Here is a 72089-nt window from a genome sequence, read left to right as displayed (position 1 = left end):
GCAACACGTACACTCTGCAACACTTGCCGTCTGTATGGGTAGCTAAGGGTGGAAGCTAGTACATTTTGCCATCTATGTGTACACAAAAGACACCCCTTCCCCCCAAAATCCTCCAAAGGCAAAACAAAATACAAGTAGTTAGTTACCAGAGACAGTACCAGAAAATAGATTCTATTCCTGGTAAATAGGGACGGTTATATTAGATGCTATCATGGTTTCCCCAAAAGAACCATGGGAACTATAGTTTTGTGCAAATGAGGGAGAGGGAGCACTTCAGACTAAAACTGTATGGACTTAATAGTCTGATTGAATACTTTCTCCATTCCAGGAGCGTGCAGAAGGTGGGACAAGGGCCAATGTCTAGTGGACCATCCAGTGCCTTCTCGTTACTGGGATTCTTGGAAAGAATGCTGCTGAACTGGATTGATCAGCAAGACAAGAATACATATGCAAGATCACAGATTAGTCATGCCTTAATTGTCAAAAGAGTCTCAGTATGCACTCTTGCAAATGTGTAAATTTAAAATAGGTCAATGGATCGAAATCTGGGGGGGGGGTTAAGCAGATAATGCGAGAAGACTAAAATTAACAACCCTACTCTATACTATGGCCATCTACCTATAGGTCATATTGGTAGCCCCATCCCAACCCATTTGAAATATAGTCTTCATAAATCATATTAATTTTTAGCAAAGACATATGCACAGAAGAATAGAAAGAGAATGTAGGAAAGGACTATCAGCCCTGGAGCAAATTGGAATTGATGTCTAAATGGTGTGCAGTTAGTCTGTTTTAAAACTCTGTTGGAGTAGCTCTTGTTTCAGCCTTCAGTGTCGGTAGTGTCTCAATTAATTTGAGTCGCAGGAAGTAACAATGGAGGCCAGCAGCCAAGCCAATTATTTACAGCAGGCTGACAAAGATCTTCTGTGCAAAGGCATGCAGGGAAACAGAAATTTACGGTAGGTGAGTCATGAGCCTTTTCCTGTAAAATGTAGATTTAAAAGGCCATGCATGGTAGGCATACTGATCTAAAGCCAAAAATACATTTTGGGTGATGTAATTTAAAGGTACAGCTGGTATAGCACAGTGGGGAGGAAAGCCTGGCTGGGAGTCCAGAGTCTGTGAGTTCAAATCCCCACTCGTGTCTCCTGGGCATCCAGGGCCAGCTAAAGATCACCCCCACAGTGAGTGGCTCAGGGGTTACATGCCCTGCCACCTGTGCAGCCGTGGGCAAACTGCATAGTCCCAAAGAGCCCATTTGCCTCCCAGCTAGCAGTTGTGGACAGGAAAGGGGCTGGCTTGTGCAGCTGTGGCAAGCTGAGCAGGCCCTAGCCAGCTGGGGAGGACTAGCCTGAGAGGAAGGTGATGGTAAACCCCTTCTGAATACCGTTTACCATGAAAACCCTATTCATAGGGTCACCATAAGTCAGGATCGACTTGAAGGCAGTCCATTTCCGTTTTTCAGCTTACTATCAAGTATGATACATGAAAGATATTCCATTCACATGCTAATGAAACTACATGCTTGTTAATGTCTCTTATAATCACAATTTTCAGTATTATGTAAGATATGCAGCAATTTTTCCCTGTAGGGACCAAACAAATATTTACAGTTGCTGTTGGTGACCAGGGAAGTTTGTGGTGGGTACAATCAAGCATGGATCTCTTGCAGTTACAATGTTCAGTCTGTCTTTGGCCAAGTGACCCAACCTGCATCTCTCTCTTTCACTGTCTCTCTCTGTCTCTCTTTCTCTTCCTCCTCCCTCCACGTCCAGTGCTTTCCAAGCTGTTTGCCAGACTCAGCTACAGTAGAATCATAGAGAATCACCGTAATTCTACTGTTGGAGGCAGTATGCCTCTGAATACCAGAGAGTTGCCAGATGTCCGGTGTTTGCCTGGAGACTCCAGATATTGGGGGTCCTATCTGGGTCCCCGGGTGACTCACCTTAATCTCTGGACTCTCAGCTTTCATTTAGCCCCCTGCCCCCCCACAACTCCAGTTAAATCAGCTGGTAGCAGGCTACTCTAACCCCTACCTTTCAGGTTTGTAGCCAATAAGTGAAGTCAAGGTTGTGATTTGTTGACCTCCAGGCAGTGCTTAGACCCCATTGCAAAGCCAGAAAATGGTTGTCGTTTTCCCTGTTTATCTGAAAATCTCATAAATTGAGTAAGTATATAGCTTTCAGTTTTTCTCTCTCTTGTATGCAGGAGTCAAACAAGTTTAAATTTTCCTTGGATATTGGAGAGGGCAGTGTTTTGAAAATGTTCCCAATATGAAGCTTTAATCCTATACTCGCTTTTCCGGGAGTAAAGCTGCAATGCTAATCCCACATACCCAGAGTAAACCCCACTGAATTCAATAGGACTTACTTTTGAGTAAACATAGTTAGGATTGTGCTGTAAATTAATGGGACTTTTGAGTGAACATAGCAAATAATTGTGTTTGTGTTGTAAATCTTTCTCTCCCTCTCCAATCCTATTTTTTAAAGCAATTAGGCAGGGCTTACTTAGGTATCACTGTTTCTGTTATGTAGGAAAGTAATGCTGATTTTTTTTAATGTTCTGCAATGACCAACTGGTTTGACAATATACTATGTTTTTTTGTGTGTACATAGTGTATGTATTTTTACATCTGCAGTGTGTGTGCGTGTGTGTGCTTATGGAGTCTTTCCAACAACTCTGTGAGGTACAGTTGGTGACTGGAAACCAAGTCAGTTCACAATAAAAAATAAATCCCTTTAAAATCCAATAACCATAAAAACAAGTATAAACAGTTGCAAAACAGCTTAAAATGGCATGATTCTGAATTTTTGGTTGTGTGAATAAAGTTCCTTATCACTTGAGCTTGCAGTTCTCTGAACACTTCCCTGTTTGAGTACATCCCATAGAATACATTGGGCCTTGCTTCTGAGTAAACAAATGTGGGATTGCGCTATAAATATCTGTACAGATTGTGTAAATAATAAACATCCTTGATAGTCATGCTTGTATAAATATTTCTTCATACTATGTCCCAACAGTATGATTTGATTTCACACTATGGTTGTAGATTATTGTTTCCTCTACATTTTAAGTGTGCCTTTCTTCCTTGGGGTGGTCATGGTTCCCCTTTGTTGTTTTCATCCTGAGGGGCAGATAGGCTGAGAGATGGTGAGTAACCCATGGTCATCCAGTACACTTTATAGCTCATTTCCATTTTGAAAAAATAATTAAAAGATTTACATGCAGGCAAAGTTTATTAAGTAGATCCACATAATACATTTAAAGCACATCCAATGTACATTTAAAGTGCATGACTTCCCTAAAGAATCTTGGGAAGTGTAGTTTCCCCTCACAGTTATAGTTCTCACTACCCTTAACAAACTACAGTTCCCATGATTCAGTGGTGAGATTCATGTGCTTCAAATGTGTGTTGCGTGTGCTTTAAATGAATGGTGTGGATCTGCCCTAGGTATGCTGTGCATTCATTAGTGAATTTCAAATGATACTTTTTTAAATAGGGGAAGGGTTGTAGCTCAGTGGTAGGGCATATGCCTTGCACGCAAAGGTCCAAAATTCAATTTCTGGAAAAGACTATTGTCTGGAATCCTGGAGAGCCAATGCTAGTCCATGTCATCAGTACTGAGCTAGATCGTACCAAATGACTGAGCCAGTATAAGACAGATTCCTCTCTTCCTAAAGTGGGAAGAGACTCAAGTTCATAGCAACTCCAACATTTATTTATGTATTTTATTTACAAAATTTATATACCACTTTATTGTAAAAAAAATCTCAAAGTGGTTTACAGAAAGAATTAAAACAATAAAATTATTGGCAAAAACAGTTAAAGACAGGTATTTAAAAACATTCAAAATAATAAAACCAACAATGAGTTAAAAACATATAAAAAACACAATAGCTTCTACATGCCTGGGTAGGCTAAACAAAAATGTTTTTAGCAGGCGCTGAAAAGAGTACAATGAAGGCATCTGCCTAATGTTAATAGGTAGTATACCTTCCCAAATTTTGTCACTTTACTCTCACAACTTTCTGGGTTATTGGGGTTGCAAACAGATTTTCTTCTGGAAGCAATTAACATGGAAATAAGCATTAAACATCCATTATATTCTGCTAGATTTTCAGAAGTAGCTTTTGCATCATGTGAAAGATCAGATAAAATGCAGAAATTATCAGGGAAGGAAACATGGGAAAATGGAATAAACTGCAATCTGAATGCAGCCATGGTTTGGAATACCATTCCATGAGAACTGGGTCTTGTTTAACAGGATTTTCTTCCATGTAGGTATCCCTAGGATTATAGTGTCAGGGTGGCCCTTGATGGGTACATTCCATTTAAACCATTGGGACTTACTTCCAAGCATATTTAGGATCAGGATGCCACCATTATAAACAACAAGTTCCTTACTTTCCAGCTTTTATTTAGATTCAGACTATGCTCTCTTGCCTGTTTGGCCAGCAGGGGACACTCTGTTACCTATTTTACTAATCCATGTATTCCATATAGTAACTTTTGTCGTGACATATGGAGGAATTGGTATTTTAAGTTTGTCTAACTGGTGGACAGTATTTAATGGGCTTGATCATCAGTGTAGCAGGGCTCTTTTTTAATGAAGTAATATATACAGGGGGATTTATGAAACTATGTGTCAAATTTGTTCTCAGCTCAGAGGTAAGAGACCATTTTGAAACTTAATAACATTCTAATGACCTAATAAACCATTTTAACAAAAAGTCTGTTGTGTGTATTGTTCCATATGTCTGTGCTACAATTAGTTCATTTTAGGAATGTATAACTTATCCGTATGATTTAAATAACTATATGCACTAAGCCCTCGCTGTGCAACTAACTCAGGCAGCAATAGGGCTAGGGGACAAATTCAATTCAGTTTGCATTTAAAGGCAAACATACCTGATTTGCACTTCCTGAAACAAGATGAGGTCCAAAATGGCCATCCTTTGAAATGTGCATTTCTCCATATTTTAAAGTGAACTTCTCCAGCTATGTAACTATCCAAAAATGCATATACTAGGGTAGTGTGCATAATAATGTATATATTAGTAAAAATAACATACAAGAAATCATTACTTTTATATGTTATTTTACCAGTTACCAATTGTTGGAAACTGCAGGAGGGGAGAGTGCTCTTGCGCTCAGGTCCTGCTTGTGGGCTTCCCGTAGACATCTGGTTGGCCACTGACTGAACAGGATGCTGGACTACATGGGCCACTGGCCTGATCCTGCAGGGCTCTTCTGATGTTCTTATTACATTGAAAAATGTGTATATTAGACAACATTGCATACACAATTAGGAGAAAGAAGCACTAAAATGCTGATCAATTTTCATGAGAGCTTTTTTTAAAAAAAAGTACAAACTATGTCAGAATGTGGAAAATTGAACTATGAATGGAAAAATGCCCAGGGATTCACCCATCCCTGGGCAGGAAGTGGCATCTCTTGGCATCGTGGCATCTCTTGGGCCTTCACATCTCTTCACATAACGTGAAAACCATACAAGTATTGCAGTATTTTATTTTATTTTGATGCAAGGCAGTTGCCATGCGGCACTGTTTAAAAACCCAACGAGAGGTGTTTTCAGTTAGAAGGAAGGCACACACAGTTCATAAAACAAATGCGTTTAAACTGGTAAGGAAATGTTACTGAAACAGGGAGGTGGTTGAGTGGTTACTCTGGTGTGACTGTCTTTCTAACATGAATATAAGCTGCTGCCTTATCTCAAGTCAGGCCATTGTCTGCACTGACTGGCAGCTGTTCTGTAGCATCCCAGACAGGGAATCTCTCCCAGCCCTACCTGGAAATGCGAGGGGTTGAACCTGGGATCTTTTGCATGCAAAGCAGGCACTGAGCTGCAGTCCCCCTCCAACTATCTACATAAGCAGATAATATTAAAAACGAATAAACAGATATACAGGTATCATCTCACACACACAAATGAAGGAACCTTTAAAATAGCTACAAAACTGATCTGAGGTGTGCGGGTTGTGTTACCCATTATGGGCGCTGTCCCACAGATGCCCACAATAGTCAAACCAAGACCTGCACAGATCTACTGGAGTAGGACTGGTCAGGTTTCTGAGGGCTTTTTTTGGCTTTTCCAGGGTGCAGTTTCAAGCACTCCTCAAAACTGCAAAACCTGGTTTGACTAGAAATAATGGCAGAACAACAACAGCAAAAGAATAATGACCATAATCTTTGTCCCACGAGGATGGTGGAGTTTTGTCTGGACTACATTCCTGATCAACGCTTACCATTGACCATGCTGACCGAGCTGATGGGAGTTTCAGTCCACCAACGTTTAAAGGGCTACTGATTCCTCACCCTTGCTCTAGAATGTCACCTTCAATTTTTTCAAAGTCTCTGGGTTATAGCCAACCAAGTCCTACTCAAGGTAGACCCATTGAAATTAATGAACCTAAGTTACTCATGCCTATTAATTTCAATGGCTGTACTCTGAATAGGGCTAGCATTAAGTACCACCTCTGCACTCTCACTCTCTCCTCCCACTTTGGTCAATACTCCTTCACTTCACTTCACTTCAACTTCACCCTCACACTCATGTTGTCATACATTCCAGTGCCCTTCCTTCCTTCCTTCCTTCCTTCCTTCCTTCCTTCCTTCCTTCCTTCCTTCCTTCCTTCCTTCCTTCCTTCCTTCCCTCCTTCCTTCTGCCCCTCACTACACAACACCCAGATTTCTCCTCTCCCTTTTATTTCCTTACCCCCTGGGTTCTATGCCTGCTCAGGAGTCATCAGTTCATATGGAGGCGGCATCCAGTAAAGTGTACAGATGTTCCTGTTGGGATGATTTGCATGAGAACAAAACTTCAAATGCCACATTGAAAAACAATGCAGAAGTCTCTGTTCAAAGCCAGACTGCCTCCTTTGAGAAATGAATGAGCAACCTTGTCTACAGTGTGGCTGCTTTAGCCCACTGGCATTTTGTTTAACCCATACTTTGCTCAATTATTTCATCAAAAATTCTTTAAAAAGACAATAAAAGTACATCATAAATCTGAGGTTCTTTTAAAACGATTTTGAATACTTTAAAAAATTCTCCTTTGTTTTGGCTTGAATTTAAAACTTCGTGCAGAAAACATCATCATATAAACAGTGATCTCAGTTCTCCAAGTGTCAGTCCTTACGTAGCTAAACTGGCACCATCCACACACCTGCCTGGGAGAATGGCAAGGTTTGCAGAAGTTGTTTTTTTTTTTAAGAGGAGGGGGGAACTATGGAGGCAAAAAGCAAAAACAAAAAACCCAGCATGTCTGAGCATGCTCAGTGGGCATGGAATGCTGATGAACCATTAGAGGATGAAAATGTATTTGTTTGTTTGTTTATTATTATTGGATTTACATCCCGCCCTTTCTCCCAGCAGGAGCCCAAAAATGGAACACTACAGGGGAGGGAAGTGGAATGGAGTAACTGGAATCCTGGACAGAAGAACTCCCCACTGAAATATTTTGTTGCAGGTCATTCTTGTTCCTTCTCTTCCAGTTCTGCTGCTAACGTCAGTTTTCCGGAAGAAGGTTACCTCTGCCTGGTTCCATCTGCATGGGGCAGCTATGAATGTTTCATGATCTTGTTGTGTTTGTGCGTTGTTCTTCTTCTTTGGAATACCTGGAAAACAGCAACCATGAAAAGTTTATCCTTTACACATGCCACATGCCTAGTGCATTCTCTTGCAGAAGGGGCATGTCTCTCTCATATGCAGCAGCCCAGTTTCCCTCCCAGTTGCATTGATTTAATACCCACTGGAGATTTCTCCATAAGCCCTTTGTCTCTCTGATCGACAGAGTCTGCAGCAACAGAAAGCCTCCTCCAATTGCCCGTCAGGCTCCACCCCCTATCCTTAACTCTGACCCGCCCAGTTTTGTCCTCACCATTGACTCTTGTCCAGGCACCAGAACTGAGAGCCAGCGTGATGATGGCTAGAATACTGGACGGGGATGAAGCTTCAAATCCCATCTTAGCCATGACGCTCAATGAGTGAGCTCGAGACACTCATTGTCCTGCCCAGAGTGAGACTCACGAGACGGAGACGAGGATGGAATTAATTCCTGTTTTATTAAAGTAACATCGAAGGCAATGCGTTTCATAGGCACACTGTGCTAACTCACTGCAATCCCTAACTAGGCCACTTAAGTAAACTCTGCAGCATGTGAAGGAAGTTGAGTCAGCACTCAGGTCAGGGGGGAGCAGGCTTAGGTAGGAAAAGTCTTCGCCCGTAATCTCTGACTCCCTCGAAGACTCTCCCTCTGACCGAAGCGCTTCCCCCTACGTCTGGCACGGGGCGAAAGGGGCCGTGCCTCCGCTGGCTCATCTGACAATACAGTCTCGATAGGTGCCAACTCGGCTTCTGGAGGCAGGGAGGAGCTTGAAGTGCCAAGGGGGGAGCTCGGGGGGGTGGAGTTGGCGCATGCGCCAAGACATCCCCCAACGGCTCTATGGGGGCGTCTGGAAGTTGAGCGCAGTCTTCTCCGGCGGGAGAACTGTCTGTGGGAACTGGCACAGTGTCAAACACCCCCCCTCCTGTCTCGTCCTCAAAAGTCTCAACACCCTCTGATTCTTCCCCTTGCGCTAGCGGCCAGCACTGACTCTCAACCAGCCCCCCTCCTTGATCCTCCTGAGGGAGCTGGGGCTCAACATTCACCCTCTCAGTCTAACGTTCCTCACAGTGCTGTTGTGAAAGTTGTGAAAATAAAAGAAGCATGCATGTAACACCGAGCTCATTGGAGGGAGTGTGGGATAAATGTAAAGTTAGGAAGATTGGGAGCTGTCTTACACCAAATCAAATCATAGGTCTATCTTGCTTGGTATTGCCTACCCTCACCGGCAGCCGTGCTTTTCAGCCAGGGAATCTCTTCGAGCCATACCTGGAGATTCAAAAGATTGACCTTGGGATCTTCTGCATGCAAAGCAGATGCTCTACCACGAGCTACCCCCTTTCCTCTTAGGTGGTGGTTGTGCATGTGTGAAGGCTGCTCACGCAATCAATCTTTCTTTTTACCTCCTCCCCAACTTAAGGCTCCCTCCACCTCCAGAAACCTTCTGCAAAGGGCCAACAGGCCCCCTGAACAGTAGGGGGGCTGTGTCACTTGGGGCTTTGGTGTGAAGGAGGAATTGCCAGAAATTAGGAGGAGGAACCTTGCTCCAGCCGTAACTCCATCAGCACAAGATCCAGCCACCTGATTCCAGGCATTTCCTCCTCTTGCTGCAGCCCTGTATAACCAACCCCGCCTCTGCAGGTTGGCTGGGCAACCCTCTGGAGAGGGCTTCTTGGGGGTCTATGGGTTTGCAGGGGGGAGGAGGGGAAGAAAGGCCAGTTGTATAAGCTGCCTTCCGCTCATGCTGCAACACTTGGATATAACTCATAATAAACTCTATTTGAAATCAAATTTGGGCAAATCTAATGACAGTGATCATTGTGCATGGAGCGGGCACCACAATCGGGGACAGATCGGTCCTGATGCCATCAACTGATGGCAGTGTGGCCTGCTCAGGAGCCAATAGATCCCAGGCCAGCTCACCCCCAACCCCCAAATACTTCCATTTTGGGTACTTCCACTCCCCCACATGTTTGTTGGGCTGGGATTTGCAGGGCTGGGCAGAGGGATGCCTTCACCCAATTTAACCTAGTCCAGCACAAAGAGGATTTGGACTGCAACCAGTCTCCCTCAAACACTGGAGAATTAAATGGTCAACAGAAATGTTGCACAAAATCACCTTTTATTTTGACTCCCCCCAGGGACTGGGTCTCAAAAACCGTATAATGGACACTCCCGATCCCTTTTCCTCTCTAACTGACTACTCTTTACTGACCTCCACTTTGAGCACAATTCTAAAATCTAAACCTCCAGCCCGTAGGTCACAATCTAAACAGGGTCTCCCCAGGTGGTTCGATAAAGCCTGCCTTGAAGCCAAGCAAAACCTAAGGAAGATATACCACCAATACAGGAGGGAAAATTCAAACTCGCTCCCGCCAGAATATTACACCACCAAAAAACAATACAAACATCTGACAACTACCAAAAAGAGACAGGCAACCCTCGATGGACGGAAGGCCCTGATAAACGCCTCCCTAATTAAAAACTCCAAAATCTTTTGGTCCCTTGTTACTGATGCCTTAACTACTTCCAATCCTACTCCCTGCAACATCCCTACCAACATCTGGGAACAGCACTTTGCTGGGCTGTTTGTGGCCCAAAGTAACCAGTCTTCGACCTACCTACTTACCACGGACCGCTCCGCTCTACCACCCTGGCCACCTGTTACACAGAGCGAGATTAAGTCTCTGATTAGCGCTCTGAAACCCGGCAAGCCCCCCGGCCCCGACGCCATCCCTCCTGAATTGCTGAAGTCCCACCAAGCCTGGTGGGCTCCCTTACTGGCTAGCTTATTCACTCAGATTAATAACTCTGGCCATCTCCCAGCAGCCTGGCTCGAGGCCACTGTTAATCCAATTTTTAAGAAAGGAACCAGAGATGACCCATCGAACTACAGACCCATCAGCCTTCTATCGGTCATGGGCAAGATTTACGCCAGCTACCTAAACCTAAAACTGACTTGCTGGCTTCAGGAGGAGAACTTTATGGGCCAGGAACAGGCAGGCTTTAGGAAAGGTAGATCTACCCTCGACCACTGCATCCTACTAAATCATATGGCAGAAAAAATACATGGGCACCTCTGGGTAATGGCCTGTTCATCGCTTTTGTTGACCTTAAATCTGCTTTCGACGCTATCCCAAGAGACAACTTTTGGGCCAAACTCTCTCAATCCAACATGGACAGGAGACTCCTTTATCTTATTTATTGTCTTCACCAAACTACATCCCTTTGTGTTCGCTGTGCTGTCGATGGGACATTAACAAACCCTATCCCTGCCTCCAATGGGGTCAAACAGGGCTGTATCTTAGCCCCCGCGCTCTTTAATCTTTTCTTAAATGACCTTAGTACATGTTGGCATTCCCCCGCTTTTCATCCCCCAAAGGTGGCTGATCAAAATTGTCCCCTGCTGCTATACGCAGATGATGCCGCCCTTCTGTCTCTGTCCAAAATAGGCCTGAAAAGGCTTTTCCGTGCCTTCATGGCCTATTGTGCCACAAACTCATTAACTATAAACTTTGATAGGACCAAAATCCTGGCTTTTTCCCGGCGTTTCCCGGCATCTGAGGGGACAATCAACAGTCAGAAAATAGCCCAGGTTAGGCAATATAGGTATTTGGGGGTCATGTTTCATTCCTCCGTCTCCTGGTCCCCACATATAAGCTCCAGGGTCCAAACTGCTCGGAATACATCAAAATATATTTCCCATTTTTTCTATACCAGGGGTGGTCAGTACATACCAGCCGCTTCCCAGGTTTTTAAGTCTAAATTTTTTCCTTAACTCCTCTACAGTGTCTCACTTTGGGCCCCGAGTTTTAATTCTAAAGTTGAATCAATATTATCAACTTTTTTAAGATTAATTTTTGGAGTCCCCCGATGCGTCCCGGACACTGGCCTTCGACTAGAGGCTGGATTGCCCTCCCTTGAATCCCTTGCTTGGTCTTTAACTTTCAGATACTGGGTCAAATTAGCCAACACAAGCCCCCCTTCCAGATACTTACACCTCCTTTGGCATGATGTCTTCTCCAGCTCATGGTCCAAAACACTCCTCACCAAACTGGCCACGCCAGGCTTTTCAGTAGACTTTCTATCTTCACTAGAGCCTGAAGCAGCCAGGTGGACCATCGAGACTTCCATTCCAACTTAAGCTTCACTTTTCCCAACCCCGCCCCCTATCTGGAATATTTGACCACACCCAAATTCCGCCAAGCCTTTTCCAGGGCCCTATTTAATTGCCTCTCCTCCTCACTTTTAGTAGGCAGCTGTCAGGGCATACCTTTTGAACTCCGCTTATGCCCCTGCAGGAATGCAAATGTCGAGTCTTTGTCCCATGTTTTCTTCGTCTGCCCCCTTTATAGCATTGAACATTCTAGATATTTAAACCCAATTTTAAAAAACTTTCCTGGCAGGCCTAAAATCTCATTACTGCAACACCTCTTGGCCAGCCTAGACAAGTCAACAACTCTATCTGTTGCCAAGTTTGTTTTCGCTGCCCAATCCATACCCATGAAGATCCCTCCTCCTTCTTAGTTAACCAACGTTTTGTTTTAACTCCCATGATATATTTCATAATTTATGGCTTTCACTATCTGTATAATCAATTGTATATTGGGTCCATGACCGCATAATAAAATTTGATTTGATTTGATTTGACTGCAACCAGTGTCTTTAAGGTGCCACAAGATTTTATATTGGGTTTCCTTACTGTAAGAGAGCTACCTCCCTGGACATTGTTCATGTGGACTTGAAGCTTGTCCTGAGATAAGTTAGGTCCAAGGCTTGGGGCAAAGTTACATCTCCTATACAGAATTGCAAGTGGGGTAACTTCCAGTGAGGTAGCCCTGTTAGTCAGTTCCAGCCAAAACAGCAAACAATCTTAAGAAGACTAACAATATTGATTAAGGCGTAAGCTTTCCTGGACTAGAGTTCACTCAATCAGATGCATGAAGTGTTGTTTTCACTTGACAGGAATCCCAGCAACAACATTCAGTTCCATTCCCATTAAAAGTGAGCAAACAGTAACAATAATACGCAACAGCTTATATGCAAAAGTAGATGGATATCCTGGAGGAATTATTTTAAAGGTATCTCAAGAAATCTAGGCATTTAAACATTGAAGCATACCTTTTTTTAAAGTCAAGTGTACATTTTCTTCAAGATCAATGAATAAAATGTTTGCACAATTGTTACTCAAATGAAAGTATTTGGTCTGACTCGGTCGGTTTGTTTGGCTGTAAACTGATGGGAATCATATCAATGCAAACATGAAATAGAATGTTCTGCTTCTTACGTGGCTGCAAATAGAGAAAACTGACAGTTTTAATACCAAGCAGTCAACATTATAATGTCTACACACATGGGAGTGGGGGGGGGATACTTTTCCCTCTGTCAGAAAAAATAAAAATAAAAAGTAGACTGGGCATCAGTCCAAGAGTGCAAAATTAAATTATACCTGTGTGGGAAAGTGGATAATTTTCATGACAAGATGGTAGAAAGATAATGCCAGCTGCAGAGCACCCAGACCGGGGTGACTAAAGAGAGCCAGAAAGTGGATGGGCAGCTGGAGGGCTTGGACTGCGAGGAGTTGCAGTCGGTAGCGGAGGAAGAAGAAGAGGCCTTGGTTGTCCAGGGGCCTGCCAAGGGGGAAGACACCAGAAGGATGGAATCAAAGCCCCAAGAATTGAAGGACGATAGGCTGGAAAATGAAGAGGAAGATGGCTTGGAAGAAAGTGGAATACAGGCTGGAAAACAAATGCTGCTCAAAGATTTCTCCGCTCCACATGTGCCTGCTGTTGAAGAAGCAGTGCAGGAGGTAGAAAGGGCCTTGGAGAAAGGAGAACTAGAGGCTGGAGAAGAGCTGTTGATAGATTTCTTCACCCCATGTGTGCCAGCTGTGGAAGAGAAAGTGCAGGAGGAAAGGTTGGAGGTGTTTGTGCGAGAGGAGCTGCCAGCGCCTGGAGAAATGGCTGTGCAAGAAAAAGTGCAGGAGGAGAAGCCTGAGGTGGGAGTGCAAGTCCAAGAGGAGCTCCCGGCGCCTGAAGAGATGGGTGAGATAAAATCCCCAAGTGACTTTGCCCCTTGGGTGCCCCATAATGGCCTTATAGGGTGGGGTCTGGTGGGTGCAGCCCCTGAGCAAGCTCTAGCAATGAGAGGCATCCAGGGCCCTGTGAGTTTGAAGGGCAAGAGACACTGGGAGGGTTACCTGCCTCTGTTTGGGCCCATGATTTACACTGGAGGTGGTGAGGTTGAGCAGAGAGAAAGATTTCTTTCTGCCAACCTGGGTGGGCTAAGCCTGCTAGCCCTGAAGAAGATGCCCCAGATAAAGACTTGTGGCAGGACTTGGAGTTTGGGGCAGAAGATGAAGTGGACTGGCTTAAAGACTTTTCCCAGGGCAGAGGGTGGAAGGAAAATGGCTACAGTCTGCCATGTGCTGATGAGGAAACAAATCTGTTCCTGGAGATGCATCCCAAGACCTGGCAGGAGGCAGCAGGGATCAGCTTGGACTGGGAACTCTATGAAGCCCCAAGACAAAGGGCCATGTGGGCAATTGCATGGTCTGGGGATGGGAGTTGTGCTTATGGGACTGTGTACTGAGTTGCTGTACAAATTCCTCCTGATGGTTTTAGTATTGCCTTTTGGATTTTGATTTGTGCTTTTTGCGTGTTTGTGGGGATGTGAACTGTTTAATGATTTTTTAGGAATTATGCTGATAGGTTTTTGCAGTAAGGTTTTAATGTTTAAGATTTACTATACTATGCCTGTTAGATTTTGTGTGTGTGCAGCTGTTTGGGGGAGCAAGGGAAAAATGTGCGTGTGGTTGAGGGCTGCTGTGCTGCAGTGGCGCAAGGCAGGACAAGGGAGTTCTGGTACTGAGGCTGCAATCTGGCTTAAACATGTCAGAAACTCACTGTCTTGGGCACTGCCAAGTATGAAGACTGGATAAGCAGTCTGGATGCAGAACTGTGATTGGAAGCTCCAAGAAAGAGGAGGAAGCCTAAACAGAGAGCAGTTGGTTGAAAACTTACTGTAAAGGAATGGACTGTTTTTGTACTTGTGTGGAAATGGAACTCTGCTATGACTATGCTTTTGATGATGTGTATTTCAGTGTCTTATTAACCTGTATTTGTTATTTCTTTATAGGAAAAGCTGTTATTCTGTTGTTTGTTTGCAGTTCTGGGACAGACCTTTGTCAGGGAAGGGGGTAGTGTTATGGGTTTGGGGGTTGAGGGAGATGATTTCTATGAGTCCCCTTCCAGCCTCAGATTTGGAACCCTGCACCTGGAGGTGAGAAACTTGCTCCGCTGGTCAGATGAGTCTCTTTTGTTAAGAGTGGCCAGGTGGGTTAATGGGTCTATCAAGTGCCCATTAACTGGCAAAAGCGCCAGGGGGAAACTCTTCAGGAGAAGCTCTTCAGGAGATTCCCCCTCCCTCCTGGGGCCTGAGAGAGGCTTGTGTTTTTTACTTGAGTCTAAGAAAAGGCTGGGAACTGGAGACAAGCTAAGAGGCTGGCTCCCTGCACCCTGGCTTTAGGATGCCTCCAATAAGCCTGATGGTAAAGCAAGATCTACTGGACTGCTGATGCTTTGAACCCCTCCATCTTAAGCTCAGGTTGGAATGTGTGTAAATAAATAAAACATATTTCATAAAGACACCACAGTCTCCACTGACCTTCTTTCCAATAAAGCCAAACTCTGGGTAAGCACAGGGACCCCTGGAGATCTCTCACCATTTGGAGATTGGGGTGGCGCACAACAATATCCAGTCAGATGTGTGCCTGTATAAACATCAATGCTGTGTGTGAGAGAGAGAGGCTGTTTCTATGTGCAGATCTCCCTTGCTGAATTGGGGAGAGAATGACTTGGAAGCCATAAAAAAAAATATTGTCAAGACAGCATTCACATTCATGACAGGATATAACGGTATTACTTGTATTACTATAATTCATACAAGTTCATTGCTTTGATTGGTATTCTGATGGAACAGGTGTCCTGATGAGTGTCATCTAGACAAACAAAGTTCAGACAGTTAGTTAAGTCCTGGGCAAGCCTCCATCCACATTTATTGCTTTTGGTCTTGTTCTTTCTATTTGCACAATTGGTTTCCTAGTTATTGTTTTCCTATACCCAGTGAAATGACACTATTTTCCTGTCACTTTTTCCTCAGGTCATTTAACATGCTTGGCTATATTTTCTTTTGGATTGTTGAATAAAATATTGTCATGGGGAAGGAGGGAATGTAACAGATGAGTCATTGCCAGGTGTAATAGTTTGGCAGAGCAAAAGGGGGTGGACATATCCCAGCCTTCTTTAAAACATTCTTGAAATTCTGGATCAAATTTTTCATTTTCTTTTCAGAGTGGTAGGGGTTTTCTTTTCTTATTTTAGGCATGCCAACATTTGATTTTTTGATAATACATGGGGGTAAAATGACTTAGTTAAACCTGTTTTCAGGGTTTCTTGTGAAAACTTCTAATAGTATTGAAAAGAAATTTTGAAAGCGAAACAAAATCAGGGAGCTGAAATGAAAAAACACAGGAACACAGGAAGCTGCCTTGTAGCACATCCGGCTATTGTTCCATTGTGCTCAGGATTTCTCCCAAGCCTTCCCAAATGAGTCAATTTCATTTTTGCAGTTCTTAATTCTTGCTGGCATTTCTATTTCATGATCCATATTTTGTTTTATATTTGATTTCTGTATACTGCTCAAGAAGGCTCTGTTTAGAAATGGTGAGATCAATGTGTCAAATAAATAAATATTGTCTGCACTGACTGGCAGCGGCTATAAGGATTTCAGACAGTGGGTTGTATTCCATGCTGTTCCAGAAGGGTTCTGTGGGTGCAATGGGACTTCTGTTTCCTCTCCTCCCTCTGCATGCCCCCCATATCTGTTCTGGAGGGTCCCCTCAGCATGCAAGGGGGCTAGAGGGAACAGGAGTGGAAGAGGAAGCTCTTCTGCATACAGGGGAGGCTGCTGCACCAGCGGAGCTGCAGTGTTGGAGATGCCCCAGGGAGTCTTTCTCAGCTTTCCCTGAAGATGGCAAGGAATTGCAAGGACCTTCCACATGCTCTACCCCTGAGCTATGACTCTTCCCCGTGTTTCTAATTCTTGGAGGGGTGGGGAGAGAAGTTCAGAGGGGAATTGCTCTTTCTCTCCACTTTCCTACTCTTTCCCAAGAATGACAGAAAAGCAAAGGAATGTGTTGTATTATGGAAGCAGTAAAGTTAGTTCTCCTTCAGATTATTTTAAAAAAATCAAGGGAGCAATCCCTTCTTCCACAAATGCTGTCTTTCTGATTCCCCCAAACAGGCAGACTTACTCCCAACTTTTTGTTTATGGGTTGCTGCTTTAGTAATGCTTTAACACCGCTTTCCTCAACCTGGTGCCCTCCAGTTGTTTTAGACTGCAACACCCATCAGACCAGACTATGGCCATGCTAACTGGGGCTGATGGCAGTTCTAGTCCAAAACATCCGGAAGGCACCAGGTTGAGGAAGGCTGCTTTAACAGAATCATCCCATAAAGAGGGCCTCACAGTCATGTAAGACTCATTTATACCAGGAGTGGCTAATCTATGACCCTCCAGATGTTGTTGGACTACAGATTCTATCATCCCTGACCATTGGCCATGCTGGTTGGGGCTAATGAGAGCTGGAGTCCAACAACATCTGGACGGCCACAGGTTATACAGTCCATCTGAAACAACATTCATGTTAACATTTGGCCTTTTTGAGAACTTTTAAAAAAACAAATGGCAGATTCCACAAATCCAGCTTGAAAGCTTCAGAAGTAAGCAAATAAATCAAGGAGTGCTTTGCTCTCTGTCCATGGTGCTGATTAAGCATGTACTTTGAATTGTATTTCACCAGCATATAATAAGGAGAAAATATGGGTAGCATTGTTTGCATGTACCGGAAAACAGATGATCTATATTACACAAAGAGAAAGACCCATATTTCTCCTGTGCATATACGTGTTGTATTTCCACTGTTGAGCAGAGCGGAAGGGGGAAATGACTCACCCAGCTGAGAAGAAATGATGTCACAGTTTTGATTATAAAAAACTTAGCAAAATGTAGCAGGCAGGTGGACCAGTGTGCATGAGACAGAAGCAGACCCATGTGAGAGGATCAGCTCACCACCAAATCTCTACAAAGCAATAGGGGCAGAGAAAGGTTTTAAAATGCAGGATGGGCAAGCAGTGTGTGTGTGAGGAGGCCTGAATCTTTCCCTCACCTGCACTCCCCTCCCCCTCCATTTAGCCAGCTTTTCTTCTACTGGGGTTCTTTCACTTTAAATAACTCCTTCAGGAAGAAAGTGGCTGTTTCAAACAGAGAACTGTTTAAAGGGAGAAAATAATAAGCTGAGAAGAGATGCATTTTATATTTCAATATTGCACTTTAAATCTCTCCAAACCATTCTGTAGATATTTGACGTCAGTCAATGCTGCATGTCATGTTTAGTTTCAGTCTAGGAATTATTGTTCACAACCCAGTTGCTAGGAATCTGGAAGGAGAACACTATGAAGCAGATGCTGATGCATCAGCCATGGATGCTCTTCCCATCCATGTGGCCATTCCATCCAAGATGGTCCACCCAATGGTCTTTTGGGTGCCCCCTTCCTGCTAACTACCTGTATCCCTGACTCCATGCCAAGTGCGAAAGAACAATTGTGACTGCAATGTTCACACAGCAAATAACTTCCATTTGAGGAAGGTAAAAATCTGTTGGCCACAAATGTTGATCAGGAACCGGGGGGGAGAGGAATCCTTCCAACCAGAAACCCAGCAGAAAAGGCCACAGATACACTTAAGAGAGAGAAGTGTTGAACACCACGTGTTGCTGGTGCCCATTGGGAGTGGTAGGAAAGAAAGCAGGGTGCCCAAGGGTAGGCAGAGCCAGGGCCAATGACAGACAGTGCCAACTAATTCCAGTTTTGTCCTCATCCTATTCCCTGGTGAGTTCCAGAAAGACTGAGGATGAAGCTAAGAGTCAGCGCCCCCCTTGCAGACTGGTTGTAAGTAAGAAGGAAAGCAGGTGGAGGCTGCTGAGGTTGGCGGGGCAGTTCCCCATTTGCCCTAGTGGACCAGCATCCACTGGATGCTGATCTGGCTGAAGCTGGCCCTTTCCTTCCTTATCTAACCTGGAAGCTGTGCTGTGCAAAGCAGGTCTCGTTCAAGTTTTCACAGGCCACATCCTCCCCACCCCTCCCCTCAGTTGACAAGCACAATTTGCTTGCAAGCCTCAGCCAGCATGGCCAATAGCTAGGGATGATGGGAATTACATGGCTTGGGACCACAATACTTGACAAAATGCCTCTCCCGACACAAACCCTCCTCCGGGTGCCTACTCCAAGGGAAGCTTGGAGTCTGGCAACAAGGGAAAGGGACTTTTCAGTGGTGGCTCCCAAATTATGGAATGATCTCCCTGATGAAGTTCGCCTGGCACCTACGTTGTTATCTTTTTGGCACCAGATCAAGTCTTTCCTTTTCTCCCAGGCAATCTAACAGTTTGTGCTGAGCTCTGACCCCAGGTCTCTTAACTTGTTTATTTGTGCTTCATGGTTTTTAAGCTTTGTATATACAAATATACAAATATACAAATATTGTATATTTGTTTTAATGTTCAATGTTTTTAATTTTTGTAAACCACCCAGAGAGCTTTGGCTATGGGGCAGTATATAAATGTAATAAATAAATAAATAAATTTCCTACAAGGCAGAAGGATGTTTCTGCTTGATGATACAAGTGGCTGTTGTGACCACAGGGGAGCAGGGGAGGAAAAAACAGTTCATGGGTGCACTTATGACATCTAAGTAAATTAGGTACTTGAAACAACATCTTCAGCAGTGCTTAGCAGGCCAGTCTATACTATTTGATTTGATTTTATTTTATATTGCACTCTTCCTCCCAGAAGGAGCCCAGGGCAGCAAACAAAACACTCTAAAACATCTTAAAAACAGACTTTAAAATATATTAAAACAAAACATTCTTAAAAACATCTTACATATATATTACAAATATATATATATAAGCTTTAAAGATGTCTTAAAAAGCAGTTCCAACACAGACACAGACTGGGATAAGGTCTCTATTAAAAGTCTTGTTGAAAGAGGAAGGTCTTCAGTAGGCACCAAAAAGATTACAGATGGTGCCTGTCTAATATTTAAGGGGAGGGAATTGCAAAGGGTAGGTGACACAACACTAAAGGTCCACTTCCTATGTTGTGTGGAATGGACCTCCTGATGAGATGATATCTGCAGGAGGCCCTCACCTGCAGAGTGTAGTGATCGACTGGGTATATAAGGGGTGTATCCCATGTAGCTACTTAGTTCCATGGAATAACATGGCTTCAAGCAAAAAGCACTTTGTCTTATGCATGGTTTTTGGTCACACTTGCTCTCCACTTGCACAGGTACTTCTCAAAAATTTGTCCCCTCAACTGCATATATATTATCTGAATGGAGACACAGTCCTTTCCTTAGAATGTGGTATTCATACAATGTCACAAAAGAAATTGAAATAGTTGAGTAGCTGTGGGAGGTTTACTGTTTGCACATTTGTACTAGTCACATTTCAAATATATTGAGGCTGCTATCCTATACCAATTTACCAACAAACTTAGTGGGACTTACTTCTAGGTAGACATGTACAGGATTGTGCTGTAAATGGGTTGAATACAGACTACGTTCATTGCACCTAGGTCCCATTCAAATCAATGTGAAATGATAGCTATGATTCAACTTTATTCTAATTGATTTCAGTGGGAACCAAGTAGAAATAACTTAGCCTGCATCCAAACCAAATATGCAATATATCCAGTCTTCACTTGCATCTTGGTCATCCCCCTCCCTTCCTCTTTTTTTTTTTTTTACTTCTTTGGGGTATGCCTGTTGTATTTTTGTATCTTTTTGTAATATAAACTTGGGATACCTTGAAAGGCCAGATACTGAAATCTGATGTTCAAGCTTTTGTTTTTAATAGAAAAGGCAACAATAAAGCAAAAATGAAAATACACAAAATCAGCACAAAGTCTAGGACAGGGATAGACAGCTTGGCAGCCTTTGGGCGGGATCCGGTCCCAAAGCAATGTTATCTGCCCTCTGGCAACTCTACCGAATGCTAAGGTGTGGTTAAAAAAATGCTGATGGAAAAAACATTGTTTTGAAAAGGCTTTGAGGCAGGCATATTCCACACATGCTCCAGACACCAGATATTTGTGGGCAGCTTTTCCAACAATAGAGTTGATCTCAAAGGATCTTGCAACAGTTATGCATCATCAAAATGTATAAACAAAATTTCAGTCAATTTATCCATATCAACATAATATCAAAAACACAAAAAAGAAACAATTCGACAAATGATTTAAATACAGTCAAATACAAAAACATAACCATAAATCAAAACCAAAAACATAACCATAAATCAAAAACAATGTAGCACAATAATTAATAATTAATTATAGATTAAAATTAATTATTATAGATCGGAAGGACCTGTGTGGCCCCTGGACCTGTACTCAGAGAACAAAATGGCACTCAAGAATACTGCAATTGGCTACCTAAATTATCCTAGCCAATTACACTGAGTGCTTTCAGGGAAAGTCAAAAACAATATTTGTTCATGGGATATGAAACTGAAAATCAGGCACCAGGAAATATCTGTGGTGTTTCTAAAATTGATCCCTTGGATCCTGCTTCTAAATGGAGGGGAAGTACAAAGACGAGGTTGAATAAAGGTTTCTCCTAGGACAGGCGTGGGTAACCTGTGGCCCTCCTGATGTTGCTGGATTACAACTCCCATCATTGATGACACTTGGCCATGCTGGCTGGGGCTGATGGGAGTTGGAGTCCAACAACAGCTAGAGAACCATTGGTTCCCCAACCTATCCTAGGAGCTGAGCATGAGTGCAGAAAGGAGGGGACCCTTTCAGGACTCTGGTTGCAAGGAATTTCTCTAAGCAAAAACTGATTCCTATATGAGAGTCCTGCTGGGGACTACAGCAGTGGTGGCTGATGACTCCATACTAGTGGGACAGTGGGATCCACTCTGGATTTTAGTCTAAACTTTCAAGGAGTTGTCCAAGATGGTTTCTTAGATAACTCCTTGAAAGTTTGGACTAAAACCCAGAATAGATTCCACTGCCCCACTGTCATGGAGCCACCAGTTGCCACTGGACTAGAGAACTCTTGTGTACACAGTAGATATAGAATTTAACTCCATGTTGAATATAGGCAGCCCTGACATGAGTAATGAATGAAATGAGAAGCCTGATTAGACTTTGTGAGGTTTCCTTAAACGCTAGCTGAAAGTATTTCAAGTTCTTGTAGTTTTAATGTCATCTATTTGAATGGCACAAGATCTTCCATGTTTTCTCATTAGGTCTAACAACTGAGTCACTTGCACAGCTCCAGTGTATACATAATAAATTATGAACCACTTTTGAAATATGGTTTTGTAAAAAGGTTAACCAGGGTGGGGGGAGAGATGGGAGCATACAGTTTCTATGTAATTTGTTAAAGTTATAAAAGCAGAGGCTGAACGGCAACCTCACAATAAATCTGTAGAAGCACTAAAAAGCAGCTTTGTGAACAAAGGCTAATTTATTGCCTTCCTGACGTACCTTTTTATGGGCACTTCTGTCTATGGTGTCTAAAATGATTGCAACTGTAGAAGCCCCAGAAGCGAAGTGAAACAGGTCAAGATTCAGTATTACGTATCCCTGTTACAAATTCAGTCTAGAGATTCGCGTATTTATCCTCCATGCAATAAATAAATCCATTTTCCATATACATGCTTTTTAAATTCTCCTCTACCAAGCATACAGGAATATGACGCAGTTATATGGATAGCTGGTCTTCAAGAGCCTTGCATGATCCAGTCATAATAGCCATTACATCAGCTGACCCTCTAAATATTATCTGGATATGCTTTGGGTGTGGTCAAGTGATAGGACTGGATCACAAGTATGAAAAAGGGATAATTTCCTGGGAAAACTATCCCAAACAATTAATTTCAACCTTGGCCGCTGTCTTAGGCCTTCAGTCAGGTACAGACAGATGTGTCAGTGTTGTAACTGGGCTCCCATTATGAGGTCCTGTGCATCACAGCTATCAAATAAGGAGATGAGGCTTTTAGGCAAGGCGATCCGCTAGGCAAGCATCATAAGGTACAAGTGCAAAACGGCATGTCCGTGCATTTACAGTATGTGTCCAGTCATTTCTTGATCACACTTAATAAGAGCCTTAGGACCCATCTAATCCAGGGGTGCCCAGTGCAATGCCTTCCAGGTGTTGCTGGATTGCATTCCAATCACTCCTGACCATTGACCATGGTGGTTGGAACTGATGGGACTTGGAACCCAGCAATATATGGAGGGCACCGTATTGGCTATCCCTGGCAACATTCCCCCCCCCCAAAAAAATGGTCAGCGAGATATTCCTCATCAAATAGATGCTCTAACCCCTTAATTATTTTGGTTGCCCTTGTCTGCATCTTTTGCACTTCTATGATGCCCTTTCAGAGACAGGATGACTAGAAGAGCAGACAGTATTTAAAATGCACCTCTGCCATATAAAGTCACAACCAGTTCAGCTCTTGTTAGTGTATATAGAGTGTTTTGCTTCATTTTGCATCACTTTGCACTGACTCTAATTTGCCATTTTGGTGCCTATTCACCCAGTTTGGAAATGTCTTTTAGAGCTCTTCACTGTCTGCTGAAGTTTTCAGTATCCTGAACAATTTGGGCTGATTTGCAGACATGGTTTCTTTACTGATCACTCTTGACCCCAAATCATTTATCGTAAGTTCAATAATGCATGACCTAATCTTTGGGAGAGTCCATTGCTTACTATCCTCCAGTCATCCTCATCGCCTGCTTCTTTTTCGGCCAGTTACTGATTCATAAGCATATGATGACCTGTCTTCTTATAGACTCAGGTGATGGGCATCTTGGGGCTTCAACACCATGGTCAGCCTTTCCTCTCTCCCCTCCCCCTGCTTTAAACCTAATCTTCACTGAAAAGCGGGGCAGGGAAAGTTTTTCAGCCCAAGGGCCACATTCCCTTCTGGACAACTTTCTGAGGGCCACATTCCAGTGGTGACTGGGGCCAGAAGCGAAAGCAGGAACAACAGTTCATGTACATTTTACCTTGTTGTGTAGGTTCATTTCTACACACACTCACACATGCCTCTCTAGCCTCTATCCAGGAAGGCAGAGGCAGGATCAGAGTTCAAGGACACATTCCAGCCAGGCAAAAACACTCACAGGGAGGGTGTGAAGCAAAGTCAGTGAAGGGTGTGGCTTGGGGAGGGGGTGTGGCCTAGGAAGATTTCAAGGGCCAGATAGAGAGGTCTGGATGGCCCAATATGGTCCATGTCCCTGGGGATCTTCACCTCTGCTATATAGAATGCAAAGACCATGGGTGATCCTGGCAAACGTGAAACAAGAGAGGATCTTTTGCTGCAGAGGTGAAACAGTCAGGTTTGGATCTGCTTGTTAGTTTCACCTTTACAGTTTAGGATATGCTGCAAAAATATGCTGCAAAAATGGGGGGCAAAGCTTGTCAGTTTCACCGCTACTCTTTATAGCCTCCTTCTCTGAGCTTTTATAAAATGTGCGTTCATTCACATGTTCCTCTGTCTTCACAGTGGAAGATATAGGGCAGATCCCTGAACCTGAACTAACATTTGCAGGAAGGGATTCTGAGGAACTAAGACAAATAGTGGTAACGAGAGAGGAAATTCTAAGCTTAATGGACAATATAAAAACTGACAAATCACCGGGCCCAGATGGCATCCACCCGAGAGTTCTCAAAGAACTCAAAGGTGAAATTGCTGATCTGCTAACTAAAATATATAACTTGTCCCTCGGGTCCTCCTCCGTGCCTGAGGACTGGAAAGTGGCAAATGTAACGCCAATCTTCAAAAAGGGATCCAGAGGGGATCCCGGAAATTACAGGCCAGTTAGCTTAACTTCTGTCCCTGGAAAACTGGTAGAAAGTATTGTTAAAGCTAGATTAACTAAGCACATAGAAGAACAAGCCTTGCTGAAGCAGAGCCAGCATGGCTTCTGCAAGGGAAAGTCCTGTCTCAGTAACCTATTAGAATTCTTTGAGAGTGTCAACAAGCATATAGATAGAGGTGATCCAGTGGACATAGTGTACTTAGACTTTCAAAAAGCGTTTGACAAGGTACCTCACCAAAGGCTTCTGAGGAAGCTTAGCAGTCATGGAATAAGAGGAGAGGTCCTCTTGTGGATAAGGAATTGGTTAAGAAGCAGAGAGTAGGAATCAACGGACAGTTCTCCCAATGGAGGGCTGTAGAAAGTGGAGTCCCTCAAGGATCGGTATTGGGACCTGTACTTTTCAACTTGTTCATTAATGACCTAGAATTAGGAGTGAGCAGTGAAGTGGCCAAGTTTGCTGACGACACTAAATTGTTCAGGGTTGTTAAAACAAAAAGGGATTGCAAAGAGCTCCAAAAAGACCTCTCCAAACTGAGTGAATGGGCGGAAAAATGGCAAATGCAATTCAATATAAACAAGTGTAAAATTATGCATATTGGAGCAAACAATCTTAATTTCACATATACGCTCATGGGGTCTGAACTGGCGGTGACCGACCAGGAGAGAGACCTCGGGGTTGTAGTGGACAGCATGATGAAAATGTCGACCCAGTGTGCGGCAGCTGTGAAAAAGGCAAATTCCATGCTAGCAATAATTAGGAAAGGTATTGAAAATAAAACAGCTGATATCATAATGCCGTTGTATAAATCTATGGTGCGGCCGCATTTGGAATACTGTGTACAGTTCTGGTCGCCTCATCTCAAAAAGGATATTCTAGAGTTGGAAAAGGTTCAGAAGAGGGCAACCAGAATGATCAAGGGGATGGAGCGACTCCCTTACGAGGAAAGGTTGCAGCATTTGGGGCTTTTTAGTTTAGAGAAAAGGCGGGTCAGAGGAGACATGATAGAAGTGTATAAAATTATGCATGGCATTGAGAAAGTGGATAGAGAAAAGTTCTTCTCCCTCTCTCATAATACTAGAACTTGTGGACATTCAAAGAAGCTGAATGTTGGAAGATTCAGGACAGACAAAAGGAAGTACTTCTTTACTCAGCGCATAGTTAAACTATGGAATTTGCTCCCACAAGATGCAGTAATGGCCACCAGCTTGGATGGCTTTAAAAGAAGATTAGACAAATTCATGGAGGACAGGGCTATCAATGGCTACTAGCCATGATGGCTGTGCTGTGCCACCCTAGTCAGAGGCAGCATGCTTCTGAAAACCAGTTGCTGGAAGCCTCAGGAGGGGAGAGTGTTCTTGCACTCGGGTCCTGCTTGCAGGCTTCCCCCAGGCACCTGGTTGGCCACTGTGAGAACAGGATGCTGGACTAGATGGGCCACTGGCCTGATCCAGCAGGCTCTTCTTATGTTCTTATGTTCTTCACAACATCTTCAATTAATGCATCCAGATTCCAGTGATCAGACAGCATCAGGCATAAGGAGGATTCGGAACACTTGAACATACCATAAGAAATACAATATCCATATCAGAAACAGATGCTGGTGGATTACAGCAACATCAGTACCAGAACTTCACATCACACAATCCAAAAGAGGCCAGAGGATTGTTTTTGTGGGATAGTAAACATTTAACCAGAATCAACTGGCTCATCAATATACCCATGCATATGAAATAAAGGGTGCAGATTTGTATGTGACTTGTGGTGACCATGCAGACCTATCCTTTTTTTTATCCTTTTGCTTGTTCACCTTCTTTGGTTTGTTCATCACATTTACTTCAAAGCATACCACCTAAAGAAGGCTGCTGAAATGAGAGAGATTTTACAGAGCTAAACTAGCCTGTTGAGAAAGTGAGTTGAGTCAATCCCTGCAGAGTTCAGTTCACTGCGAAATAGTTGTGTTCTGATGTATCATGTATTTGTCTTACAATGCTGCTCAAACAATGGGAGAAAAGGCAAGAGGAAAGTCTATCACAAAATCTACAAGCCCCTTGACTCCTTGCCTTTTTAGTTAAAACATTCCCCCCATACCTTTCTATAAGCATCAGCTAAGAGGACAATCACAAAAGGTGAAGGGGCTGCCTCCCTTGTCCCCCTGAAATTCAAGCTCTGTCTCACAACCCAACCCATGCTTACCAAACTTTCCTTCAACTGGATGCATTAACGTGTCACCAGTTGCTTAACTCTGCATGGAACCCCTCAACTTCACCAGTCCAACTGGACTGCAAGGGAAAGGGTTGCCACTTCACAACCCAGGTTATCAGGCATAGCTCTTTGAGTCTCCTGCTGAGGAGGAAGACAAAGCTGTTGTGGCTTTTCCCAGCTGGGCCTTGACTTCTCTCACCCACGCTCTTGCAGTCCAGTCTCCTTCCCTCATCTCCTGTGTGGCATATCCAGAAATCTGTGGGCCATAGCAGGTGAGGGACAGAACAGATGAAAGGACCATGAAGGGAATATGAAAGGAGAGTCACAGTTGCCTTGTCTGCCACTTTAGTGAAAGGGTAGAGACACGTTCACTGTTGTGCCAGCTCCAGTGCATCTCCACTTGTTTTCTGCAAACAGGGGCACACGACACTAGTCAAGCTCCACCCCTTTTACGCTAAAATCTGATCAGATCAGATCAAGTATATTTTTTTTAAAAAGAAATCAGCTTCAGACAGATTTCGCCACTGATTGGTAGGTCAACCTGTTGCCCCTCCAGGTGTGGCCAATAGAAATGCTTTGCTGTGGGCTCAGGCAGAGACTGTGATTTGCCCCACTTTTCTATGGGCAGTCCTGAAAGATCTGAAGCCAGCAGTGGGGAAGGGAGATGTGTCCAACCAAGGGCAGAATAGCTTCAAAACGCAGCCAGGAAAATTCTTGCTGCTTTTGAAGTGACTATTGTGCCCACAGCCTAAGGGTTAAAAGACTGTGTCCAAGATCCAGATTGTGGAAACTCTACAGAAGGGATTACATCCTCCAGATATGCTGCCATAGGTCACAGGTGATCCCACAGTAGAGGTTAAGGGATTAGGGTGATTATTGCTTACCATCCCAACTTCTTCTTAATCATGTTTTTGGAGGATTTACTGCTTAGTCCTAAAGTTTGCATACAAAATACTCACAAGGATAGCTGTCTGTATAGCCAATAAAGACAGCTAAAGGTGGGCACTTATTTCAGTATTATTAAAATTATTTATCCAAAATTATTTATATCTCATTCTTCCTCCATAAGGAGTTCAAGTGCATATGCTAAAAAGAGTAAAACAATATAAACAAGTAATAGCAAACAATGTGTAATCAAACTGAAAACAGGTCTTTCTAATAGGATATTTTCCATTAAAGTCACGTTTAAAACCTTTTTTTAAAAAATCCTGTGGCAGATGCTTAATTTTTAAAAACTTTACATTAGAAAAATCAAAATGCATGCATGCATACATGCATACCATGGCTGCAAACTAAAACTGTGGCTTTCAGGATGTCATTCATCTTGAGCACCCCACTACATTTCTTTTAGCAAGTGTGGAGTCCCGAAAGAAATTATTCAGCCATTGCTTAGACAAACTAGCTACCTGGAATTGGAGGTGAGGGGAAAGGAGGGGAACGAAATAGAAAATCTATTGGAAGGAAATCAACAGTTACTGATTACTTTGAGGGAAGATGTGGCTACAGTTGCACTCCTGTGCTCTTGGAGTCCCCGAGAGTCTATATATCATAGTGATGAGGTTCTTGGCCATAAACTCTCAGAGAGCAGATGAGAGGGTTGATTTGCTTTTGTCAATAAGATAACAGTATTATACTCCATATGAAAGCACACTATAGCACTTCAGTTATCCTACAGGAAATAAGCAATCAAAACACCTGGGCAAAACAAAACAAAAAACACATTGCCAAAACAAAACAAAACCCCCACATATTTTTGGTATATTTCAGCTCTTATCCCACGTTACATAATCTTATTTAAAAATAAAAACCTTCATCTAATTCACTGGAAAGATATCTGTTTTGTCACTTAAGGATGCTTAACAGCCTGTGCCATGGAGGATTTAAGTTTGCAAGGGAAGTTATTCTCAGAACATTCAGATATCAGTTCTGTTCACATAGTTCAATAATTTGAATATGCTGAATATTTCACTTACAAAATTCTATTTTAAAAAATTACATTGATTTTGTTAACATGACAGTTAAGGAACGGGTCTCATAGAGGTTTTTGCAGCACTGATTGTTTGAAGCTGTTTGAAGTTTTGCGTTAGTTTTGTAAGCCGCTGTGAGAGCCGTTGCAGGGGATAAAAATGCAAAAATAAAGTAAAAATAAATGTCTGTGAAATGTAAACCAGCAGATCCAATTCAACTTTGTGAACCATGGGTTTCCTTTACCCCATTCAGACTCATAAGCTTCATGCCATGCTCCACACAACCTTCATGAATGATCACTGTCCACCCAACTCCAGTATCACTTCTTCCTGCCTACAGCCTGCTCAGCAGTGTCCTTGAGCAAGAAAAAGATGCAGGCAGGAAAATGAAAGGTTGCCTTAGAATAGTTAGAAATTAGCAACCTGCACCATTCATATATAACCACCCACTAGCCAACCACCCAGAAAAGGTGCCCCCACAGGCTGGGAGAGCAGGAGCAATCATTTTGTGAGAGGATCGCTCATACTTAGTCCACAGAGGAGCTCTTAAAGCAGGGATGAGGAACCTGTGGCCCTCCAGATGTTGTTGGATGGCAACTCCCATCATCCCTGGCCACTGGCCACATTGGCTAGTGCTGACAGGAGCTGGAGTCCAACAGCATCTGAAGGGCTACATATTCTCTAACTCTGTCATAAAGCAATGGGAAGGGAAGAAACCATGATATCAAGGGAAGCTTCACAAGCACTTAAGCCAGACCTCACTGGCACAAATCAGCAGCCTTATCAAACCTAATTTTCCTCTCTTGCAATCTGTCCTTCACCTTCACTGAATAAGAATCAGCTAACCCAGCGTCAGCCACTCCTCCTTTCAATAGGCAATACTCAGAGATGAATGTAGAGTAGGTACATAAAAGAAAGGGGACTATCTGTGGGAGTGTAGCATGGAAAGAGGAGGATAAAGTGTTATGTCGTCATCTGTGCAGAGCTTGGAAAAGTTACGTTTTTTGAACTACAGCTCCCATCAGCCCCAGCCAGCAAGGCCACTGGATTGGGCTGGTGGGAGTTGTAGTTCAAAAAAGTAACTTTTCCAAGCTCTGCATCTGTGCTTCTTCAGCAGCCAAGCACAACAACAACAAGCTCCAATGGGAAGCTGGCAAAGAAAACTATAACAAGAACCTTGCTAAGCCAGGACTGACACAACTGGCAAAGTCTATTCACAACTGTAGCCAAGGCAAACCACGACAGGAACCAACCACCAGACATTTATCCCAGACACAGAAGAACCTATATGCAGAATACCCACTCAGATATCACTCTCTGAATGAGGACTGAATGTGCTGGAAAATGCACTGGCCACAAGGAGGAGAATTCCCTGATGTTTCTTCATTCCTGTCTGTGCCTGTTGACTAGCTTGAAAGTAAAGATGCTGAAAACCTAAGACAGCCTTGATTTAGGCAGGCCCCTTGCATTCCCACAAGTGCAACTGCTATAGTATGCAAATTAGGCCTTGACCTGGCCACTACAAGTGGTTGATGATGTTCCTGTCCCCTGATTATTTATTTCTATAGAAACAGCCAAGACTAAGAATGCTGGTGGAATGTGGAGAAATATCAGCCACAGCAAGAGGGGTCACCAGCCCAGCAAAAGGGATCTGGAGGTAACTTTTGGGGCTCAACAAACCAAAGAAATGTCTCACGCTGGCAAATTCTGAGGGCAGAACTTGACAACGCAGCACCTATGTTCCATCTACTCTTTCACTGAGTACACTCATTCACTTTACATATAACATAGGCTAGATCCACTAAGGATACATCCATACCATACCTTTAAAGCCCATTTAAATCACATGGCTTTGCCCAAAAAATCCTGGGTATTGTAGTTTCTTAATGGTGCTGGGAATTGTAACTCTGTGAGGGATGCAAAATTTAATGAGCTCTTAACCTCATGTGCAGTCCAGTTCTGTACATCTTTGCTGAGATGTAAGTTCTGCTATGCTCAGTGGGACTTACTCCCAGGCATGTATGTACACCGTCACAGGCTCAGCATCTCCACTCCGGCACAGCTGCTGTCTCAGAAGAGCCATAGATTAGGGAGCAAACATTCCAGATTTTGATTAGGTCTTCTTGGATATTTTAGGGATGGAAGGAAATTATACGAGGTGGTTTACAATTGCATGGTAAAATACATGACAACCAAGTTATGGGGACAATATAGAATACCCATGGCGGTGTTTTCAATCAGTAAAAAGTATTCTCTCAAATAATTCAACAAAATAATTCAGCTGAATTCAACAAAAGCATTATGGATGCTTTTTTCCTTTTATCTTTTGGGGAGGAAGGAAAGACAGGATAAAAATGTAATAAATCTAATAATTTCAGTTAAGCTGATTGAATGTTTTTGAACAATGTTACAACGAGCACATGCTGTGGAACTGCACTCATATTCACCTGCTGCTGACATTTAGCTCCAGTCCTGATCGTCCATCTTCCTTTTCCCATTGCCCAGTATACAGCCCTGGACACAATGTGCTCTTCCCCTAAAACTCCCCCTTAGCATTTTGTTTTGTGTTCCATTCCGACACTCATTTCCTTCCTTCCTTCCTTCCTTCCTTCCTTCCTTCCTTCCTTCCTCCCTCCCTCCCTCCCTCTCCCATGTAGTCGATCACACTCTGTTGAGTCATCTCTGCCCCACAGCCCCTATTTGCCCTGTGACGTGTTTCTCCCAGCTCTGACGGATGTGGTTGCCTCACCCCACTCCTTTATAATGGAATCTCCTCTTTTAATTCAATAACCACACACAGGCCACAAAATGAGCATAGGCTCAATAGGAGGAGAAGGGAAGGCAAACAGCATCTTTGCCACACCTGTGATCAGTGGAATTACAGCCAAGGAGCTTCTGTTTTGCTGCTCCTGAAGGAATGGCTGCTCTTTTGAGAGAGGAGCCCTAGATATTTCCCCTCCCCCTGGGATGGCTGATGCTCTGGCTGCCTCCATAGCTACAGCCTCAAAGAGCCATTGGGAATGGGGTAAGATGGAAGGAAAGGCAGCGATTCCCAAGAAGGGGGGAAATTCAGCCTCTTAGATGCTGCAGGGTTTCTGGCTTCTCTTCTGTGCTGCACAGGACCCTGGATTCATATAGACTAGGCTGCATGATGCTCTTATATGACTGGAGCTCTTTGCAAATGTGCCTGTCCCTTTAAAGAAAGGGAAAGCTGCTTCTCACACTCTGCCTCTGTGGGTGAACACAAGGTGCTGGGATTGAGCTGCTTGATGCCAAATCAAGGGAAAGTAAAGACAGAGCACAGTGGAAGAAAGGAGAAGAGGAGATCTGCTGGAAAAAGAGGTGAATTTGTGCAGGAATGGGGATCAGGGAAACAAAAGGGGGAGGGCATGTGAGGGGAGGGGAGAGTTTTGCCTAACCATGCTGGGAACAATTACTGTTTTTGCAGGGTGTGTGAGTAATCAAATAAATCTAACTTGTTACAGACGCTAGTTTGGGAGTTTAGAAATTGGCTGGGTAAACTCAAATATCACCTTTTGCTCAAACTTTAAAAACTGATCAACAATTTCAAAGGAAATAGTCACTAAAGATGAGGTGGAGAAAGGAATTACTGATCTCTGCTTGGATGCCAGTGCTTTTGTCAGATAATTGGGTCATACCCTCCTCTGATTCTTATGGAGATTTACATATTTATATCACACAGAAACCCCTTATGTAGTCATGTTTTGAATGAAAACACTTTTCATCTCCTGATAAGATGTAGGTTATCTGTGAAAGTAAAAGTAAATTCAGAGGGAACATAGGAAACCAGCTTAAGGTACACCAAATGTTCATAATAGTTCTAATCTTTCTTCATTACATGTCTTTTGTCATGTAGGCTATTGATTGTGTTGAATTCTGTTCACACTTTAAATCTTCTAGTGATGAGTTTCTCCTGTATCAGACTGTTGCAAAACTTGAGGCAGACCTTCTCAAGGGATAGAAATGTCATTCTTATAAAATGAAAACTGCACATGCAAAAGTGGCGGGAACTACTTCTGTATTTCTGGTCTTCATTGTTTGAAAAACATTTAATATTTTTTAGTATAATTTGTTCAGTAAAGAAGGAGGTTAATCTGAAAAATGCAGAAATGTTCACCATTGTAAAATATTAAAGCTCATTTTTTTCATATTCTTGAGGTTTATGGAGTTTTCTTTGATTTTGAGCCCACATTTGGATTTGATTATCTACAACAAAAAATCTTTGTTTGTTAAATATTTTGTTTAAATAGCTTGGCAATAATACATTCCTAGTTAACATTTTGATTTTTAGATTGAAATATTTGTTTACAGATGTTGCATTATTAATGAATTACATGTGGATTATTAGAAACATAGAAGAGGTTACATCTGAAATAACATAATATCTGGATCAACTGTAAGATAAAACAATGTGAGATTTTTTTTAAATGTTCGTGTGATTTGGGCTCAAGCTTTTTGCCATGTAGAAGTGATGTCCAGCAAAGGCATAATATGTGATTCCCTTTTGTCTAGCTCTCATGTTAATGAAATAGTCATCCGGAGAACTGTCCAGACTTCAGCATGGCTTTTCATGTGGAGGGGCTGATAGCCATCATTGTGTTCTACTTGGCCATCCTCTTTGTGGGAATATGGGCTGCATGGAAAACTAAAAACAGCGGCAGTGATGTAGATCGTAGTGAAGCTATTATAGTTGGCGGAAGAGATATTGGCTTGCTGGTTGGTGGATTTACCATGACTGGTACATGTTCCTATTTGTAACCATTATTCAAGTGTGCTCATCATTTATGTGTTTACATTCATCACAATGTTACAATGTTATTTAACCTCCAGTAAAATTGCACGCCACATAAATAGTTCTGCTAGAAAGCCTTCCACTAGTTGCTTCCAAGTAGTCACTTGTGAGATGTATATCTTATGTGTTTTCTTTTTGCCTTTGCAAATTGCACCCCACTGGGCTTACTAAATAATGCAGTATGAACAAGCTGATATATAATCATGATCAAATATATCCCTTTATAGTTTATTATAATGAATGAACCACATGTTCTATTCTTTTAATGCCTTTGGCAATATCCAAAGGGAGTCATAAGAATTCATCAATGGAACTTTTAAAAAACTTTTAGAAAAAAAGCTTTTATTGTTTCTGAATGTCACACTGAATGAGACAAACATGTTACATAAAAGGAAGAATCAAAATATCATATGGTGAACACCATTGTAGATGCACCTAGTGAAGTCTAAACCCAATGTAGCTATCAACTTCAGTACAGTTACACATTTCACTGGGCCTGCCTTATCACAATTTAAGCAAATGATTCAGGATCTCACATGATGATCCACAAAGCAATTTAGGCAGGATATGTTCAGAGGAAGTATGCTTCTGAATACCAGTTGCTGAAAACCTCAGGAGGGGAGAGTACTCTTGCACCCAGATCCAGCTTGCAGGCTTCCCAGAAGCATCTGGCTGACCACTGTGAGAACAGGATGCTGGACTAGATAGGCCATTGGCCTGATCCAGAAGGCTTTTCTTATGTTTTTTATGTTCTTAACATAGTCAAGCATTTCATGCACTGCAATCCTGTGTGTGTTTGTTCAGAACTAAGTCTCACTGTGTCATAGGGCTTACTCCCAGGTAAGTCTGCATAGGATTGCAGCCTTAATGTTATTGTGTACTTGGATACCAGAAGAAAGAGACTGGTCAGTGTATGTTTTCCTTTATACAGTAACAGGCCATGTTGATTCCATGGTGACATCGGAGAAGGTAAATGGCCAAATGGTGAGTCATAATGCACCAAAATGCTTAAAGTGTTAATAGCTAGGCCTTCCATTGCAAGTATTACTCAACTGACATTTTGGATTGGTGCAAAATGACATTAGATATTAAATGTCTCCACTCTACTTGCTATAAAGGACCTCACTCTTGAGACAGGACAAACTCATTCAGGAGAAAAACCGTTTCAGTCCCAAATCTGATTATTCAGTGTTTCTTCCCCGCTTTGTGTAGTGTTATCAGCTTTGCAATTAAAATTGTTCTGTACCAACTTGCAAAACATGGACACAATTTTGTTGTTCTAATGTGTTTTTGTTGATTATAATGAAATTTTCATTCATTTACAGGACTAGAGATCTTTAATAGGGAAAAATAGGACATCAGTTAAAGCAAGTAAAAGTATGTCCCTCTTCCACCACCTGCCAAATTTTGATTCAAGAATGGGAGTTTTTATTCTCCTTTTACTGCAGTGTGTAATTGTTGTCCATTGGATTGCCCAGACATCATTTAAAAATGCTATCCATTGTAAAAACCTCTGGAGGAGTAACCATGTTGGTCTGTTGAAACAAAAACAATAAAGGGTCTTGTGGGATCTTAAAGATTTATTATGGCACAAGCTTTAACGAAGTGGAGAGCCACAAAACCCTATGTTGTTTAAAAGGTTCTAAGGCCATACACTAGTGATCCCCAACGTTGTTTGGCCCTGGGGCACATCTAGAAATCTAAGAAACTGAAGTAGGCACCAGAAAATTTCCATTTCACAGAAGGAAAACTGGTGATGCTCAGAACACATACACTGAACAGGCAGAGCAAAAAACAAAACATAGACCAAAAATGCAGAAAACCCCACTGAAAAAAGGAAATGCCGCCAACCAATCCCCCCCCAAAGCTCAATTTAAACTCAGTTTAAAACATGTGCCAAGAGGGGTGTCTGAGGTTGCCATGGTGCCTACAGGTGCCACATTAGGGTCTCCAGCCTTACACCATACACTAAGCCAAACACCAAGGACACTATCTGGTAGAGTTCCAATTCCCAGTTCTGCTAACATTTGGGTCAGTTAACTTCCCTATAATCCTGCACTGATTTTTGGTGTGCAAATCTTAGTATATGGGGCAGAGGAAACTTTGCTGATCTATGTTTTGTCAGACACAAAAGGATTCTAGCATTTCAAATGAAATTAGATTTAATTCTGCCAATAGAACTGATTGCCAGTCCTGAAAATAATGAGAATTTTGCAGACAGTTTTGTCAGAAGAAGCACAAGCTGTCTAGTGTGATTAGTGATGTTAATAAATATTTAGAAAGTGGCAAAATGTGTTCTTTCTCAATGATATCTGCAAGACAAAGAAGACTTTTTTAAAAATTAGATTGTACAAAATAATTCAGAACTAAATGCATCTGTTCACAAAATACAAACAAATCCTTGCTGGCAGAGAGAAATGACAGATTTGATTTCAACAGAGAAACAAATTTAGACACGTGGATCAGCAAAATATATTTTAACTAGCACTGCATATATAAATGTTTTTCCTATTATAAGAAAAGGTCACAATCTCATCTCCAAAATAAATTAAGGTCCTGAGTTCAGGTTTGAACACATTCCAATAAAATACAGATCAATACTTTTGCCTACATTTTAGCTACTTACACATCCAAAACAGTCAATGAGCTTATCCTTCAGTTGTATTCTAATTGTCCCACAAGCTTACTCACAATAGACCAAGGACTGTAATCATAATGCAATCCTATGGGTTTACTCTGAAGTAAATCTCATTTTGTTCATAAATGTGCATAAGATTGCAGCCTATTTCCTTCTTTCCTCAATTAGTGGTCTTTTTGTAATCTTATGTGTGTTCTTCCTTTTTGTCACATGCTTTTTAACTTTATTTCAACATAAGATTCCCTGATGTTTATAAAAGATCCTGAGCTAAGATTATGGGGGGGGGGTGAGAACAGATAGATACTAAAATCGAAACCCTGCCATCAGTAGCCCTCTAAAATATTCCTAATACTAGAAGAAAGAGAGCTTCAGATTTAATACGTGTTTCTGTTTGTTAAGTTTATGTAAAGCATCACAAACACCAACTCTGGGTCCAAGGAAAGAATTCATATGTGGAGGTTGCTATGCGGGATTTTTTGCATCTTTAAAAGAGGTATTGTTTTGCTGTTTTGTTCTTTGCCTCACTGGGTGTCCTTGGAGGAAGAGCAGGATACCATTTCTTAATTTCTATATGGAATAACGATAAAAGACTATGTGCCTGGTAGCAATATTTAGCTGTAAAAACATTGCATAGGAGCCTTGTATAAACAATGAATGCTATGTAGAGTCTCCAAGATCAGCAATTTGCTCGTTTTTCGGGGGGGGAATAATTGAATAAATTTGTCTGAAAAGGAACTCAGGAGTTATTCGGTCATTCATGCTAACAGTAGTGTTTTCAGCAAAGTATGGAAAATGGATATAAAAAGAGCTTGGTATTTGATAATCCCATTGTTGAATGAATAATAATAAAGTCTTCAGTGATTTCTAAAGTTAGTCAGACTAGGGTAAATCCACTGAAATCAATCTGCCTACATAACTTACATCCATTCATGTCAATGGGTCTAATCTGAGTATGACTTAACTGGGTATTTCCCTTGTTCGTTTGTCTGTCTGTCTGTCTGTCTGTCTGGTTGGTTGGTTGGTTGAGCTCAGATATGAACAGAATATGAATAAAATGAAGAATAATCAATTCTGAGCCTCTGAGCTTGGATAATTAACAAAATCTGTCATCAGATCATGTCTGTGTGTCTTGTTATAAAGAAGATGATGAATCTACCCATATAGGTATCACACAACCCCCAAAAGGTTGTTAGTTGTCAGTGCCATCCCATTACATCTTATTGACAGGCAACCAGACAAGCTTCACTGCCATCATCACAAGCAGAGCAGATAGTAACTGGAGTTTTGCCATTGTCCCTTGCAACTATGTTGGCAGATCAGTAGCATACTGCTGGTTTTTGCATTGTGATGTATTTTTTTTAAAAAAAAATGACAGGAATTATTATTGGGATACATGCTCCATGCAACCTATTTTTTTATCTCTGTTATTCATCACTAAACTACCAGAGACAGGGTACTGGATGGATGCTTCATGGCATCTCTTTTTGTCTATGTGGGTGTTATTCATCAGCAGAGTCAGGAATTTGATGGTGGTGCATAGTCTGATGATAGACCAACCATCATCTTCGACAAGCTCATAGGATGAATAGTTAGCCACACTTATAAATAGTACACCTCCCTTTCTTCTTCCACTATCTCCCTCTCACATTTTGATGGTGAATGCAGCTGTACAAATCAGCTAGGCTCTGTATTTATGATTTCTGAGTTAACCTTAGGGCAGTCATCGTAACTACTAAAGAATTCCTTAATAAGGATATTAAGAATGATGCTTCATTAAGCAGAGCACATGATTTAGTACTGCCATCAGCAGCCTAATCAGGTCTGGACTCCGGTGTGCACTAAACAATGGCACGAATGGAGGCCAGCATTGCCACTGAGGATCAGGAGTCTTCTGTTGGGAAGGCAAGTCTACGGCTAAATAGTGGATTCACACAACTGGGGTTTAGTGAAGATAACGCAGACATAATCGTGCACCAGTTGAACTCAAAGCCATTGTTCCAACTGATGGGGTGGGATGCAGGAAGATAGTGCATGGAATAGTAAGGAGAACAACGAGGCTGGAGAAAATAAAACTGAGAGAACTAATCAGAAAAGGCCAAAATTAGCTGTTGCCTGGGGAAACATGCAGGCTTGACCTAGAAGTGTATGTAGTCATCACACTAGGTCAGGAAGAACTAATAAGCAGTGTGGGGATGGAGCCAGGCTGAAACCTGGACAGGAGAAGACTGTCCTCAGCTCCCCTCCATTCTGCATCCTGGGTTGGCTCACCACCAGCATGCAGAAAAGAAGGCTCTCAGTCTGAGTCCTGCTGACTCTGGCAAATGCTATTACACTCCATCAACCCGCCATTGAGACTGCATTGTGAGACAACACAAATCCTGGCATTATTGTCAGTCTTCAGGATTTTTCAGAAGATAAGACATTCAGGGCCAAAGCACATGAGACAATGGAGATCCATGATCTGATCTGCTGTCTCTTAAACTTTTCATGAAAGATAGCTGGGTGTGTGCACCTCAGATCAGGAGCACAGTGCTTGGGGAGGATGGTTCAACTCTTTTCTTTGGAAACGTACTCACATTAATGAAATCTCCCAAAGTACTTATGAACTGATAAAGTGCTTGCATGGCATTGCAAGAGCATTGAGCGAACACTGTAACACATAATTTGTGACGCTTTCTCATTACTGCCTCATTGCAATATATTCTTTCACTTGCTAGAAAATTTGCTGAAATCATTTTGTTAAAAATGAAACAAGAGTGTCTCTTAGAAACTGGAATCCTTTCATGACAGTTCAAATTTTCCATTGCAAAAAAAAAAAAAAAGGCAAGTGGATTTTTCAAGAAAATGACATTGGGAAAATGACCAAGAATTTGATTTTTAAAAAGATAACACTTTGAAGATGAATTTTAACAGCCTTCAGAGAAGGGGGGGCACTTCACCAAACTGCTTCTGTAGAAACATTTGCCCAGCTTGAATGATAATGTATCTGTTCTGTCTGTGAACTGCCTTAAAGTATTCAACATCCCCCCACTTGATGGAGATGCCTCCGAGAATCAGTTCATTAGCTGCTCAGGAGAGAGCTACATCACAGATGCTGCCATTTCTTATGTGTGTGTGTGTGTGTGTGCAGGCAAGACATTTGTAAAGGCATAGCTTAATTCAGCCAGGCGTCTACACTGAAACAGAATAGCAAAGAACATCAAGGTTAATATTTGGGTGGGTGTACTAGACCATTATAATTTCCCTTTCACCTCCCCCCTCATTCTTTTATTCTTCTCTAGTTGTTTAGAGTGGGTAAGGCTGCAATCCTAACCCCATTTACCTGGGAGTAAGCCCCATTCAATTCAATAGGACTTCATATCTGAGAAGACATTGTTAGGATTGCGCTGCAAATCTACTAAGAATTATTTAGCTGAGATGTGATTTTGTCTCTCTACAGTTCTGTATTCATAACACAAATACATTCTGTCGGTCTTCTTTTCTGATCGATGATATGCTTTTCCATTCCTTCTTCAGCCACTTGGGTTGGAGGTGGTTACATAAATGGGACAGCGGAGGCCGTGTATGTACCAGGCTGTGGGCTGGCCTGGGCACAGGCACCCATCGGATATGCTCTTAGCCTGGTTGTAGGTAAGTTGAAACTACAAAGGAAGGAAATGTCAAGTTTCATTGACACCACATAGTTAAAGCTTGAGAGAAGGTGAATTGTTTCACTGAACCCACTAGCTGAAAAACAGCTTGGCTAACTGTCCTCTTGCTCCTCTTTTCATGTAGATGGATTTCGGGGAAATGAGGGGTGGGGAATCAGCACCGAAGACAGGATGGACCCATGCAAAACTGTGTTTAATTGGTCTGCAGTAAGATATAAAGAACCAGGGCTCTACCACATTCAAATGCTGCTTTATTTTTTGTTATTGTTTCTCCCCAGAATAGTCCAAGGATCTTGGAAAGGCAGGGAGTTTGATCCAGTAGTAGTAGCATTTCTTTCTGGCATGTATTCTTTAACTCTTTGTGCTGATGAGTAACACTCCATTAGTTGTGCACTGCCAGCAACAAAAGCTATTATAAGAACCAATTCCATGGCCATGTTGCCATTTCTTTGACAATGATTAACAGCAATGGTGCCTTAGACAGTTCATTATATTATGGGTGGGGGAAATCTGTAATCTGCTTAGATACCAATTATTTATTTATTTTATTTATTTATTATTTGATTTATATCCTGCCCTTCCTCCCAGCAGGAGCCCAGGGCAGCAGATGAGCTTGGTACATGTTACAGACGAGAGTAGTACATGAAAACCACCAAGCACCATTATTATTTGAGTGTTACTAAACTGAGAAATCCATGAGAATCTAAACTCTTATCAATGCTTTCAATATTCCACAAAGTTAATGTTTATTTTTCCTTACATCGTGAGATTTAACACAGTTGACATAATCTGAATTTTGGATGCAGTTGGACATAATCTGAATTTTAGGGGCTCTCTGATTTACTGTATTCAGGTCAGCACTGATGGTCCTTAAGAAAGGGAATGTTCTAGAGTCTTGGACAAATTTTCCTTCTCAACTTTATATAAAGAAGTCCAATGTACGCAGGCACTTTCCACTGTGTGCAGAATGTTTTCTGCCATTGACAACATCAGGAAGCATGCCCCACATCTTCAAAGTGCTATTTGAAATCAGAATCTTACCATCCAGTGAATGTTTGAAGTCTTCTGTTAAATGGGGAAAATTACATGAGAAAATATTATGCAGAACCATAGATTTAGGCCAATTATAGAAGGATTTTGTATTTAACCATTGAGATCACTTCCAGTTCCTTATGTCTGTTGTCCTTCTGTTGTTTTATGTTTTAGGAGGTTTGTTTTTTGCAAAGCCCATGCGTTCCAAAGGTTATGTGACAATGTTGGATCCATTTCAGCAAATTTATGGAAAACGGATGGGAGGGCTTATCTTCATACCTGCTCTGATGGGGGAAATGTTCTGGGCTGCAGCCATCTTTTCTGCATTAGGTAAGGAATACTACGTCATTGTATGAAGCAGGGAGAACCATTTTTTGGTTCCTGAACAACTCTCTATAAAAAAGATCAATACAGATGCTAGCCATCCTTGTGTTACAGAGCAGCATTCTTCAACTCTGAGTCCCCAAATGTTGTTGGACTACATTTCCCATTATCCATGACCATGCCTGGGGATTAGGGGAGATGGAGTGTAATAACATCTGCAGACAAAGTTGAAGAACAGAGAAATATATTTATATTATAATCTATATCTAAATGCCCATCATGAAATCACAAACCAAACTGGGCTGCTCAAAGACTCAAGTTAACAATGATGTGGTGATACTTTATCAGAAAACTGGTTGTAAAATATCAGGTATACATGTCAGGTGTCAATATTTATAGCAACATTTAAGGAGATTCATCATGAAATGCTTTGGCTATAGAATTTAGTTTGACTTTAAAGAGATTAAATTGCAACTGAAAACATACTTTGTAATGTTAAGCAGTTCAGCCTTTGGGCTCATTCACACTGCAATTTAATATGAGATCGAGGCTGGCTGCATTCCCTTTTAATTTGCAGTGATTACATGACATTTTTTGGAAAGGGAAGGCAAGCCGCTGCATTTCCCTTTAAATGCGAATCAAACCAATCCGCTGAAAATCCAAATAGCAAGGAAAAAACCACCTCTGCTTCGCTGGGTCCCGCTCATGTAGTCCCTTATTCCGATGTTTCCTGCTGGGGGAGTGGATAGTAACTTGCAGATACTCCCCTTTCTCCACCCACTAAACTCCCCATCAACTCCATTTCATTTCTGTCTGCTTAGCCGGCCACTTCTGCCACTCTAGCCTTCCTTTCCACCCCTTCACTCCCCTCTGTAATGTTAACACAGGGTTGTGGATGTGCAAAAGGGCAACGTTAATGCCCCTCCCAAGTGCAATCAAAATAAAAGCCTGGGTTGTTTCAGGCTGGGAGGAAAAGAACACAACTTATAGTGCGTGCGTGCGTGCATGCGCTCACACACACACACACACACACAGAGACAGAGAGAGAGACAGAGAGAGAGACAGAGAGAGAGACAGAGAGAGAGACAGAGAGAGAGACAGAGAGAGAATTTTAGTTTGAGCTAATGATGTGCAGTGCAATCCTGTAATGTCTACTCAGAAATAAGCCCCAATGAGTTCATTTCAACTTACTCTCAGGGATGAGTATATAGCATTGCAGCCTTAGAGATCTAGAATCCAGCTTGTGTAGCAGAGGAGCTAGTAGCATGTCTCAAGAATGTGAGGGTTAACATGGAATGTGGCAACTACATACATGCAGGATTGTCTATGCACATATAAGCCTGTGTGTGCTATGCCTGCAGTTCATACTTGCATACATGGTGGGAGTGTATGTGTGTGCCCACTTCTCTATTCCCAGAAAAGAAACTTCAACCCGTACCATTGTATACAAGCAGTAATGAAACTCTAGGGTGCATCTCATTGAAAAGATATTCTGGGAATGGGAATTAAGTCCTAGGGGAAACTGATATACAAAATTATGGATGTCAGTTCCTAATGGGTTTTTTTCTGAACATTTTTCATTCTATTGCAAGAACAAAGTTTGATAGCTCTTCTAGCATAGAGGGGAACCCTTCAGATAAATTACTGTAAGTGGTCTTTGCAACTTTTGCTACTTAAACACACACACACACCAACAACTGCACATAAAAAGCTGTTTGCAGTCTTTTAAAAATAAAACAATCAACCTTATATCCAGCTGTGCTCTGATTAGTTGGAAATCAATGGGGAACTTTGCAAGTGCTGGAGAGTCTGAGAATAAACTGCATGCTGAGGTGATGGAAACTGAGGGGCTTAAACAACTTTAAGGGATTTTAATATATTAAACACAACTCAAGCTTTTTAACACAACTCAAGCTAAGTGAAAGCTTTCTTTGGTGTTTCACAATGAGAAAGCAAGCACTATCAATGCCTTTAAACCTGTTAGGCTCATAAAAGGACAACTTGCTGACTAGGAGCTAGGTGAAATTTTTCAGTTATAGGAGTTAAGGCAACACAACGAAATATACTCTGAGCTAGGACCACGGAGAGCGACAAACTCAGGCATAAGTTCCATGGTCCTTCCAATATTCATAGGGCTGGTGCACACATACATGTGTGAGCATGAATGCTCAGGAAGGCTATCAAAGATTTAACACCAAAAATAGAACTTATGTTGTTGTTGTTATGTGCCTTCAACTCGATTATGACTTATGGTGACCCTATGAATCAGTGACCTCCAACAGCATCTGTCGTGAACCACCCTGTTCAGATCTTGTAAGTTCAGGTCTTTGGCTTCCTTTATGAAATCAATCCATGTCTTGTTTGGCCTTCCTCTTTTTCTACTCCCTTTCATTTTTCCCAGCATTACTGTCTTTTCTAGTAAATCATGTCTTCTCATTATGTGTCCAAAGTATGATAACCTCAGGTTCATCATTTTAGCTTCTAGTGATAGTTCTGGTTTAATTTGTTTTAACATCCAATTATTTGTCTTTTTCGCCATCCATGGAATCCGCAAAGGTATCTGCAAAGCTCTCCTCCAACACCACATTTCAAATGAACTGATTTTTCTCTTATACATCAGGACAATCAGATGCTGTGGCACCCCCATTTCTTTTAAAGCATTCCATAGTTTTTCATGATCTAAACAATCAAAGGCTTTGCTGTAATCTATAATGCACTGGTGCCTCTTCCCTTTCTAAATCCCGCTTTCTTGCTCCATATATGGTAAGAGCCTTTGTTGTAGAACTTTGAGCATTACTTTGCTTGCATGTGATATTAGTGCAATAGTCAAATAATTACTGCATTCCCTGGGATCCCCTTTCGGTGGAATTGGGATGTATATTGAATGTTTCCAGTCTGTGGGCCATTGTTTAGTTTTCCATAGAGTTCTTGAGTGTATTGCTTCCACCTTCCTTTTAATTAGTCTTGGTCAGCCAGTGTGTTCCCCTGTTGATTATTCAACATCCCTACCCTTGGTTTAAATTTCCCTTTAATTTCTCTAATCTTTTGGAATAGGGCTTTTGTTCTACCCTTTTTGTTGTCCTCTTCTATTTCTTTACAATAACTATTGTAATAGTTCTCTTTGTCCCTACGTACTAGTCACTGTATTGTTGCATTTAGGGTTCTGGCAGTGTTTCCTTTTGCTTTTGCTTTCCTTCTCTCTTTAACCATTTTAAGAGTTTCTTCAGTCATCCATTGAGGTCTTTCTCTCTTTTTAACTAGAGGTATTGTCTTTTTGCATTCTTCCCTAATAATGTCTCTTCAATCAATAGTTCTTCTGGTTCTCTGTCAACGAAGTTTAACGCCTCAAATCTTTTCCTTATTTGATCTTTATATTCTTCTGAGATGTTATTTAAATAGTATTTTGGCATTATGATTGCTTTGTTCTTCTTCTTTAGCTTTACTCTGATTTTCGATATGACCAGTTCATGATCTGTACCACAGTCTGCTCCTGGTCTTGTTTTCGCAGAAAGTATGGAACTTCTCCAACTTCGGCTACCAATTATATAATCAATTTGATTCCTATATTGACCATTTGGTGATGTCCACGAGTACAGTCATCTTTTCGGTTGCTCAAAAAATGTGTTATCAAGAAACAAATTACTGGCTTCACAGAATTCAATAAGTCTTTCTCCTGCTTCATTTCTATCTCCTAAGCCCCATTTCCCCACAATTCCTAATTCTTCTTTGTTCCCTAGTTTGAATTCCAGTCCCCCATGATTATCAGCACATCTTGTTTTGGTATGTGATCAATTTCTTCCTGTACTTCTGTGTAAAATCTCTCCAATTCCTCTTCTTCTGCATTTGCAGTTGGAGTATAGACTTGGATGATGGTTATGTTAATAGGTTTCCCATGTAATCTCATTGATATAACTCGCTCAGACCTTGCGTTGTAGCTCCTAATTGCTTTTGCTACATCACTTCTCACTATTAAAACAACCCCATTTCTTCTTAATATCTCATTTCCTGCATAAAATATTTTATAGTTGCCTGATTGAAAATGTCCCATTCCCATCCATTTTAATTCACTCACACCAAGTATTGTAATGTTCAATAATAATAATAATAATAAATAATAAAATTTTATTTGTTAGTCGCCCATCTGTCTGACTCAACAGACACTCTGGGCGACTTACACAATATAAAACACAATTTAAAACATATTCATACAACAGTAAACCACCTGTTAGTAATAGCCTAACCCACCCCAGAAATCCCATAGGCCTGCCTGAATAACAAGGTCTTTAAGGCTCGACGAAAAGCCATCAGGGAGGAGGCATGTCGAAGGTCAAAAGGAAGCAAGTTCCAGAGGGTGGGGGCCACGACCGAGAAGGCCCTCTCTCTGGTCCGCACCAGCCTAGCTGTTTTCACCGGTGGGACTGAGAGAAGGTCTTGTGAGGCCGATCTTGTTTGGCGGCATATGTGGTGATACTGGAGGCATTCCTTCAGATAAACTGTTCATACGTTCCATTTCCTGCTTGACAATTTCTAACTTTCCTTGGTTCATGCTTCTCACATTCCATGTTCCTATTGTGTGTGTTGTACAACTCCAGACTCTCCTTTCGCATCTGTGCGCATCAGCCTCTGGGCTGCGTCAGTAATCACAGCGCTACTCGTACTTGTCCTTTGTTCTTCCTCAGTAGCTTGGTGAGTGCCTTGTGACCTGAGGGTCTCATCTTCCAGCACTATCTTGTGTTGCATTTTGGATGCTCTGTTCATAGGGTTTTCATTGTAAGAGGTATTCAGAGGTGGTTTACCATTGCCTTCCTCTGAGTTTGGATGCATCTTAGTCCAGTGTCTCAGCTTTGACCATTCCACCTTGGGTTCCCCTGCTAGGAGTCTAGCTTCTTGGTCTAGACTACTGACGGCATTGCTCTCAGCTTCTTCAACATTCTCAAACTCCCTCACCACATTAAGGTGTGCATCTGAGAGGGGGAATAGAACTTATAGATTACTTCAAATGAAACATTTTAAGTGGGGTCAGCTCACCCATTCAGTGGCAAGTTGCCAAGTGTACAGCAAGCAAGTGCAGAGAAACAAAGTTATATTCACTAATAGACAAAAAACCTTGTGGTTTAAAGCTACGCAGGCAGTGGATTGGACTGTGAAAGACCAACCCAAGTTGTGTTTGTTTTGACAAATTTGTAGGCAGTACAATATCTCCGAGAGGAGGTCAAGTCTCCTGCTCCGCTGGTGCATTCACTATAGCTGCCCAATCTCCCTGCTTTTTAAAGTTTGATAGAAATATTAGTTGGCTATAGGTACTTTCTTAAACTGCAAAGTTTTTTGCCTATTAGTGAATTTCTCTGCTTTTTAATCCGGGAGGTAAGAAACAGGATCCTGTGCAAGTTTGCTGAGAATAGATTGATCATTTGCATGCTTATTGAGTTCAGTGGGAGTTATTCCCCTGCAATCATGCTTAGGTTAGGTGAAACTGACCATGGGGAGGGAGACCTGGAGTGGGCAGGGGAGGAGGAAGAAGGAAAAGGAGAGAAAGAAGAGAGGAGGAAGGGAGAGGAGAGGGAAAGGAGGGGAAAGGCAGGTCTGATTATTTACATGCTTATTGAGTTCAATGGGATTTACTCCTGTGCAATCATGCTTAGGATAGGTAAAACTGACCATGGGGGGAGGGGGAGGGGAGAGTAGAGGGAAGGAAGAAGGGGGATAGGGAAGCAGAAGGAGGGGGAGGGGGAGGGGAAGGAGGGGATTGGAAGGGGAGGGGGAGGGGTGAAGGAAGGGGTAGGGAAGAGGCAAAAGAGAGGTGATGGGAGGGGGAGGAGGGGAGGGCAGTTTTGATCATTTGCATTATTCAGTTCAATGGGATTTAGTCCCATGCAATCATGCATGAAAATGAAATGGATTGCCTTCAAGTTGATTCTGACTTATGGCAACACTATGAATAGGGTTTTCATGTTAAGCATTACTCAGAGGTGGTTTACCATTGCCTTCCTCTGAGGATGAGAGGCCGTGACTGGCCCAAGGTCACCCAGTGAGCTTCATGGCTGTGTGGGGATTTGAACCCTGGTCTCCCAGGTCGTAGTCCTAGGATAGGTAAAACTGACCCTGGGGGGGGAGGGAGAGGGTGGAGGGAGAAGGAGGGGATTGGAAGGGGAGGGGGGAGGGAAAGGGAGGGTGAAGGAATGGGGAGGGGAAGGGAGATGGAGAGGATAGGAGGGAGGTAGAGGGGAGGGCAGGTTTGATCATTTGCATGCTTTTTTACTTCAGTGGGATTTACTCCTGTGCAATCATGCTTAGGATAGAAGAAACTGACCTGGGGCAGGGGCAGCAGGGGGAGGACAGCAGGAAAAGGAGGGGAGGGAGGAGGGGAGGGGAGGAGATTGGGTGGGTGGACATTGTGCAAAGAGGAAGCCCTTTTCCTTTCCAAAAGGAAAACATTGTGAACAGTATCATTCTTTTTCAGGGTTTCCCCCACCTTTTTCTTCAAAAGCAGGGACATGTAGCCTCCCACGCAAATTTAAACCAAAGCTGTCCCTGGCCACATCCACACCAGACCTTTATTTCACTTTAGACAGTCATGGCTTCTCCCACAGAATCCTGGGAAGTGTAGTTAGTGAAGGGTGCTGAGAGTTGCTAGGAGATGCCCTGTTCCACTCACAGAGCTTCAATTAAAGTGGCTGACTGTTAAACCACTCTGGCCACTGCAGCTCTGTCAGGGGAATAAGAGTCTCAGCACCCTGCACAAACTACACTTCCCAGGATTCTTTGGGGGAAGCCATGACTGTCAAAGTCTGGTGTGGGCATGACCCCCTGATTAGCCAAGCCCAGCAGCTGAGAGTCTGGCTTTTAGAACACTGACAGTTGGTTCTTACTGAGCATGCCGAACATTAGTTCAAGCCAAAATTTATTAAATTAATTAAAAATCAGCCAGGCATTTTTTTAACTTTTAAACTGCAGAAGATGAAGATCAGAGTATGGGACAACGTCAGTAATAGGAATACAGGTACTCTGTGATCATGGGTGATTTTTAATTAATTTCAACAGATTATGAGAACTCTGACAGAAAAAAGGGGTCTGGTTTTTCTCTCTCTCTTTTTACACTTTGAGCTCTCGATTCTCTCTGACTGTTTTGAGTATTGCCATGAAAATTTAGAGGGTTGTTAAGCAAGCATTTGCCACCCTGGGCTCCTGCTGGAAGGAAAGGCAGGATATAAATCAAATAATAAATAAAATAAATACGCATTTTTAAATTTTTAAATAAGCTTTGTAAGGTTTTGTTTTGAAATGAGCTTATGGAAAGCATCAGAATGGCATGGGGGTATTTTCAATTTAACATTGCGGGATGCCAAAAATCCTTGCTGATTATAGTATACAGTCATGTGTGAATCAGCCCATAGTGACAAAAGAAGTGAACAGAAAGATGCCATGTGAGGCCTCTCTGCTAAAGAGAGGCTAAAGGAAGTTTGAATATACTGTAGCTCTGTATGTCATAAGACCTTAGTAGATCATTTCTGGATGGCTAGTTTATTATTATTATTATTATTATTATTATTATTATTATGCTGGATTGAGGGTTATCAGATCATTACTCAAGAGACTGTGTGTATGTGTATTCAAGTTCTAAGGCAGTGGGAGATAATGCAGCCACGGAGCCTCCTGTCCTCTTCACCACAAACCCTTTCATTCACCATCCTTTTCCCACTGTACACCTACTGTAGGAAACGGGACTCCAGTTTTACATTGTAGCTGGTGGAAAAGAAGTCTGTGTAAGGAGGCAGGTAGAGAGATGCAGTGGCTGTATAATGCCCTGATGCTCCAGCATTTTTGAAGGGATAGGCAGGATTTTGGCTTGCAACCCTATGCAGATCAGAGCCTATCCCAACAGGTATGCCTTTAACATCTTATCTCAGAGACTGGAATGGCCTTTAAACTTGTTACGGATATGCAAAGTAACTCAATAGTCTGAGCTGTGTGTGCCAGTGTGTATATTTACCCAAGAAGCAGGTTTTTACCCTGCATTTAAATCACTGAGACTTAAGACTTAGTAAAATAACAAAAAGCTACCTTATATATAGAAATACATAATAGATAGGAAATGCGTACCTAGTTCAAGTTGGAGGCGCAATGCTCGGACTTGCATATTGCCCTCATGGCTCAGGAGAGAGAACAAAGACAGAGATGTCTCCTCTCTCCTTGGACAGTCCAAGAAGAAGAACAACAAAGGAAGGTCCGCTTCCCTGAGCATATCAGTTTACAATGGAAGGAAGTTAGGTAGAGAAGAGCACAGGTAAAGGTAGGCAAGCCTAGCCAGCTGCAGGACCCTAACTCTATCTTCCTTCTGGAATACAAACGAAAGGACCCAAACAGGAGTTGCTCTTGCCCCACTTCCAACAAAACTCTGTGTGTTGAACTCTTTAGCATCATAATTAATTTATGCCAATTTGGAAAGTTTTGTTGCCAAAGAATTTCATCCAAGGTTCACCACATCTTTCTTTCTTTTTTTCAGTGCCCTCTTTTCACGGCTCCACATGCAGATGTCACTTGTTCAAACAGGGTAGTTTGCAATAGTGATGTCTCATGTGGTTCTTCTGCCTGCCACACAGAATTTTTCCACCAGCACTGAATGTTCCTAGTGGGTGGCTAGTACAAGTTTGGAAACACTCTGTCATGTGGAAGAACAAAACTGTACATCACAGTGGCAGTTTAGAGAAAATGCCACATGGAGATATTTTCAAGAAGCAACCACTTTAGAAAGAGATTGTGTACATCAGACTTCAGAAAAGACACAATACAGATTAGACCATTATGACAGTGTCTTAAAAGCGTAATGAAACTTTCCTCATCTCCAGCGATCTATAAAGTTGTTTTAGATTGAAACACAATGAAAACAGCATGAATTTATAAAACAGGCTTATTTTGTTTCCCTCCCCTAATCCCATCGTCTGTTGCAGGTGCCACCATAAGTGTGATCATTGATGTCAATATCAATATTTCTGTTATTATTTCTGCCCTAATTGCAATTCTGTACACGCTGGTGGGAGGACTTTACTCAGTAGCCTATACTGATGTGGTCCAGCTGTTCTGCATTTTCCTAGGACTGGTATGTTTCTACATAATATTTCTGTATCTGAAACCAAGGTGTCTTGAAGGTGCTTCATTTAAGCTTAAATTATGAGAAAAATCTTGAATAGCCATGTTGGGAGGGTGGGATGTTCTCATCAGTCAAATTTTACAAATGTACCTGTGCTTATATTATCTGTAGTACATAAAGGGACAACACATCTTATTCCTTTGCAGAGTCTGTAGAGTTAACCCATCTCTATTGATCAAAAAAGAACTCAATCCAAAGATGCTTTCTGCCCACCTCTTTACAGTAACAAGATATCCCAAAAACAAAGCTTCCAGATTAAAAACTAGTACTGCTACCACTTGGTATTGAAGGAAAGAATGCTATTTCGGATGTCCATAATGACTGGATATGTCACAACTCTGTTGAACATATGGGACTCCAAAGATCAGTGGAGATCCATGCATTTTCATTTATTGCCTTTTCCTTTGTATGAAGTGGGTGATGGTCTGTGCACACAATGAATCCCTCAACGTCCTCCCTCCTTAACCGCAACTAATCAGTACACAATAAGACCACACTCATCCATGATTTGATCATGGATGAAGGTGTTGATTTGGTATGCATTACTGAGACCTGGGAGGGTGAGCTGGGAGGAGTTGATCTGACCCAGCTTTGCCCACCTGGATACTCAGTGCAACACCAACACAGGTTGCAGGGATGGGGGGGGAGAAGTTGCTGTGGTCTACAGAAGTTCCATCTCTGTCACCAGGAAACCACTCTGTCTTGGAGCTGGCTGTGAGGGCCAGAACCTGGTGTCAGGCCAAGGAGACAGTACACTAGGGTTGCTGCTGGTGTACCATCCACCCTGCTGCCCAGCAGCTTCTCTGACTGAGCTGGCAGAGGCCATCTCGGCTGTGGTATTGGAGGAGCCCAGAACGATAGTCCTGGGTGATTTAAATGTCCATGCTGAGGCTGCCTCTAGTGTTCCGACTTGGAACTTCATGGCCTTCACAACAACCATGGGGCTGTCTCAAGTTTTTACCGGCCCAATGCATAAGGGAGGACACACCCTCAACTTGATTTCTGCTCCAGATGGAGGAAGAGGTGGTCTGGAGATGGGTGTTGGTGGATGTCACCAATAAATGGACCCTGAATCCTAGCAAGACAGAGGTGCTGTGGGTTGGTGATTCCCAAGTTCAGATAATTGATCAGTTGCCTGCTTTGGATGGGGTCGTACTCCCTCTGAAAGAGCAGGTCCGTAATCTGGGGGTGCTCCTAGATCTATCTTTGTCGCTAGAGGCCCAGGTGACCTCTGTGGCTAGGAGTGCCTTTTACTAGCTTCGGCTGGTAAGACAGCTGCAGCCGTTTCTGGACCAGGATTGCCTGACCACTGTTGTTCATGCACTGGTAACCTGCAGGCTGGATTACTGTAATGTGCTCTATGTGGGACTGCCCTTGGGGATGGTCCAGAAGCTGCAGCTGGTGCAAAATGCGGTGGTGAGACTGCTCACTGGGGCAGGGTATCGCCAACATGTCACCCCGCTGCTGAAAGAATTGCACTGGTTGCCCATTTGCTACTGAGCCAAGTTCAAGGTTCTAGTTTTGGTGTACAAAGCCCTATACAGCTTGGGACCAGGATACCTGAAAGACCATCTTATCCTTTATATACCCAGCCGATCACTGTGCTCTGCAGGTGACAGCCTCCTGCAGATACCATCTTATTCGGAGATCTGTTCTGTACAACATAGGAAATGGACTTTTCGTATGACATCACCTACCCTGTGGAATTCCCTACGGTTAAATATTAGACAGGCTGTTATCTTTTTGGTGCCTTTTGAAGACCTTCCTCTTTCAACAAGCCTTTTAACTTGAGACTTTATCCCAGTCTGTGTTGGAATTGCTTTTTAAGATTTTTTAAACCTTTTTTTAAAATGTTTGTAACCTTTTTTTAAAGATGTCTTGAAAACTTTTTTAAAAAATGTTTTTAAAGATGTTTTGTTTTAATGTATTTTAAAGTCTGTTTTTATGATGCTTTAAAGTGTTTTTAGTGCTTTTGTTTGCAGCCCTGGACTACTGCTATGAGGAAGGCTGGGACACAAATGAAATAATAAATAAATAAATAATTGATAGATCAGCACTGACCTAACTGTAGTTAACGCTAATTAGGTTTTACCTTTAAGTGTAATTTGAAACCAACATGGAATCCTGGGTCTATAGTAGCCTGATCAGCATTAACAATGGTTATAGTTGGTGCTGCTGTATCCCTGAACTGCAGCTGAGAGAAGGCAATTTGTCTCCAAGAGAGAAGGAGATGAGAGGAAGGGGGAAGTGATCCTGCCCCTGGCATTGCATTTGCACCAGCCCATCTAAGGTTACTTCTGAGTTGCTACCAAATTTTGACCAGAAGTAAAAAAAATTGAAGCAGATTGGAGAAAACCAGGGGTTGTAGTCTTCTGTGGGGAAATATCTGTGGAATTTCAAAGGAATTAAAATAATTTCACTGAGACCCATGCATTTTAAGGGGCATTGTGTACATCTCTAGTTTGTTGCCAAATTTTGTCTGAAGTCAAATTGTCAGTGCATTTTGGCATTCCTACTGAAACATCTGATGAATCTTGAAACATCAGGCACATTGAGGAAAGCAAAATATGCTTTTATAAGATTAGCAAACTCATCATCAAGAGTTTTGCACATTTCTAGTAACATTTCTAGTTACTTCAAATGTTTCTTCTAATGAAGAAACATTTCCAGTTACTTCAAGATCCATTGAAGCTAAAACTTCTGGAAGCTAAAACTGTAGTAGGCAAGACTGCTTTTTGCCATTTCTTTCTAATGAGAAGACTGAAACTCTTCCCTTTGTTTTCAGACCTAGCGATTATGAGTCCCCTGTGACTGTAAGGTTGCACTGCTATAATGAGCTCTGATTCCTCTGTGACCTTACAACTGGACTACTATTGTGAGCTCTGTGTGGAGCTGCCCATGATAACTGTTCAGTGGGAGATGCAGCAGTTCACATCTTTGTCTTCTGAGAAGAAAGGTCACTAGGAGCACATAATACCACTGCTCTGGGTCTTCACTGTGATAGCATGGGTCCTTTTTATCTTTCAAGCACAAGTCAAGATGCTCGCTTGGGCCTTATAGATTTCCTTATTTTTCCTGTAATAAGATCCAAAATTAATCAGAGCAACTTATTCATGTTAAATGCATGCGATAAGGGTGCACAGAGAAATATCTAATTCCTTCCCATTGGACACTTAGCAGAATCAGAGCCTGAGTATATTGCAGAAATATTGCATTACCTTTTGAGTTTGGCTAGATTTTTCTGAAGGGGAAACTTAGTTTCTGATTTTGGTGGATCTGCCGTTTTCTTTTTTTTTTTTTTTTTAGTTTATTTTAACATTTTGTGTAAGTTTTGGTTGTAAAAGACTGCATAAAGCATCCTCACTCTTCAGAAGAGAATGTGCTAACACATACATTTGCAGGTTTTTATCAATGTTATTCAAAGCACAGCAGATACGACCATTATTATATTTGTTCTACAAGCTCAGCTTGCATCATATAGAAAATATTCCATCTGCAATATGTGCATTTTATGTTTCCATATGAATCTTTTGTTTACCTATGTTTTGTGCCAAATTTTCCTTTTCTTGAAAGAAATCCCAGTAATCAGAAAAAGTAATGTCTATATTTTCTCAGCTGCAAAACATTGTCTTTGGACCTGAATAAATTGGTTAAAATTGTTGTTGTTAACTCAGCCAGTGGTATTCGAAGGTTCTTCTTCACTAAAGGAGGACAATACATTCCGGCAGCCCTAAAGGTTTTTAGATCCAAAACTATTTCTCAACTTCTCTACGGGGTACCTTTATGGATTGGCGCCTTCAACTCTTCTGCGGAGGCAGTTCTCTCCTTGTTTCTCAGACAAATTTTTGGCGTTCCCAGGTGCGTTCCTGCGGCGGTCCTTAGGTTAGAATCTGGCCTAGTCTCACTTGAGTCTCAAGCGTGGTTGGCCGCCCTAAATTTCTGGTTTAAAATGTCTTATGAAAAATCTACTGGCTATCTCCCTTTACTCTGGGAAGACTCTTTTACCTCGAAATGGGCCCGTACGTTTACAAATTACCTTGCAAGTATTGGCCTCTCAATTGAACATCTGATGTGCCTCGCTCCAGAGACAGTTAAACATTCTATCCGGACTCGTATCAACGATATGGACTTCCAACGCTCCATAACTGCAGCCACCTCGACCTGCTCTCCTATTCACTTTGGTCTGAGCTTTGTGCCTATGCTCAGTGCCCCTTATCTGGAAACTCTTACGATCCCCAAATATCGTCTAGCCTTTACAAAGGCTAGATTTAACTGTCTTATCTCTGCCTTACTTGAAGGGAGATTTAAACGTATCCCGTATGCAAACCGATTATGCCTTTGTGGTGTCAGCGCCATAGAAACTCTCTCTCATGTCATCTTTGAGTGCGCCCTATATGACGATATTCGCTCCAAATTCATAACCCCCATCATAAATAAATACCCCTACAAACCGCTTAACTGTTTACTTTTACATCTTTTGTCAGCAGCTAATAAGGATACTATCTTGTCAGTTGCTAAATTTATTTTTGCGGCTCAATCAATTCGGAAGGCATCTATCCTTTCAGAAGCTTCCGCCACCCAACTGTAACTGTTTTCCTTGTTGTTTTATTGTTTTACTGTTTTAACATGACTGCAACTTTGTAACCTTTTATTATAAATGTATGTAGTTTTATTTATAAATGTCTTTTGGTCTATGACCGTATCAATAAAGATTGATTGTTGTTGTTATTGTTATTATTGAATCAAACTTGGATGCTATCTCTTCATGATCTCTTTAGCACCCATTTTTGAATGTTATTTTTTATTTCGTTATAGTGGATCAGTGCTCCATTTGCCATGTCCCATCCTGCAGTAACAGATATTGGATACACAGCTGTACACACGGTCTTCCAGGAGCCTTGGCTTGGATCCATTAAAGCATCTGACATCTACAAATGGCTTGACGATTTCCTCTTGCTGGTGAGCATTCCTGTGACAGGCTATGACCTACCACTCATATATTTACTTTGTAAACTCTACAGTTGCAAACAGGCTGTGCAAGAGCTTTTTAATTATCTAACCATATGCTGAAGCTGAAACACATGCCACTACTGTTATCCTTCATTAATGATGTAGCTATGAAAAAGTGGAAAGATACATCTGTTGCAGGTGACTCAGGAAACTCTTAAAGGTAAAGGTGTCCCCGCACTTATAGTGCGAGTCATTTCCGACTCTTAGGGTGACATCTTGCAATGTTTACTAGGCAGACCGTATATATGGGGTGGGATTGCCAGTTCCTTCCCCGGCCTTTCTTTACCCCCCAGCATATGCCGGGTACTCATTTTACCGACCATGGATGGATGGAAGGCTGAGTGGGCCTCAACCCCTTTTACCGGAGATTCGACTTCCTCCTTCCGTTGGAATCAAACTCTGGCCATGAGCAGAGCTTCGGCTGCGTTACCGCCACTTACCACTCTGTGCCACAAAACTCAGATGATAATAATAATGAAATTTATTAGATATGCTGCATGAGACACATTGGATGGATGAATCTGTAAAGAAGGACATGCAGGCAGTGGGAAGGTGGGATACCAATAATCAAGAGAAGAATGAATGGTACCTAGTAGATAGATTTTAAAGAAGAAGACTGAGTAGGGTTGCCAGGTTATTGGCCTGAGACTGATCCTGTATCTTTAGGAGAAGAGAAAGTCAGCCAAGTGCAGGTGTTCTTGCAACTCTGTAATGGGTAAAACCACAAGGTGGAATTCTCCCTTCCCCCTGCACAACTTTTAAAGATTCAGAAAACCTCTTAGTTGCCAGGCCCGGCCTCCAAGAAATCTTCTGTATCTTTAAAAGTTGTGGAGGGGGGAGGGAGAATTCCACCTTGTGGTTTTTCCCATTACAGAGTTGCAAGAACACCTGCACTTGGCTGACTTTCTCTTCTCCTAAAGATACAGGATCAATCTCAAGCCATGGACCTGGCAACCCTAAGACTGAGCTATAGAACAAGTTAAAGAAGCTTATCAGAGAGCTTAATGCAGGTGTGGGGAACCTTTGGCCCTCCAGATGTAACTGAACTACAGCTATCATCCAGTTAGCAATCTCCCCTTTTGGGGCAAAGTTCTTGAGCACATGGCTGCAGACAGATACAGTTTCTCTTGGATGAAATAGATTTTCTAGATCCATTTCAACAGGGGTTTAGGCCCAGCTTTGGCATGGAAACTGCCTTGGTCACCCTGTATGATGACTTATGTTGGGAGAAAGACAGGGGGAGTGTGTCCCTGTTAATTCTGTTTGATCTCTTATCTACTTTCAGTACCATTGACTATGGTATTCTTCTAGAATGACTGAGTTGGGAGTGAGCAGCACTGATTTGCAGTGGTTCCAATCCTAGTTGGATGGTTGTTCTCAGAGTGTGGTGCTTGGGGAATGCTATTTGCTCTAGTGGAACCTTTAATATGGGGTCTTACAGGGTTCGATTCTATCTCCCATGCCATTTAATATCTACATGAAACCACTGAGTGAGGTCATCCAGAGATTTGGAGTATGTTGTCAGCAATATGCTGATGACACACAACTCTCTCTCTCCTTTACATCTCTAGGTGTGGCAGTGGATCTACTAGACCAGCCTTTCCCAACCAGTGTGCCTCCAGATGTTGTTGGACCACAACTCCCATCAGCCTCAGCTAGCATTGCCAATGGTCAGGGAGATGGGAGTTGTAGTCCAACAACATCTGGAGGCACACTGGTTGGGAAAGGCTGTACTAGACTGATGTTTTGCCTCTGTAATGGACTGGATGAGAGCCAGTAACCTGACGCTTAATCCAGACAAGACTGAGGCACTGTCAGTGGGTGGTTCTCTAGTCCAGATGGATGGATTGTGGCCAGCTCTGGATGGGGTTACACTCTCTCTGAAGGAGCAGAAACATAGCCTGGGGATACTCCTGGATCCATTACTGTTGCTAGAGGTTCAAATGGCCTCGGTGGTGTGGAGTGCCTTCCATCAGTTTCAACTGGTGACCCAGCTGCACCCATACATGGACAGGGCTCAGGACCTCAATATCTCAAGGTTTTTCACTTTCTATATAGTATGTTTTAAAATTTATTTTATACTGTATGTTTTTAAAATGTGTTGTAAGTTGCCTCGAGACCACTTGGTATGAGGAGACTAAAACATTAAATAAATAAATAAATAAATAGCTTCCACTAGCTGCAGCAAGCATGACCAGATATAATGGGAGTTGTAATTCAACAATATCTGGAGAGGCCAAGGTTTCCTTCACCAGGCTTAATGCAAAATGAATTTCCAATCCAATTTCCATAGCATCTCATCTGAAGAACCTATGCAGGATAAAATTGTGAGTGAGCAACGGAAGCAGACTGGTGGACAGATAATACTAGAGAATATGAATCTCAACAAGACAGGGGATGAGCAGCTTTTTTACCCCAAAAAATGCTGTATTCAGGAAGGTGGCCTCTACATCACAACAGGGTGTGCCATGTCCCTTGAGGCTTGCCAAGTCTTTAATCAGGATGTCCAGCTCTGGGATTATGCTCTATCCAGAAGGAAAATAGCACAGGTGTCCCAGACAGTAATAGATTGTGAGGGGTTCATGTTTCCTGCTGTGTTTTTAGCAAGTTTAATGGCGTGAAGAAAAATTCAAATCAGTGTTACTCTCTGATGATGCTCTCTAGACACTTGGGTCAAAGAGCAATAATACCTTAGCAAATCTAGCTGAATGGGGAACATGTATGTTTATTTGTTTGTTTGATTGATTGATTTATATTCTGCCCTTCCTCCCAGTAGGAGCTCAAATGTCTTCTTGCCTTCACTCTAAATTTATTAACACAAACTGCATTAAGAGCGCCCATCCAAAATTTTTAAAAATACTGTTTTCATGTTGAAGGTGCAAGCTATTCAGTTATTACAGGATATTGTGACTGGGTGAAATCATTTTGATATAGTAAAATGGCGGCTAAGTGTGTATTCAAACAATCCTCTGTTAGCCCAGAATGATGGAGGGTTTGCTTAATGTTATTTGCAGATGTTAGGAGGAATCCCATGGCAAGCATATTTCCAGCGAGTCCTCTCTTCCTCATCTGCAACATATGCACAAGCATTATCATTTCTGGCTGCTTTTGGATGTCTTGTGATGGCATTACCTGCAATACTCATTGGTGCAATTGGAGCATCAACAGGTACATTGAGTGTCCAGATCATTGTTACTTAAAGCTACAGGTATCAAGAGAATTACCCTACTGCAAGTGGTTTTTTTCAACCAGGCTGCAGTATCCTTGCCATCTTTTATTTGTTTCTTCCTTTTTCTTGCCTTTTAACCTACTGCTTATTATTTTTGGTTTTAACCTTGTGTTTGGTTTTGGTCTTAGACATTTGAGCAATGAGAGATTCATGAAATTTCCTATCATTTGCATGTAATCGTTGTATGCAACATTTGACCAGTTTAAAGTCAATTCATGAAGAAGCCATCATATTCCAGGATACATAATATATAATCATATAGCCAGAGTACCCAGATGGCCCATTGGATAGTGGCTGGACCAAGGGCCAAACTACAAGTTATATTAAATGCATGATTGCATTTTATATAGCTTTTTTTACAACAGTGACTGTCCCCCCCATTCCCTCCCCCTCGATCAGGATCAGAATCACAGGGAGTAGTGTGGAGGATTAGCACTTTTCCTTCTGCTTGAAGATGCTGTTTGAGGGAAACTGATATTGGCATCAATAGCAGCTTCCCTTGTCAGCAAATAGCAGCTTCATGGGGTGATTTTCACTGAGAATATGACGAGGAGGGAAAGTTCCTGTGCACTGCAATCTGGATCTTGAGTCCCCTCAAGTTGCTATTTTTTAACAGAGAGAGAGGGGGGGAGAGGGAGGGAGAGAAGGAGAGAGAGAGAGATGCATAGAACATGATCACACATTAAATGCATAGATGTCATTCACCTATCAAGTGAGATTTTCTAAGGGTAAAATAATACATTCAATGTGACTATACATTTAACATCTAGTTTGACTTTTAGAAAATGTGGATTAAGCACTCATTACAAGTGGGTAATCTTTAGGAAGACTTCCCCCACCCCACCCCAAAATCTTATCTATTTTTCCTTAATTCCTCATAATAAAGAGCCATCTTGGGCTCCTTTGGAAAGAAGGGCAAGATTTAAATTTAATAACTGGAAATACGACTGGTATAAAAAAAAGGTTAGTGCAGGGTGGGGAATCTCAGGCTCAGGGACCAAATGTGGCCCTCCAGACCTCCTTATCTGGCCCTCAGGACTCTCACTAGGCCACTTGCCCAGGCCACACCCCTCATCGTTTGCCTCGCCCTGCACCCTCCCCGAGTGCTGTTGCCTGGCAGAAATGTGTCCTTGAACTGTGAGACTGCCCCTTGCTTGCCTGGATGGAGAGATGGGTTGGTGTAAAACCCTGAGTTTTGTGTGGCTTGAATGTTGTCTGCGGTCACATCCATTGATCCACCCACTTTTGCATCTGGCTACACTCACTGCCACCACACACCCCTTCAAAGATTCCCTACAAGGGTATGCAGTCCTTGGGTTGGAAAAGGTTTCCCAATGTCACCATAGCGCAGAACTGGCATTTTCTTTTGTGCAGATCTGGTAATAATGCATGCATGTTTGCATCACAGCTTGGAACCAGACGGAATATGGTGATTTAGACCCCAAGAAGAAAAACGAATCTGACATGATTTTACCCATTGTCCTCCAGTACCTTTGCCCAGTGTATATCTCCTTCTTTGGCCTTGGGGCTGTGTCCGCTGCTGTAATGTCATCTGCCGACTCTTCCATCTTATCAGCGAGTTCCATGTTTGTGCGGAATATTTACCAACTTTCTTTTCGGCAAAGTGTAAGATTCCATGTTATGATCACAATTTTGTTCTGCAATACGATAAGCTCTGCTGAAGTTGGTGGCTGGTAACACATTTACCAGATAAAGGAGAGAAAGAGCACTTTAGTTGTGTTGCGCCATGCAAAATATTGAGAAATGGAGAACAAACAGCTGTAGCTTTCAGTGTCCTGAAACTCTGAGTTGCTTGCAAAAGACCTTCCTGGTTCCACCCACAAGGAACAAGAGAAGGGAATTCAGTGTCTTAAGCCCACATTAAACTGGTACACAGAGAAGCCCACATTTTCTGTGTATACTTCATGCTTGTATTTTCTGAACAATGATCCTGTGCATAAGTTTAAGCTAGCTGCTGAAGATGATTAGCTATCCTGTATCTCAGAATGAACCAATGGTTCATAGTAGTTTCAATTAGCTGTCAACAAAACTCTTGCATTGTGGGACTGGCAAGTCTTTTTGGCCAACCATTGTCCTGAACAAGGATCTTTCTCAATATCCATTATTCAGGCCAAGATGTGTCACTGAGCTGACAGCAGGAATGATCAAATTGCATCATGCCAGATGTGCCTGAGAAGACAAGGAGTAATGTAGTAATTTCAAATTTATGCCCCCCCCTCAGTTGTATGGCCAAGAAACTATAATCAAGATTCTTTACTATGACCAAATTGCTTGCACAAAATACAATGCTGCCTATATAGAGAGATAAATTATGCTTTGAGAATTAAAAATAACCTTTCTGGCCTCATTGCAACTAGAAATGACACTCTTGAACATGTTTCAGGAAGCATGGGATTCATAGTTTCTTCTGCTCCCCAAGTTGAATCCTGATGCAGAGAAACTACGTGTCCCATAGTTCCTGGTGGTAATTTCCTGCCACTGAGCATTAAGCCAAGAAATGAACAAGCCTGTTGCCTGCACACACAGCCATTTCTCTCCTCCCTTTGCTGAACATCTCAATGAACATCTCCAATTTACCATAGTTCCCCATTTTGAAGAAACAATGTTTACCAATCTCAGAAAACCTTACACTATTGTTTGAGGCTGGTTTAAGATGCTGCCTTGTTCCAAAACTGGTAACCGTAGTTTCCTGGTTTGGATGACATGGGAAACTGTGGTTAAATTGAAGCTATGGTTAAATTATTAAGCCGAGATATGATTGTCTGAATGCAGTCATTGGACTGGCTTGCATTAAGCCAAACCATCGCTTAGCACAAACATGTGAGCATACAGATTCCTGGAGAGGAGATCAAATCCACTTCACTCCTCCCCACTTGTTTTGGCTTGTCCTATGGTACATGATTCATGGTTTGTGATATCTGTTTGTGATATCTGTGACCATTTTCTTGACTTTAATTTATCAAGGTCCAATAATATTAAGTACTATTTCCTCCACTGGGGTGCATCTTGTTAACTCTATAGCTGTTTGGACACTTGGAGAGTGAACTTGATAAATGTCAGAATTTTATCAGGTCAGTTTGGGCCACGAATATCCGAGATTCAAAAGTTTATTTTTTGCTGATCTTGTTGAATCGATATAATTCTGTTTTTGTGATTTAAAAAAACCCCAATTGTAGAAAGCAATTCAAAACTGTTCCTATGTTTTACAGGCATCTGACAAAGAAATAGTCTGGGTCATGCGAATTACCATTTTCGTGTTTGGAGCATCAGCAACAGCAATGGCCCTATTAGCTCAGTCAGTTTATGGGCTCTGGTACCTGAGCTCCGACCTGGTTTACATCATTATCTTCCCCCAACTCTTATGTGTCCTCTTTATCAAAGGAACTAACACCTACGGCGCCATTGCAGGATATTTCTTTGGCCTCATACTCCGAATTACTGGAGGAGAACCATATCTACGCTTACACCCCTTGATTTTCTATCCTGGTTGGTATCAAGATGATGGCCTCTACTATCAAAGATTCCCTTTTAAGACATTAGCCATGCTTACCTCCTTCATCACTAACACTGGAGTCTCCTATCTTGCAAAATACTTATTTGAAAGTGGCACTTTGCCACCAAAATTAGACTTCCTGGATGCCGTTGTTGCCAAGTACAGTAAGGAGAACATGGACAAGACCACTCTTGTGAAAAGTGACAATATTGTTCTAAATGAGCTGACCCCTGTGAACCCTCGACACAGTTTGACTCTGAGCTCCACCTTCACAAATAAAGAGGCCTTCAGTGATATTGATTCAAGCCCTGAGGTATCCATTGAGGAAGATAATTGACAGCAACCCAGCTGAAAAGAAATCCCGCTTTCACATCCACCACAGTGCAACAGGGTATGCCACAAAGGGAGATTAGAAGCATTTTAGTAGAGGGAGGAAATTGGATGGGGGCAGGGGAAAGACCCACTGCACAATTCTCTTCAACTCATTTCTAGGAACAGAAATAGTCTGTTGAATAAATTGCTATTACAAAATGTGCTGGAATAGAATAACTACCCTTGCATTTGAATGAAATGAAATACTAAAGATTTGGGAGGGGAATGTTTGAAAAGAAAAACACTGTCACTTTTTTAAAAAATGCATGTATTCAGGTGCCTGAAAGATTTGACTACAGTCATAATGAATGATCAACATCTGGTTGGAATGAAGTGAAATAAATAATCCCTACTGCAGATGAACAGAAGCCCCATATGATTCACCTGTTGCTGGTTTGTACCATTTCAGTCTCTACGACAGTTCTGAATGTTTCATTAAAAATGATTATGAACTTGAGGGGCTTTACTCCATTGAGTATGGATCCAGCTTGAAATGGGGTTTACCCAGCACCTCTGCAGTGAAGCAGCCCTCCCCTGCCAACTTTCCTTCCCAAGCAATAAAAACCTTACCTTTGCAAAGAGAGAGTGGATAACTAGCATCACTTATATAAAGAAGGAACTTTGTCAGGCCTTTCCCTAGCTGGAAATGGTGGTAATTAATGTCATCTCCTGCTGGGAATCATGGGATTTGTTGTTTCCTCTCCTTCCTGCATTAAATTGGGAGGCACGGGAGAAAACTAATATCTGCATTGCACATCAGCCAGTATTTGCTGCTAGGGATCATGGGTTTCGATTCAGGAAGCAGAGGAAACTCCAAATCCCATGATCACCTGCTAAAAATGATGATCCTGGCTGCTATTTCCAGCTAAGGACATGACTGCAAGTCTTCTTCTTTGCCTAGTAAGCCTTCCCTTTGACCAGATATAGGAACATATGAACATAGGAAGCTGCCTTATACTGAGACAGACTAGTGGTCCATGTAGCTCAGTATTGTCTTCACTGACTGGCAATGGCTCTCCAGGATTTCAGACAGGGAGGTTCTCCCAACCCTAGCTGGAGATGCAGGAGGTCTTCCATTGAGCTATAGCCCTCCCTCCCCCTTCACAAATTGCAAAGGCTTTCTACTTGGGAAGGAGGAGCCATGCTTCACCTATCTGGGTTTTTCAAATATTTCTGTAGAATGCTCAAAAATCCCTAGAGTTTATTTAAACATACAGTGATAAGATACACCTCTGTCTCACACCCTTTCTGATGGGGAACCAATCAGTTTCTTAATATTCTCTCTTTACAGTAGCCTCTTGTCCAGCATATAGGTTGCCCATCAGGACAATCAGATGCTGTGGCACCCCCATTTCTTTTAAAGCATTCCATAGTTTTTCATGATCTACACAGTCAAAGGCTTTGCTGTAATCTATAAAGCACAGGGTGATTTTCTTCTGAAATTCCTTGGTCTGTTCCATTATCCAATGTATGTTTGAGATATGATCTCTGGTACCTCTTCCTCTTCTAAATCCAGCTTGGACATCTGGCATTTCTCACTCCATATATGGTAAGAGCCTTTGTTGTAGAATCTTGAGCATTACTTTACTTGCATGGGATATTAAGGCAATAGTTCAATAATCCCTGCATTCCCTGGGATCCCCTTTCTTAGGAACTGGGATAGATAGATATTGTGCTCCTGCCAGGAGGAAGGTCTGGATATAAACCAAATAATAAATAAATAAATAAATATTGAACGCTTCCAGTCTGTGGGCCATTGTTTAGTTTTCCATATTTCTTGACAATTTTTGTCAAAATCTGGACAGATTCAGTCTCAGTAGCTTGTAGCAACTCTATTGGTATGCCATCTGTTCTTGGTGATTTGTTTCTTCCAAGTATTTTAAGAGCAGCTTTGACCTCACATTTAAAATTTCTGGTTCTTCATCATATGGTTCCTCCATGAATGAATCTGTCATCCTTGCATCTCTTTTATAGAGTTCTTCAGTGTATCTTCCATCTTCCTTTTATTTCATCTCAGTCAGTCAGTGTGTTCCCCTGTTGATTATTCAACGTCTTGGTTTAAATTTCCCTTTAATTTCTTTAATCTTTTGGGATAGGGCTCTTGTTCTACCCTTTTTGTGGTCCTCTTCTATTACTATACAATAACTGTAATATATGTCATGATCTGTACCACAGTCTGGTCCTGGTCTTGTTTTCGCAGAAAGTATGGAACTTCTCTATCTTCTGCTTCTAATTATATAATCAATTTGATTCTTATATTGACCATTTGGTGATGTCCATGTGTACAGTCATCTTTTCAGTTGCTCAAAAAATGTGTTAGCAAGAAAATTTATTGGCTTCACAGAATTCAATGTCATGCTCCTGCTTCATTTCTGTTTCATAAACCCCATTTCCCCACAATTCCTAGCTCTTCTCTGTTCCCTAGTTTTGCATTACAATCCCCATGATTATCAGAATATCTTGTTTTGGTGTGTGATCAATTTCTTCCTGTACTTCTGCGTAAAATCTCTCCAATTCCTCTTCTGCATTTGCCATTGGAGCATAGACTTGGATGATGGTTATATTAATAGGTTTCTCATTTAATCTCATTGATATCACTTGCTTAGACCTTGAGTTATAACTCCTAATTGCTTTTGCTATGTCACTTCTCACTATTAAAGCAACCCTGTTTCTTCTTAATTTCCCATTTTCTGTATAAAATATTTTGTAGCTGCCTGATTGAAAATGTCCCATTCCCATCCATTTTAATTCACTCACACCAAGTATTGTAATGTTGATGCATTCCATTTCTTGCTTGACAATTTCAAACTTTCCCTGTTTCATGCTTCTCATATTCCATGTTCTTATTGTGTATGTCATACAACTCTGGACTCTCTTTTTGCATCTATGTGCATCAGCCTCTGGGCTTCCTTTTGGCTTTGACCCAGTGGTGTCATTAGTCACAGCACTACTCGTACTTATCTGTTTTTCTTCCCAGTAGCTCGCTGAGTGCCATCTGTCCTTATGGGTTTCATCTTCCAGCACTATCTCGTGTTGCATTTTGGATACTCTGTTCATAGGGTTTTCATGGTAAGAGATATTCAGAGGTGGTTTACCATTGCTTCCTCTAAGTTTGGATGCATCTTAGTCTGGTGTCTCAGCTTTGACCATTCCACCTTGGGTTCCGCTGCTAGGAATCTAGCCTCTTGGTCTTGACTCCTGACGGCATTGCTCTCAGCTTCTTCGATACTCTCAAACCCCCTCACCATGTTAAGGTGTGCATCCTAGAGGAGGTGTCTCTCCTTTAGTTTTCTACAAATACAACACTAACAGGTCAAGGAAAAGGCTAGCTTAACATCTTCTTCCCAGGATGCTAGTTTTGTATGTGTAGTGAGCATTTCATGTGGGAGATCCTTTTAATATTCCCACTTGCAGTCTGAATGGCACACTTCAGCAACAAATACATCATCCAGGGTTTATGCTCATATTTTTTTCAACATGACATGGTCAGAATTTGATTATTTATGTATTTATTCTTTATTTATTGTTTGATTTATATTCTGCCCTTCCTCCCAGCAGGAGCCCATGTGATTATATAGTGCAGCAGGGGTAGCTGGCATGGGGCCCTCCAGATGTTGCTGGAGTATAACTCCCTTCCCTAACCATTGGCTCTGCTGGCTTGGGCTGATGGGAATTGGAGTCTGAAAAAATCTGGAGGGCACCACATTGGCTACCTCTAGTATTCAAACCATGGCTTTGTATAAACTCCAAGCTGTGTAGATTCATTGTACACCTCTCATGTAAACCTATGTAGCCAATGTGGATGTAAGTCTTGGTAAACTGTTGTCATTCAAGCATTCATCAGACTAATCTCATGTCTTGTGTGTCAACCCCAAGGCAGTCTGCATTTGGATACATGTGCTTTTATCATACTTGGAACCACAATCCTCATCAAGCTATTGAGTACACCCTCTTGAAACTATCAACTTGTGCACTGGCAAAATGGTAAGAGTCTATGGTTCAGTCCAGGGATGGCTACATCTTTTTGGCCCAAGGGCCAACCCTCCAAGGGCCACATGCCAATGGTGTGCATGACCAAATTGGGCATAGCCTCAGTTCATATTTCTCTTAAAAGATATGAATAGGATTATTGGCATTTTGAGGAGGGAAGGAAACTCCTATCCACTGCTACCCAGAACAGACAATTAGTGCAGAGGAGGCTTTGGCTTATGATCATTGCCTCATTTTCATACTTAGAGATGAGAAAGGAGCTGTGAGTACTATATCAGCCCATCATCTTTTCAATGCAGCAGCAAATAATTTCTTAGGCAGGTGTAGAATTTGCCTAATCACAGGAGGACTTCCTGAACAATGGGGAGGCTATTTTTTTATTTCTCCTCTGAGGCAAGGAGGAAAGAGATGCATCCATTGCTTGTGACACTTGGGGAAGGGCTATAGCTCAGTGGTAGAATATCTGCTTTGTATGCATCAGATCCCAGGTTCAGTCCCCAGCATCTCCAGAGGAACCTTTTCTGAAATCCTAGAGAACTACTGTCACTCCTTGCAGACAATACTGGACTAGATGGACCAATGGTCTCAGTATAAGGCAGCTTCATCAAAGCCCCAAAATGGGGAATCATATGTGGCCCTCCAGATGTTGTTGGACTCCTGCTCCCATCAGCTCTAACCAGCATGACTAATGGCCAGGCATGATGGGAGTTGTTGTTCATTGACAATCTGGAGGACCACACATTCCCCAAACCTGTCAAAGCCCCTCCTGACTGGCTGTATGTAATGGCCATTGGGATCCCTCTTCCCCCTTCTGAATTCCAACAACAATTAATTGTGCCCATCCATTTGAGGAGATCTGTTAATTGACCCAAGTCTTGCGTCCTCTTGTTTTCATTCTCTGGTAGGCTACATAAAAGTATAGCAACACTTTCATTATTTGTACTAAAAAAACTTTTTTTCGTTTATAATATGGTCCTTATTGGAGTAAAAATTGCATTTAGAATACTCTTTGAAATGCAAAATTTTAAACCAGTATGAATCATCCTACACAATATGCATTGTTCTATAACTAATATAGATATATTTCTACCTCTAAGTAGTGGCAACCAATAGAGGAAGGAAAATAATTACATAGACATATTTTACAGCAATAACTTCAGTTGAAAACAAAATCTAAGGGACAAAGGTGGAAAGAAAGTACAGTTTGATGATGATGATGGATAGAAATTATTAGAACTGAACTGATGTCCCCCCCCCATTTGCTACCTCATTCACAGGTGGTAAAAATGGAGGAGGGTACTTTTGGTGGTGTGCCAGTGGTGGGTGAGTGAGTCACAAAGCTGAGGGGGCTGAAGCTCAGCAGCACTCCTCTAAGCAATTATCATTTCCCTGATGTAGCCTTGGGGATTCTGGGAGAGGAAATGGCATCTCCTACCTTTTGGAACCAATGCTAAACATCCCAGAATCTTAACAAATGACAGTTCCCAGGATTCTTTGGGAGAAGCAATGACTGTTTAAAGCAGGATATAAAAATGCTTTAAATGTCTGATGCAGATGGGGCCTAAGTCATAGCCAAAAGGAAAGGAATTAGGATAGTGGTATTGCTTATGTTCTTGGTGAAATGTTGTTCTTTAACCTTTCATATGCCGTAAGGAATACTACTACAGTGACTGTACCAAGTAAAACAGAATTGGCACAAAAGCAAAATATGGTGGCCTCTTCTACCAGCCGCAACAAGGATAAAGGCCAGTCTCTTCTCAGGCTGCATCTGTTCATTTTGCAAGGAAGGATAGGTTTAATATACTGGCAGGTCCTTGTTGTGTTGTGGGATCCAGACACTTGTCTTTTGGGGGCTGAATCTGCTGTTTTGGTGCTTCTGACACCACTGTCACTATCTACATATTTGTATGCCACTTTCCCACAAGACTGTTCCCAAAGTGGCTCACAAATTAACAAATTAACAATAATGACAATTCAAAAGCATAGTAGAAACAATTAGAAATAATCATGACATCAACAAGTACAAAAAAATCCATCCATACAACATTGTATAAAATAACAATAACAAAATAATAATCATAAATTATTTAAATAACCTAATTAAATAGCTTGAACTAAACAGAAGAGAGGATACTATCAACACAAAAATAGAATTATAGACGACAAAATATCATCATGTGCCAAATGATGCACCTGTATCCAATGATTTGGTTCCAAGACTATCTTCAAATACTGCCCAAACATGTATGGGGCTTTGTGTGGACGAGGTGGCTGTCATGGTAACAGTTCAGGCTGTACAATTCACTGGCTTTCTATGCTCACTACAGGCATGTCCTGGACAAAAAAGTTCTTGCCTTTTTCCAAGGATACCACCACACACTATTGTGCCTGACTGTGGACAACTGGTGCCTCCACATTCCCTACTATGTGTAACTAAATAAATAGTAGCCAATCTATACATTGAGGAAAAAGTGAATGGCACAACAGTCCTCCTAGAACTATAACACTACAGACTACATATGAGGGGAATTGCATGTCTGAATGCTCCACAATATCAAGAACATACTGCTCATAGAAAGCTAACCCGGTTTTGTCCCAGAAGTGCTACTTTTTTTTAATATGTGAGAACATTCAGACCTGCTGTGTCCACTCTCATTCTGAACAGGTGTAGTCCTAGCATGTTTGCACCACTTGCTGGTTCTAAATTTGTAGATCAGCTAAGAGAGTATGATCCAGCCGAATGTACGCACTTTAAAAACTCACTGCTCTCAGTGAGAGAGTCTCAATGGATGCTTGCTTGTAACAGGATTGTGTCATCTGTCCTAGCCATTCTCTTTTTTAAAAGCTCAAAAGGGGGGGGGCAAGTGAGAGGAAAAACGGGCCATGTGTTAATTGGTTTATGAGCTTTAGCAAATTTATAAAGTATACCAGAAGTTTTATTATACAAGTAGTATACGTTTTGCTGCTGAAGGATGTTTTTGGTTAGTTTATTATTTATTAATTTATAGCATTCATTCTCTCAACATAGCTTTTACAAGGCTGATTTTTTATCTGCACCCAGATTGTCTCTCCCGGGATATTACAGTCCTTTTGTTGATTTCTAATCTGACACATGATAATAATAGAAATAAAACTGGTTCTAGATTTTTAATATTTTTTACCACAAAAAACTCTTAGTTCTGTTTCTGAACCATACCACTAAAAGTAATTAATCTACCTCGCTCGTGCCCTCCCTTCCATTACAAAAAAGTGAATCAACTTAGAAATATATATATGGTATTCAGTGGTAGAGCAGACCCAGTGAAGTTAATAGACATGACCAGTGGTCATTAGACAGCCACAAGAGTGGCTGTTTACTATAGCCAGCATGGATTTTTCACATTCTGCCATGTTAAATTGAAAACACCCCCATGCCATACTGCTGCTTCCCATAAGCTCATTTAAAAATAAAATATTACAAAACTTACAGTCCTGAACTCAGAAACGCTTGCTTAACAACCCTCTAAGTTTCCATGGCAATACACAAAACACTCAGAAAGAATCTATAGTTCAAAGTGTAAAACAAGAGGGGGGGAATTTAAATTAATTTAAAATCAGCCATGTTCACAGAGTACCTGTAAACCTATTAGTGACCTTGTCCCATCCTCTGATCTTCATCTTCTACAGTTGAAAAGATTTTAAAAATGCATGGCTGATTTTTAATTAATTTAAGAAATTTGACAATGGACTCTATAATAGCACAGGCATGCTCAGTAAGAACCATCTGTCACTGTTCTAAAAGCCAGACTAACAGCTGCTTGGCTTGGCTAATCAGGGGGCCACACCCACTCCAGACATTTATTTCACTTTAAACAGTTATGGCTTCCCCCAAATAATCCTGGTAAGTGTAGTTTGTGAAGGGTGCTGAGAGTTGTTAGGAGACTCCTATTCCCCTAACAGAGCTCCAGTGGCCAGAGTGGTTTAACAGTCAGACCCTGTTCTGGTGATTGTAGCTCTGTGAGGGGAATAGGGTATCTCCTAATGACTCTCCTTCCCTCCCTCCAACTTCTCCTCCACCTACCCCCTGCCTTCCACCTTCCTCCCTCCCCATCCCCTTCCTCCCCTTCCCTGCCTTTACCCAGGGTCGGTTTCACCTATCCTAAGCATGATTGCACAGGAGTAAATCCCACTGAACTCAATAAGCATGCCAATGATCAAACCTACCCTACCCTCCTCCTTCCTCCTATCCCTTCTCTCATGCTCCTCCCTCGTCCTCCTTTCCCCCTCCCACCCCTCACCCCTCCCCTTCCAATTGCCTCCCCCTCCCTCCCTCCCCCATGGTCAGTTTCACCTATCCTAAGCATGATTGCATGGGAGTAAATCCCACTGAACTCAATAACCATGGAAATGATCAGACCTGCCTGTCCCCTCTCCTCTCCTTCCCCTTTGTCCCTTCTTTCCCCCTCTCTCTTTCCCCTCCCTTCCCCTCTCCCTCTCCTCTCTCCTCCTCCTCCTTTCTTCCTCTCCTCCCCCTGTTCCTTCCTCCCCCTCCCCTGCCCATTCCAGCCCTCCATCCCTCCACCTCCCATGGTCAGTTTCACCTATCCTAAGCATGATTGCACAGGAGTAAATCCTATTGAACTCAATAAGCATGCAAATGATCAAACCTATTGTCCTCTCCAATCCCCCTCCCACCTGCTCCCATTCCCCTTCTTTCCTCCACTCTTCCTCCTCCTCCTCTCCCCCGTGGTCAGTTTCAACTACCCTAAGCAGGATAGCAGGGGAGTAAATCCTATTGAACTCAATAAGCATGCAAATGATCAATCCATTCTCAGTAAACTTGAACAGGATCCCATTTCTGTACCTTCCGGATTAAAAAGCAAAGAAATTTACTAATAGGCAAAAAAAAAAAACCTTGTGGTTTAAGAAAGTATCTATAGACAACAGATATTTCTATCAAACTTTAAAAAGCAGGAAAATTGGGCAGATATAGTATTGCACCAGGAGAGCAGGAGACCTGACCTCCTCTCTGAGATGCTGTAATGCCCTACACATTTGTAAAAATGCCAACACAATTTGTGTTGGTCTTTCACAGTCCAGTCCACTTCCTGTGTAGCTTGGAAGAATTTGATAACATGTGCCTCTGAGCATATGGTGAGTGATGGCAACACCTGCAATAAGGACCGCATCTCCAAAGATGGCGAATTAAATTTTTTGTATGTTTGCTGATGTTCTTCTTACTTTGGTTCTTTCCTGTGTTATTACAGTTTTTACAGAGAATCTAACCTAGAAAATTATATTTCTCTGATTATTCATCCCAGAAATCTGCATCAGATTTATTTTTATTAATTTCAAAGCCTTTATTGGTCAGTGTCATATGATGATGAAGACAGCCTTTTGTGTTTCAAACTGGAGGTTATATTCTGTTTCTGTTTTGGGTGCATTAACAGTTACCTATTAGGGAATTAATTTCAAAGGGTTTAGTCTGAGTAGGATTTAACTGAATACAACCCATAGCTCTTTTCCACATCTAAAAGCAGCAACAGTTGCTAGGGGAGGAGAGTATAACACTCCCCTCTACGTTATGGACATACCACAGTTTTGGTCCAATCCCCCCCCCGGCAGAGTTGCTCTTAGC

The 72089-nt window shown here is 42.0% G+C and overlaps 1 protein-coding gene across 1 annotated transcript; it reads left to right on the top strand.

Annotated features, from left to right (window-relative positions):
* Positions 1-31881: 31881 nt before the first annotated feature.
* On the top strand, positions 31882-62695 carry SLC5A7 (solute carrier family 5 member 7). Its single transcript, XM_061629397.1, has 9 exons — positions 31882-32094; positions 33286-33511; positions 39720-39833; positions 41060-41215; positions 50158-50306; positions 55173-55316; positions 58382-58535; positions 60005-60222; positions 61827-62695. The coding sequence occupies exons 2-9, from the start codon at positions 33334-33336 to the stop codon at positions 62445-62447; spliced, it is 1734 nt and encodes a 577-aa protein (XP_061485381.1). The 5' UTR covers positions 31882-32094; positions 33286-33333; the 3' UTR covers positions 62448-62695.
* The last annotated feature ends 9394 nt before the right edge of the window (positions 62696-72089 follow it).

Source organism: Rhineura floridana, chromosome 5 (assembly GCF_030035675.1).
Source record: "Rhineura floridana isolate rRhiFlo1 chromosome 5, rRhiFlo1.hap2, whole genome shotgun sequence".
In the NCBI taxonomy this organism is placed as follows: Eukaryota; Metazoa; Chordata; class Lepidosauria; order Squamata; family Rhineuridae; genus Rhineura; species Rhineura floridana.
Note: the sequence above shows the minus strand (reverse complement) of the source record. Positions and strands in the feature narration are given on the sequence as shown.

Coding starts and splice junctions, on each gene's coding strand:
- SLC5A7 (XM_061629397.1), top strand. CDS start 33,334: ATGGCTTTTCATGTGGAGGGGCTGATAGCCATCATTGTGTTCTACTTG. Junction 39,834..41,059: donor TGCTCTTAGCCTGGTTGTAG/GTAAGTTGAAAC, acceptor TTTATGTTTTAG/GAGGTTTGTTTTTTGCAAAG. Junction 50,307..55,172: donor TCTGCATTTTCCTAGGACTG/GTATGTTTCTAC, acceptor ATTTCGTTATAG/TGGATCAGTGCTCCATTTGC.